This window comes from Jatropha curcas, chromosome 2 (assembly GCF_041381405.1).
Source record: "Jatropha curcas cultivar XTBG-Jc1 chromosome 2, XTBG_Jcur_1.0, whole genome shotgun sequence".
NCBI lineage: Eukaryota > Viridiplantae > Streptophyta > Magnoliopsida > Malpighiales > Euphorbiaceae > Jatropha > Jatropha curcas.
This window is the reverse complement of record NC_143152.1, coordinates 25,980,607-26,037,300: the sequence shown is the minus strand read 5'-3', so window position 1 is coordinate 26,037,300 and position 56,694 is coordinate 25,980,607. Positions and strand designations below refer to the sequence as shown.

Below are 56,694 nucleotides of genomic sequence, written 5' to 3'. Positions count from 1 at the left end.
ACAAACACGGAAAAATGATATTTTTAAAAATGTAGAAAACGGAAACATGGGAAAATGCGTAAATGTGAAAAATGTAGTGTTATATTTATAAATACAAAAAATTAAATTATTATATTCTACAACAAATCAGGTCCAATCAATATTTAATCATATTTAAAAGAATTACAGTTCCATACTCATAAAAAAATACATATTTTATAAATTTGTATTTATTTATATATTTTTTTAATAAGAGATATGAGTTTTTAAGAGTTTTCAATTTATAAAAACATATTTAAAGACAGAAAACATATTTTCAAATTACTCAATTCACGAAAATAGCTTTAAAACGTTTCTAAAGAATTTTCAAGCGTTTTCGTGCAAGAAACATTTTCCAAATACGAAAACAGCAGATAAAGAAAGTTTCCGTGCACATTGCTAAGCATAGATTCATGATATTATTTATTGAAATCAACATATTTTACGGCTAAAAGAAAAAAATAGAAAAGACTACCAATTACCTTGTTACCAATACAACATGGCCAGTAGGAAAAATTTCCATTTGAGCATAGAAACAAATAAACAAAAGTTGAAGTAACAAAATGAATCCTAGCCCTAAAGAAAACTCATGCCCTACCAAAATGTACAACCTATCAATTTTTCTTAAAAGATTAAAGAATCTTGAAGTCTTAATTATTGGACTCCATATAATCAGAAACAGAAAAAAGAATTAATATCCAGATATATGGACGTCTCTGTCACTCCATTATATCTATGAATATGTTTGGGCTATGCAGCCCAACAACTTCTTATATATTCCTTCCTATCCATTTTAATAAAAATAAATAAATATTTTACTTTATTTTATTTTAAGTATTCATTTAAAATTTTAAGAGTTTAATTATTTTTTTTCAAATTTATCTATATTTATTAGGTGTTTTATAATAAAATTAAATGGAGAGCTTTTAATTTTACCATAGACAATTTATATATTCTATTATATATTTTTAAAAAATCAATGTGTTTTAATAATTTTTTTTTTAATTCTTGTGAAAATATCAAATGTGACTATTAAGGTGGAAGGACATGAATAATTTTAGTGTTTTGAATAAGCCAAAATACTATTTTTTATTATTTATAGTATTTGATAGCATAACGTTTATACTAATATTTAAATTTTGAAGTAGCAGAATATAAAATGTTATTTATTTAAGGTTTGATGAAACACGATAATTAAAAGAGCCGATAATTACCAAGATTATCCAACTTTATAAGTAAAAATATTGAATGAAGAAATTTTTGGGACCACACACATATATATATTGAAAATGCATTCAAGTAGTTGTATGAGTGAATTTCAAAATTCAAATTAAAGATGCAAATTCGGTATTTTTTTTTCACCCAAAAATTTCAAATCCAATTCAAATTAAGTGTTAGTATGTAGCCGTTGTCTACATTATAGGCTTCAAAAATTGCTTAGACTACATAGTTTGACAATCTACTTATGGATCTTGCTATTTTTAAAGACCATTTTTAATAATACCAAACATATATTTTCTTCTAAGAAAAATATATTAGTTTGTTAATTTCATATATATAATATAGTTAAGATTTTATTTTTCAATTGTAAAAAAAACAGAAATAATAATAATATAATGAGGAATCAATAATTTTTTTTAACTGATTGAGAGACTGATATAGATACTAAATTGTCAGTAGCATGTGCTCTTACTAAAAAAAGGGAAAAAAATAGTTAAGCACATGCAAAATCTTTTTATTATGATTAAAAAACAGTAATTAAATAATAATAGCTGTCTTGGGAAAGTTAATTATTTCTTGAGAAAATGAATTAATTAGATGATTAAGAATTTTTGACTAACATGGTGTCCATTACTTGGTCAAAATAAATAAATTGACTTGATGATTTGGAATTAAACAGGTCCAACTCCAACAACTCTTAAGCAACAAAAAAATACAAGGCAGTTGGGGTCCAGCGAACGGTTACATTGACAGTTGAAAATGAAATTGGCAAATCAATCTAAGCTTAATTTGTCTGTCTCTAGGAAATTTATCCGCGTTTGGCTTTGCTAGAAGATTCCTTAGGCTAACTTCATCTTCATCTTCATCGTCAAGGAAACCAAGTGGAAAGCATTGCATCAGCTACATTGAAGGTATTTTCAAGAAACATAACATGCAAATTAGAATTTGAAATCCCCACTATTAGGAGAGCTTATTCGCAGAATACAGTTTTTTTTTCTTTTTTTTTTATCTGTAGGAGATTCATATCATATTTTTGGGATATTGTTATTAAAAATCCTACATTGAATAAATATCAAATCCACAAAAGAATATAAAAATGGCAAACTAGTTAACTAATTGGTTAATACTATTTTTTTAATATTGGTCGACCCAAACGTAAATAAGCCCACATCACATATTTTTACATCATTTATTTTAACCTCAATTCACCTCTACCCTTTCATGCAGATCCGATCTGGTTTAGTTAAGCCCAGTTCAATTCAATTTTAGGCCGGAAATCGAATCTCGGTTGCCTGTAATATTTCACTGATATTTGTTAGGAGCTGCTGGAATTTTTTGTATTTGTCCTTTTAGCTTACGAGTTTTTATTCCTTAAACATTAAGTTAGGGTGAACATTCTATCTAATTGAATTGGACTAGTTCGATTTGGTCTGACCAAATATTTTTCATGGTGATTGAACTTGAAATTAAAAATTACAATTTAGTTTCGTATGGAACTGAATTAACTATTTTGAGTGTAAAAAATGAATTCAGTTAGATATATCTAAAACCGAACTGGAATAGGAAACTAAATGGAAAATGATATCTTACCAAAATTATAGTGACCGAATTCTAAAATGTCTGACTCAATTAGGCCAAAATGGATAAATTCAGTTTGATTTTCAAATTAGAACTACGTACTGTTCACTCCTATATTAAGCTCTCAATTTTTTTCCTGATAGATTCATGAGAAGTTTATTAATGTTAGTCCACGAAATTACCTTCTCTTTCAAAAAAAATGATATATTATCCCTAAAAAGAATAAATTACAAAGACTAATTCATTAAATTATGAAATGAAAAGCCATGTGAAGGGCTAATTGGAGGCCCATCAAGCTGACGCATTTATTGTATTGGACATTTGGACTCTTTTCGGGCCCAAAATAACAAGCCATCTGCTTTATTCTTTCTCCGTTGACATTTGACACACTATCTATGTAATCTTTCTCATCTGTCTCCCTGTGCAGATGGCTCAAGTATTTCGTTTCAAATTTTAGTCACAGCTTAAAGTCAAAACCCTAACCCTAAATCTTCTCCTTAGCTGCTCTTAAGTTCTGTCTGTAAGCCGACCTGCTTAATCATGGCGCTCCGTGGATCTACCTTTTGCTACAATGTAAATTCTAAGTCTCACTTTCTCCATTAATTAGCATCTTCGAAATGAATTGAAATTATCTTACATGTCTTATCAACAAGAGATTTTTGATTCTGTGTTCATTTGAGAATCAAAATTGAAAATAGTGGCAATAATTTTTCTCTCTGTGTATTCCTATCTAATCTAAACGAGATCTTACATCAAAATTTCAAGAAAGAAACGATATTGACTTGGGGATTGCACATTAAAAATTCATTAGTGAATTCTGTGATGTTTGGACGATTTTTTATTGCACTTAAAAGAATAATTAACATGGAACGAAAGGAAGCTGGGGAGGAGAGGGTGACAGAGTGGGAATCATTTGAATCACGAATGCTTTTAGCTTCTGTGAAACCGTGGAGTAAAATTGCAAGATTCAAATGGACCAGCCAAAAAGACCTACTTTCCTCAGCTCTTAGTGTGAAAGTGCTATTCAGTTTCTAATCACCTGTGTATAGTTGTAAACCGCATGCTATAGATTTTGTTTTCTTGAATTCATATATATCTATATATAGACTTGCTTTAGCTCGCAATGTTGTTGTAGGTAAATTTTATTGATAGGCCGCTGCCATGTTCTTGCATTAATAGTTTCAAGAGGCTTTCCCACCTTTCTTTACCTGCTACTTCTGTGACACATTATTGTCCTCTGGAGCTGCAGATTCAAGGAAGAACTTGTAAGTTGTATGGTTTGAATTCAATTTTATCTGTTTTTACTTTTGTGTTAGCTTATTATTTAGTATTTAATTTGTGAATTTTTTTTAGTTTTTAGCGGTTGTAATACTCTGTATTTGCATTAAGGCAGCGCCCTTTGCAAAACCTTCCCGCTTGTTATCACTGAAAGCATGTCAAGTAACAAGTGAGGACTCGGGGGAAAGCATCATATTGGACGAGCAAGCGTTAATGCAGGATCTACAAATTGCTATTGACGAAGAGAACTATGCTCAGGCTGCAAAAATCAGGGATAGCCTTCGAATGCTGCAGGAGGATAGCAAGGCTTCGGTACTGGCAGCAAATGCTCGGTTTTATAATGCATTCAGAAATGGGGATCTGGCTTCCATGCAATCTCTTTGGGCAAAAGGGGATAACACCTGTTGTGTGCATCCTGGTGCAAGTGGGGTTATTGGTTATGATGATATTATGGAAAGCTGGGAGCTTGTATGGATGAACTATGATTTCCCGTTGGAGATAGAGTTGAAAGACGCTCGAGTTCATTTTAAGGGCGACATAGGTTATGTTACGTGCATTGAATTTGTTAGGACAAAAGGTAGCAGCTGGGGGGCACAGTTTGTGACGAATGTTTTTGAGAAGATAGATGGTCAATGGTTCATCTGTGTTCACCATGCTTCACCTGTGGACTTGTAAGAAACTTACAGTGGCATGTCTAAGACATGAAGAATAAATCTCTTTTTGTTATTTTTCTTTGTAGTTTAGATTTTTGTTCCATTATAGATTCAATTAAGAGTATTCTACTTTTGGCGGAGCATTTTTTGCCTTGATTTTGTTTAGAATGATAGCCTATAATTTACCAGATTAATGGCGCCTTTCAAGAATTATATTTTTTTGTAACCAGGTACAAGTTGTTGAATTGGAATAAGATCATCTTCAATGTTTCAGAATTTCAATAACCCTTCTGAAAACTATTTCTGTAATTTCGGATCTCTATAAATGGTAGCATTATTTTCTTTATACAAGGGATGATATCAGTAATGCGAGATTAACTGATACAAAACTATGATGACCAAATGACTTCTGCTATACCAGAACCCTGTTTGAGATCTATTCTCTATCTTTCAAATGCAAGTGTTAATATGAACAAAGTTTTTAAGATGCTATCACTGCAATCTTTTGCTATGTGAAGAGCAGCAAGACACCAAGAACCAACATTACCCTGGCAAACAGCTAGACCCTTCCAACAGGTGAAACCGGTGGACTTGGAGTGTACTTTGCAGGTGCTTCACCAGAGATAGTCGTGCGTATCTTCTTCATTCCATCATTTCCAATTCCATTGGTAGATTCCTGGAGAACTTTTTCTTCAAAGACGTTGCTCTCTTCAGCAAAATCAGATGGTTTCTGACAGCTTAAAACAGTGACGCTAATGAAGAATGCTTGTAACATAGAAATTGATGGACTGAATTCAACAGAGTACTTTTCCTTCTCAATTGGTTCCATGCTGAAGATGGGCATATCCTGTTTCGTTTTTCCCTATATGGAGTTGCAAAGTGTAAATATAAATTGGATATATAAATGGTATTACCAACAGAATGTAAAGACACATTCTTAAGTAAACACAAGCAGTACCTGAACAAAAAGTTCAAAACGATTTGAGGTCAGGAAAGTATTAGAAACCCATGGAATCTTCTGGTGTTTGTTTTCACTGGAGAGAATGCGTAGTTGACAACCAACATCCCAACCGCCACAGTCGCACAATCCACCAGTTCTCCATCGGTGAACCAGCGATGTAGGAACCCCAATGTTTGGAAAACTATGAATACCACCAGGAAGTATGACTGTGCAGCTATTTGAGTGTTGGTTTTCTTCTTTATCAGTCTGCTCTCGGTCAAAGGCAAGGTTTCCACTAGGCATTTTGACAACAATGGCAGCAAGCTCTGCCATTGGCATTAGCCGTTGTGAAGCCTGACCAGTCTGTCTTAGATCAACACCAAACAAAACAGACTCTTTTGCCATATACTGGCTATTGGACTTTTGTTCAGCCAAATCCAGGGAAGAAATGCTATTAAGCTTCATCTGACCAACCACATTATACACAAAGCCACAACCTTTCTCTTTACCACCTTGATTTATCCAGCTGCCATTTTTTTTCTTGATTTCATCAATAGTATAAAATGCATAGTTGCAACCTGTATCATTCTTTCCAGGTAATGTTATATTTTTAACAGGAGCTGCAACAATAATATTGTTGTTGTTGATCATAAACCTGAACAAAGGAAGTCCATTCGTTGTTGTAAGCATCAATTGAGCTTTAATACTAGATGCCTCACATTTTTCATTTTGAAGTGATCCAGTGGTAGTAATTGGCTTAGAACTGTGGGAATGCAGGAGTCTTCTCACTGGCTTATCAGTTTCGGCAGAATAAGACGGAGTTGAACTCTTGGACTTCAGTAGTGGGTCCAGTATCCTTCTCAAAGGGCTGGATCTAGCTCTGTTGTGACCACATACTTTCTCGATGTTCGAATTATCCCAACTAGCAGAAGATTTAGATGTCACAGGACCAGACTTCACTGAAACATACGTGGAACTCAACTGTGGGAGACCTGAACTTTCCTTGAAGCTAAAACTTCTGGTCATCCGACTCAAGCTGAAGCTGAATCGGCAATTTGGAGATGGATGCCTGCCTTTACTATTCGCCAATTCTGCTGTATCCTGGTCCAACATCTTTGAAGTTTCAACTAGATTACCATTTGGAGACTTAATGGTGTTGGTTGCATCAGATGACAGCTCTGCGTCCTGAGTATTGATTGTATCAGGTTCCATCTCCAATTGCTCTGTATTTATCTCAGCTCTAGATGGCAGTGGACATGAATGAGGAATTTCATGGAGTTCTTCTGAAACATCAACCTTCTTGTCAGGAATGCTACCTGATAATGTATTCTGATTTCTTTCTGCCACATTCTCATCCCATGAAGTCCTTGGTTGGTTTTGGAAGCTGTTCTGGGAATATTTTCTGGGTAGAAGGAGAACAATGTTTCTATTGTTGCCAGCTTGATTTTGAGAAGGAAGACCAGTAGATGATTCTTGCAACTCCATCCTCTTCTGAGTTTGATTATTCTCAACATTATTCTTTTCATCTGTATTACGTGAAGTATCATAATTTCTCAGCTTTGATGATGAAGTTCTAGTTCTTGAAGTGCTCTTCTGCTTCAAAGCATTTCTCTTTATATCTGATCCTTCAATCTCCTCAAATCTCTGCTTGGCTTCTCTATCATAAGCACTCAAACTTTTCTTGGGCTCAACTGACATGCTGTTTCGTCCACAGTTGAATGACCCATTTTCAACTTTTGAAGTGATCTTATGATCCAAAGCTCTTCTTTTCTCCTTTTCAGAAATTGTATATGGACAATCTCTGTCAAAAGACTTGTATTTCCATGATGCCCTCTTCTGTCGATCAAAATGGCTCTTGGAAGCATTTTTCACATCTTGGATGAGCATATCATCGCGAGTAGCTGATTTGGCATCTCTGGAACTGCCTTCATTGTGAGAAGAATCTTTCCTACAAGGAGGAGGGCAATATTGCTTTCGTTGATAAGCAAGAGTCTCACCATGAGCTGGATTATAATGACTCGATGACTTAGTTGTCATTTTAGTTGAAAAATTACAGCTACGCAAGGATGTATAATCTCCAATTTTCTTTGGAGAGCCCTTTTGGTTGCATTTCCAATTCTCCAAGCGTGTCCAATCCAAAACCCCAACATTTAAAGCTTTATCCTGTATATTTTCTGTTTTCTCCATGCGCTGGAGATAACCAGGCAAGTTAGACATATACCTGACAAGCTCATCATCTTTTTTCCTCACCATGACAGACAGCTGCTGGCAATTCCCTGAAGTTTTCTGTTGGACCAAGGTTACATCGTTTGCGTGTTCTCTTAGTTCATGGGACAGGTCACCATATGGCTTACTCACGCAACTTTTGGCTTTTAACTTGTCTTCATTCTTCAGACTCTGCTTTGCTTGGGTTGGAAAACCTGTCTCCTTTACTATCTTGGGATTTTGCTGCTGTTTTGAACTGCTTTTGCTGCCTAAACCAAATCCCATTTTGCCAGAAGGCTCTAAATATGCATCACTTGCTCATACAATAAACAGAATTTTAACTATTTGCGTGTTTCATGGACATATTTAACCTGCTAAAATATAATGCAAGAGAAATTTTAGTCACGCTTCTAGAATTTCACCTTTCTTTTTTTTTTCTTTGTACAATTCACAGCATAGGCATACAAGAGACGTGGAATGTGTGTGTACTCTCAGCAACAATTAGTAAGATTCAAAGTATTATGAAGAACAAAATACATCTGCTTCATTCAAATTTCTTTATTTCTGAAGCCAGAGGACAAGAAGAACAAGTAACAAGTGAGGCAAGATTAGTCAAAAGCTATGTAAGCAGAAGAAGAAAAGAGAACAGAAGGGCAATTAAAAACAAAACTGAAAATGAACTGCTGGCTTTACTGATTTCCATGCCTGGGAGGCACATTTCACATTTTGCCCGCTAGAGGATAAAAGCTTCACACTAACATTAGTTCAACATTTCAGAGAAGTAATGGAGACATTCATTACATTTTTAATCGTCCAATATTTTTTATCAGATAAACAGAGGTAATGTGGACAACAGAAACATTAATTGAGGTCATAACCATAATCACAATTAACTAATGAGGTCATGAACCAAAAACAAAAATTTTCAATTATGCCACTCCCTCTTTTTATTCACAATTTGGCTCTGACATCAGATAATTTCTGCTTCAATTGCCTTGCAAATTACATAATTCAACATATTATCCGAATGTAGATCCAAATTCCTTCTGGTGACTTCATAGCCAAACCGGGAAAGTGACAGATCTAAACAAAACTTTAAGCCGGCTTTTACGAGACTAAGAATTAAATTTCAATTTCTGTTTGGCCGCTGGGAAAACAAGAAATCAAAACCTTGCATTTTATTTTCTTCCTTTTTATTTTACAATACGACAAATTTCAGTCCATTCCACGGACAATGTGAAGCTATCAACATGCTCCTTAAAATAATTACTAAATATATAAAACAAAATTATCATTATTCCTGCATTTTCCTCTGGTTTCTCAGCGACAAAACACAGAAACGGAAAAAAAAAAAAGTTGAAAAAGGTGAAACGCACATAACCAAGATTTATAGCGAAGTTCGCAAGGAAATTAGATAACGTACCAGAGCCGAAAAGAGGAAATGCAGGTTCGGAAAGATGAGAATGAGGCAGAAAATTCGCTGATCCCGATAAAGATCCGACACACAAAACGGTCGGTGAAGAGTGGTGGCTGAGCCGGTAAACGTAGACTATAAGCAAAGCAAAGAATTACAATTGCCGCTACAAAAATCAAGAACATTCACATTTCACATTACAATCCAATCCATCTTCTTCTGGGTAATCGAATCCGCGGTTTTTCGTTTTCTTCGAAACCGGAAAAGAAGAGAAGCCAGCAACAAACAACTAGAGAGCAGAGAAAGAGAGTGAGTAGCGTTTCATTTTCGATCAGACGGTTAGGAAAATAAAAAGCAGAGAGAGAAAGGGAAATGAATAGGCAATAGGCGTATAGGTGGCTACATAAACGACTCATTTTCTTGTAGCGAATCCCAAAGCCGTACTATTGTTTTGTTGGGGCCCATTAGGTTACGTCACCGCCTCTTGGTGCTGTCAAGTTCAGCTGATTATTACGTTTTTCATGATTAATTTTTCGCGGGAGAGAGGGATAAGGATGAATAAAGCGCGAATTTCGCGTTCTAAACTTTGTCTTTTGTGGTGTTATATTATTATATATATGATGAACAGAGACACTGTCTACGGCCATCGCATGGCCCAGTTGCAGACTCGCGGTTGGCAAAGAATCTGAAAACACACATTAGTTGTTAGCATGTGAATTCACAAATCTCGCCGTACTTGGACTAGACTGGTCACAAATTTGACTTCCGGCCGGTGGGTGGGGGTCTTAAAAAAATTTAACAGGAAGAAACTGTACAATATGCAAAATTATCGTAATCGAAGTTTGAAAAAGGGGGATTGCATATAGGAAATGTTATAAGCTAGTTTGACAAATAAGGCATGAAATGTGGGGATTTAAAAAATGGGAATCTTTTGACGTTTGTTTGTTCTTATAATTAGATGTTGGCCAGGCCACCTCTTTCAAGATTGTCGTATTCCAAGCTTCGCATGCATTCATCCTTTACACAACTTTAGTGCAAAGCCGTTGCGGGCGACCTTTGGATCTCTATTTTTGTTAAAGAGGGAAGACAGAGATCTTAAAGCAAAGCCAAATCGCCAAACATTCTTCTAATTTATAAAATACTAAAAGCTCTTTATTGTTCTAGATACTGTTTGTAACATTAGAGCTTAGCTCTCCTCTCTTGCCCAAAAAAAAAAAGAAGCTCTCTATCCGAACAACATAACAGATCTCTTTTTATGTTTTTATTTGGAACAAATCTTAGATTTTAACCAGTTTATCTAATATAGTAGATAAAACAAGAGTGTTTGCAGTATCCTTTTAATGGAGTTATGTATTTTTGATTTATTGTGTTTTATCTCTTTTTATGGAATTGTTTTTCATTGTCAGCAGACTGATCCCCTAATCTTCACACAGAGCAAGGGGATTTACTTTTATGAATGGACCAAAGGATTCTGCAATGTATTAACATGTGACAGAATTTTATAGCTCATTTATTTTTGGTTTGTTGAGCTGTTGAATCTCATCTACTGAATTAATTTAATGTTGTCATTACTAATTTACTATTAATAGTCAATTTTGAATTTAAAAAAAAATAAAGTTTTAAATATTATTTTATTGACCTCAAATTAATTTTAGAAATCGTCAACTATAAAATTTTTTTTAAGATCAATTTTAAACTTTTTTTTTTTTAAATTATAAAAAACCACATTTATTTGACTAATAAATTTTAATTTTATTTTTGAGGTTAGTTCGGTCTGACTCACAACACAGTGAAGCCCGTACTATTTGAAGAGTCTGATGAGACTGTTAAAACCCAGCCCATTTTCTTGTTACGCTGGACATGGACCCTCAACCCAACATGGGAGTCGGGAGATAGAATAGCAACTTGTTTTTTAAAAATATGATTTCACTTCTTATCCTTAGTTTAGGACATCCACATAAATTCATCAAGCTCATTAAATAAATAAATAATTGGAAGATAAAAAGTACAAAAATGTAAAAGAAACAGAATTGAAGTAGAATTTGAATATAAGAACTGTTTTTTTATTGTTAAAAAACCTCACAAATACATTAACATATACCTATACATTGGAAGGAAACAGAAACCAGAGCGAGCAAACCACACATAATCTCATTTCATACACATCAACGACAAAGCAATTTATTGTTTTTATATCTTAAAGAAGATTGAAACTCATGCTCATGCACCGCTAATCTCAATAGACTTGACTTGAGGCTTCTTCTCCTCTGCCTTTGGAATAGTAACAGTAAGTACTCCATTCTCCATTGATGCCTTAACTTCACCAACCTTTGCATTTTCCGGTAACCAAAACCTTCTCAAGAACTTACCTCTGCTTCTCTCAACGCGGTGCCATTTCTCGTTCTTCTCTTCCTTATCAACATTTCTCTCTCCGCTAATCTGAAGAACTCTTCCTTCTTCAATTTCAACTTTCACTTCCTCTTTCTTTAATCCTGGAAGATCAGCTTTGAATATATGGGCTTCTGGTGTTTCCTTCCAATCAACTTGTACATTAGCGATTGCGGAAATCTCATTATTCGAAGCAGATGGAGCCCATAGATCAGTAGACAGTGGGTTGCCGAAGAAAGATCGGATCAGAGACATTTTTTTGGCTAGGAGAGGATAATTATCTTGAATTTCAATAGAATCGAAGGAGATTTTTTTCACTGATGGAATTAAGATTGATGGATGGTAATGTATATATAGTGATTGGCACTGCTGGGTACTTTCTTCTTTGCAGTTTCGAGGGTCTTCTGGCTATGTGAAATCTGTAACCTTCCACCATCTTCTACTCGTTACCTTGGGTGGCAATGGCTTTTTCAAGAAGATTTTTGGGCTTTTGGATATGGAGTTCCTAGTGGCAGAGTCCATGAATTTAAAAGGCAGGCTCAATCACCTTATAAAATAGGCGATGGGTTTGGGTTTGGGTTTTTTAACTATGAATACATCAACTTTTAACAATAAGCTCAGAATGGCTTCAAAAACCCATGGTTACATTGCATGTAAACACGGACACGGGACACGAAACATGACGTGGATAAAGAACATTGTAATTTAAAAAAAAGCAGGATACTGACATATTGAGAACACAAAACATTAATAAATATGATTTATTAATAATTCAAATAAAATAAATCATTAAATATAAAATATAAAATATTTAATTTTTTATTTCAATATAATTACTTAAAATTTCAAAACTAACATCATTATTGAAAATCATAGCATTTTCTGGCTTATTTGAAGATAAATTGACAATCTCAAAATTTTTAACACATTTAAAATAGATAAAAATTAAACCCTACGAGATTTTACATTTTAATTTTTAAATGTGTCCCTAAAATGTTTTCAAAATATATCTTCAAAAGTATTCTTAAAGAAGTGTCTTAAAATAAATAATAGAACATATTTTTTATAGTGTTTGACACGTATTCGAGAGTATCCAAGAAGTTTCAGCGTACGATATTGATATGTTGAATCTTTTAAGGTATCCATATACATGGTACATGTGATCCATGTACTAAAATGAGATTAAAAAAATGAATAGAAAATGAGAATTGAATACATAATGAAATATAATCGGAATAATAATGGAAATTTCTTTCTTATATTGGGATGCAGTATAGAATAGAAATTCTAATTCCATTACTTTATTTGGTTATAAAAATGGGATGAAAAATAATTGAAAAGATCAAAACAAGGGCATTGTCTAAAGAGAAATGGAATATTTGATTTTTTTTTTTTTTTTAAGTACTTGAAATATTTGGTCTTTATTTCAGTTTCATTATTGATCTATAAATTATATTGATTTTCGATTGTGTTTTAGTCATTAAAAAGTACATAATCAAAATAATTAAATTTTAATTAATAATTAATATATGAAATATATTTTTGTTAATAAAATTTTATAATTATATTATACAAATAATATTTAACTAAATGTATTTAAATTATTTATCAATAACCTTAAATTCCGTATAATTTGATTATTGGTTTAGAGAAATAAAAAAAAATTCAATAATTAATTGCAAATTCAATTTTGATTCAGTTTTAGGTAAAGGAGCATACTGTAACTAAAGCAAGTCCAAAGTAGTAGAGATGTGGCCATCATTGTCATGGCGGTGTCAAACGTTTCCATTTTCCATTCAAAGTGCCACTTTAAACGTGTCTACATGATAAATGTTGTCGATAGCTTCTAAATTCTAATATATATCTTCCTTCCAAAGATAATACGATCGATGCAAAAATATATGAGATAAAGGGCAGAAAATAAAGATGAGAAAGAAAAAAAAAATTTTAATAGAAAATTTTAACTTTTGGTGTATATAATTAGAATTTTATTGAAAATATATATGTGACATATTTTAATTACAAATAAAATATAAGAAAATTTAATGGTTATATTAGAAAATATATGAAAAAATATATTTTTTATTTTTTATCAGCAAATAAAGTATTTTATTAATTTTTAATATATTCAAGAAAAACTCAACATTGAAAGGCAACTATACCCAAACCATTAGATTTATTAAAAAAAAAATCTCAACCTATCCTATAAATGTTAAGTGAAAAAACCTAGAAAAACGTCACAGCACATCACTAGAAAAAGAAAATTCCAAAATATCTGCAACTATTTAACATCTTTGTTCTAGGCTTCATAGAGTGAATCTCTTGAGAAAAAAGAATTTAGACTTGGAAGCATTAAAACAAAGATAATTAACACAAATAATCCTTCAATTAGATTACAAAGAAAGAATTCTTCCATATCCAACATGATATCTGCAACAAAAAGAAACCAAAGAGTTATAGAGCCCGTTCAAAGCCAAGCTGTAAAAGAGACCACCTTATCAACCCCTCCTTTGGCTAAATGATATGCGAAACAGTTTCTGGATATGTGAATGAGGAAAAATGAAACCACAGGGAGTGAGAAAAGTATATTATCCATTTGATTGAAATGAAGCCATCATTGCTATGATCTGTAAGTTCTGTTTGAGGCCCACGCAATTGCGCTTTTAGAATCAGATTCAATAATTAGCGGATGTAATTTGAAAACCGAAGTACTAAACAGTTCAAGGGCAAACAAGATTGCTAATACCTTAGCTTCGTTGGAATCCACAGTACCCGTGCTTTTAGAGAAAATACAAATGGAATATATATATATATATATATATATATATATATATATATATATATATATATATATATATATATATATATATATATATATATGTATGTAAAATTTCAATTTTGGAAGGTTTGTACTTTGCAGTATAGGGCTAGCCTTTTTCTCTCCTGGTTAGTAATTATATCCTTGTCAATAATATATCAAGTAAAAAAATAAATTGATATCTAAATTGATATCTAAATTTTAAAAGGCCAAATTCGCCTGTCAATCGAGGCTCAAAAGAGGCTAGATATAAAGGAATAATAATATCAATGAAAATTATGAAATCATAATTTAAAAACTTAATAGTTAATTTTTTAAAATAAAAGTTCACTACAAAAAAAACGCCATTTTGCGACCGACAAATCGGTCGCAAAATGGCAAAAATCGGTCGCTATTTATACTTTGCGACCGATTTGCGACCGACAAACGTCGGTCGCAAAATCACTGGTCGCAAATGTTAATTGCGACCGATGAGAAAATCGGTCGCAAATTAGAGACCGATAAGTCGGTCGCAAAATTGAAAAAGCGGTCGCAAATTTTGGTCGTGGTTTAATTGGAAATTCAGTCGCAACTTTGGTCGCAGAATATCGGTCGCAATTTTTTAAAATCGGTCGCAAATTATAAATTCAAAAAATTTTTTTTTGGTATCAAATCGGTCGCAAATCGGTCGCAAAAATGAAAAAGGGAATAAAAAAAATTAAATATTATTTTGAAACCAAAATTTTTCTACACCTGTGAAAGTTGACATAAATGCATATATACACACACGCAATTCAAGAACAGTATAAAAATGTAATTTTTATTGTTCTGAACAAATTAAAAAATGAAAATACAAATGAAAAAATAAAAGGTCGGAAATCAAATCTATATATGCTGCTGCTCATCTGCAGGATCCGATGTCGGACCGCCGGGAGGAGTACCTGCTGGATGTGATGTAGCGCCAGGAGGGGTGAGCAAGGTATCGCCTGCAGCATCGGGATCAGGAGCCGATAGTGGCTGCTGCTGAGACGTCGAAACATGTCGGTCTGTAGCAGGCGCAGGATCAGAGGAAGAAGTACCAGCACGGTCCTCACCGGACAGCCGCAGCACATGCGCTCTAAGCTCTGCAATCTGTCTCTGCTGATCAGCAAGCTGAGCCCGTATATCATCATCATAGTGTGAGCCAGTGTGCTCCGGCTGCGGTGCTGCGCTGGCTGTAGAAGCGTGAGCTGCTGAGCCAGTGTAAAACTGTGATGCCTGAGACCCGATGCCGTATACCTTCCTCTTCTTCTCGCCCCCTACAGCCTCGAGATAAAGCGCTACCTCGTCAATTCTTGACTCAGCTTCGGATTCATCGGTCTGAGAAGTAACAATATGCTCCCGAACTGTAGTATAGTTCTCCTGAAAATAAAAAATTAATTAATCAATGCAATTGCAAGCTTTATTATATTGAACTTTGTACATCTTCGCAATGATTAGAGGGTAAATGTAAATATTATTCATTGTTACTTACATTGACGCTCAGCGCACGTCTGTCGACAAAGGTATTACGATCGTGGTCCTTCGTGTGAGTGTATGTAAACACCTCCATCGGTGTGGGCTCACGACCTAATTCTTTAGCCTGTAATAAATTTTTATTCATGATATATTAATATATATAATGTACTTTCATTAAACATCAGTGTATTGTAAATGGACTAGGTCACTTACTAATAATCGAGCTGTCTCTATAGCAGATATAGATCCGCCTGTGTGTCGCGAAGGTCCTGCTCCATCACCGCCAGTCTCACTGCGCCTGTTTTGTGCAAATATCTCCCGCTTTCTCTTGAATGCAGGATCCTCCCAAGCCTTTTGCCAGCTCTCCCATATCTCCTGAGACACGCACTGCTGCTTCTTACCGCTTTTTCTCATCCTATACGTGAAGTCAGCGTATCGATCGGCGCATATCTTCTCCCAGGCTACTTTCAACATAGCTGTAATGGCCTCGTCCCATATGAAATGTTTCTGCAAAAAAATGAAATATAGCGTTTAAACACTAAGGATTTATCTTGAATTGTAAACATTGAATGATGATATAACTTAAACCAAAGAGTACCTGGAACTCCTCCCAATAAAAGTCTCTCGCCTCTTGTGGTACGGCATCCCATGTGTATCCTTCTTTATGCAGCTGTAGCTTGATTATCTTCAAAATTTGCCTCGCTGCTCGAGAAGATGGATATATGCTGAAAAAAAAAAAAACAGAAGTGAAATATAATTACACGAAAGCATCACAGAGATGAACAAGTACAAAATATAATTACAAAATATGCCTACAGAAAATCTGAATAAGTACTTACTGTCCCGCTACCAAACTGAGGGTGATACGTGGATCTGATGAAGCTGCAAAATAAATGACAAATGTTATACATTTCTAGATAATTAATATATAATTAAAATGACAGTTATGACATTTATGATTACCTTGCACAGTGGGTGACTGTGCAGCTGCTGGAGTCTGTAATGGTCCAGAAACGGGGGTAGAAGAGGAAGGAGCAGAAGGCTGTGATGGCGGCAGTACTGGACGCTGAGCAGAGGATGAAGCCCCAGACGTACCTGAAGAAGGATGTGATGGCGGCAGTACCGGTCGCTGAGCAGATGACGAAGCCCCAGACGTACCTGACGAAGGACGAGGGATCGACCCTACTCGTCCACGGGCACTGCGTCCAGGTACACGACCTCCACGCGAACCACTGCCGGACGCGTCAGAATCAAACGCTCTGCCTCTAGCCATCTGTACTGCAGATATCAGAACCTAGATAAAATGAATTTATACAATTATATGAATTGTAGAACATGTGGTAAATACGAGTAAACAAAGTGAATACCATTGAAATTCTTCATTAATAATATTAATTGCATATACATTTATCAATTTCTAACAGTAAAATTGCTCTAAGTTTTAAGTGTCTTCAATATCATCTGCTTCCTCCTCCTCTTCATCAGCTTCCTCTTCTTCATATTCGTCTTCTGAGGTACCCATGATGATTTGATCTTCTTCCTCTTCATCATCTGATGCTCCTATTTCAACATAAGATCGGCTTTCATCATCCAACCTATCTGTTAAATCTTCAACAACTTGCATCGGTTGCGTTTCAACCCTAACTTCTTGAAATGCCTCCGATACTGCGAGTGAAGAAGACTGTTTCGTTTCAAGTGCATGAACAACTGATCTAGCCTTGATTTTACACACTGCCATCCAATCGCATCTATCTCGTTTAAACGATGGATATGGGACATAGTACACTTGTGCAGCTTGCATTGCCAAAACAAACGGTTCATACTTTGTATATCTTCTTCTTTGATTAATATCAACCAGATTATACTTAGGATGAACCTTCGTGCCAATGTTTGGCGTAGGATCAAACCATTCACATTTGAATAAGATTGTGCACTTCATTGGTAGGCCTGGATATTCTAACTCCAAAACCTCAACCAATTTCCCATAAAAATCGTTTGACACGTCACTGTAGTTTGATCCCTTTATGCACACACCGCTGTTCATTGTCTTTCTGCTTCTCCCATAACCCTCAGTGTGAAACTTGTAACCGTTTACAAAGTAGCCAGAGTAGGCATTAGCAACCGGTAATGGCCCCTTTGCCAGATCCGTAATAAATCTGTTACGAATATCGCTTCCCGAGCTTCGAGCCTATGGGAAATAGTAATGACATGAGTCAAATTTAATAAATGTACATTCCGTGTTGTGTACATTGAAAGTAACTTACATAATATTTGAACCATTCTGCAAATTTCGTGTCCAGCTTTGCATCAACTGCAGTATCAGTCAAATTGAGATTTTGAAGCCGCAGAAGATTGATATATTCCCTATTTATGAACGAACCATATTAGCATAAGTATACTTTAACAACGGCCAACATCAAGTCTAGAATGTTTACATTATTTATACTTACTGTACATATGGTGTGATCTCTTCGCAATTCAATAAAATATAGGTTTGAGCCGCTTGTATCTCTGCATCAGTCAATCGTCTATTTTTTGATTTACCAATCGTACGCCCAGGGTAGGTGAAAATTTTTAGATTTCCTTCAAACTCAGATTGAACGCGATCTCCTCCGTCATCGTTACGTGGCACTCTCCGATGCTTGGTGAAAACATGTTGGTCAAAGTAGTGCGAACAGAATGTGGAAGCTTCTTCAACCAAATATGCATTGCAAATGGATCCCTCGACCTTTGCCTTATTGCGCACATTCTTTTTAATTTTCTGCAGGTGTCTGTGATTGTACAATGCCAATATGTAAGTATAAGTTCAAATAAATGATGTAATCATTAGAATGAGATGTTAGTGAATCACCTCTCAAATGGATACATCCATCGATATTGTACCGGTCCTGCTAAACGACATTCATAGGGCAAATGAACCGGCAGATGTTCCATAGAATCAAAGAAGCCGGGTGGAAAAATTCGCTCCAACTTGCACATCACAATTGGGATTTCTCGCGCTAATTGGTCCATATCATCGCATCGGATAACAGTCATCGTCAATTCCTTGAAAAACAGACTCAATTCTGTCATTGCTTCCCAAATTTTTCCTGGTAATAATTCTCGGAATGCCACAGGAATCAATCTTTGCATGAAAACATGGCAGTCATGGCTTTTCATGCCAAACAATCTGTACTTCCTCATGTCCACACATCTACCCATATTTGAACAGTAGCCATCTGGAAACCTTAATGATCGTAACCATTCGCACAATAATTGCCTTTGGGGTTTATCTAAACAATAACATGCCTTCGGAAACTTACCAGTAAGTACAGTTTGCTCGAGTTCTGGTCGACGACAAATTTCCTTCATGTCCGCTCTTGCTTTTGCATTATCCTTGGTTTTCCCTTCAATGTTCATGACAGTGTTGAACAGATTTTCAAACACATTTTTTTCTATGTGCATGACATCAAGGTTATGACGAATAAGAAGTGAACTCCAGTATGGCAAATCCCAGAAGATGCTTCGCTTTTTCCACCCGCTATTCCTGCCAATTATTTTATTTACCTCATCTGCACCCAACTCAGTAACTTTCATAAGCCCCAAATCTTCAATTTCTTGTAATATTTTTGCTCCAGACTTCACAGGTGGAGGGGGTTCAACAATAGTCGTGTTCTTTCTAAAGCATTGTCGATTTCTCCTCCAAGGGTGAGATTCTGGTAAGAATTTGCGATGACAATCAAACCAACATTGTTTACCTCCATTCTTTAGTGTAAATGCATTAGTGTTTTCCATGCAATGAGGACAAGCCAATTTGCCAGCGGTACTCCACCCAGATAACATTCCAAATGCTGGAAAATCACTGATGGTCCAAAGCAAAGCAGCTCGCATTATGAAATTCTGATTGGTCGAAATATCGAATGTTTGAACCCCATATTCCCATAAATAATTAAGTTCGGCCATCAAAGGCTGCAGAAACACATCAATTTTATGTTTTGGATTAGTAGGCCCAGGAACAATAACACACAAAAACATATATTCATCTTTCATACACATTGTCGGTGGTAGATTATATGGTGTGACAATGATAGGCCATGATGAATATTGTTGTCCTGATTGGCCAAACGGCTGAAACCCATCAGTACAAAGCCCCAATCTCACGTTTCTTATTTCAGCAGCAAACAGAGGATGAATGTTATCAAAATGTTTCCACGCTTCAGAGTCTGACGGATGAGTCATTATACCATCCTCATATTCATGCAAAGCATGCCATGTCATGTGTTCAGCTGTCGCCTTTGATGCATATAACCTTTGAAGGCGAGGAACAAGAGGGAAATAATACATCTTCTTGAAAGCCTTCTCCCTTTGTACTCTACCAGTCCCTTGACCGCGCCGTTGATATCTTGGAAGATTACAAAACTTGCATTCTCTGAATTCCGAGTCAACACCCCAGAATATCATACAATTATTACGGCAGCAATCAATCTTTTCTACCGGTAGTCCCAATCCCCGAACTAATTTTTTTGTCTGATAAAAATTATCAACCATTGAATGGCCTTCAGGCAACATTTCTTTTGCTAACTGAACAAAATCATCGTAACACCTTTCTGAAAAATGGTGCTCTGCTTTCATGTGTAGTAATCGTGCAACAACAGACAGAACTGAATGATTCTTGCATCCAGGCCACAGTTCAATGTTAGCTGCACTTAGCATGTCAAACAATTGTTGTGCTGCTACATTTGGCGATTCCTCCATATTATCCCAATCAAATTGTACTCTACTCGCATCGATTACCATATCATTGCATTGATTACCATACAGAAATTGATAAGGCTGAACTTCTAAACTTACCGGAATGGAGTGGCCTGACCCACTGGCAACTCGAGCTTCACCATGATGTATCCATTCGTAATAATTTTCCACGAACCCATTTTTGCACAAATGAAGTTTCACTGTATCGATGTGTAAGAAGGCTCGATTTCGACACTTCTTGTGATTACATGGACACCTCAACTTATTCCCATCCATAAAACTGGGATTACCAACTGCAAACTGTATAAACGCCTCCAATCCGTGCAGAAACTCTTGTCTTAATATCCCATTGACCTCGAACCTCCAGTACATCCAATCTCGATTATTTTGCATTTTTGTTACCTAATTAATAATGTGTTTATCAAGGGTAAATTATATGTAATTGCATTAGTCTGATCTAGCCTTAAAACATGCCACTAATGTAATGTTCAAGTTACACTTATAACTAACTAAGGTTATTTCTATAATAAGGGGGAACTATAGATAAATGTAAAATAACTAAGTTCATTTATTCAATACAAAGGTTATATATATATATATATATATATATAAAGGTAAGTGTACTATTCTACATATTGAATTTATTGAAAAAAATTCGGCAGCATTTCGGCACAACACTATCAAATCTCAAATAGAAAGACACTTCAATAAACACTTCTATAACATATCAACATTCTCCAAAGGCAAAATGGCCACTACTAGGCCTCCAATCCAAACTCATCATTAACAGGACTTGCTCAAACAACAATTATCACAACAAAGTTGCACGTTAGGATAAAAAACTACAGCACTCATTACAATTATCACAACCCTGATTCAAATTCAATTTCAATTAACCTAAAACGCAAAATTCAATTCTAGTGAGGGTTTCTTTTTAATTTTAACTTAGGCAGTAGTGGAGCAAGTACATGTTGATAATTACTATAACTAAACAACGCGTATTTATAAAAGCCCATAATTCTTTGGGCCCTTTAAACCATCGCCTTATTAAATTGGGCCCCAATGAGCCCACCTCTATCTTTTCTTGTTAACTAGCCGTTTAACTTTTTCTTTTTTTATTTAACTTATAATGTTAAAATTATTTTATAAAATATTTTAATTGAAATATAATGAAAGCATTTTCAAACAAGTTGTCGTTATCCATTAGAAACGGTGGAAATTATTAAAAAATAAATTAACAAAACACCACTTTTGTCAATGCAACTGTAACAACAATGACAAGTAAGTTTATTATTGAGAATGACAAATAAATTATATATATATTTGTTGTGTTCAACGTATTTTTATCTTATATTTGACGTAAGATGGTTAGACTTGCGAAATAATTTCTGAAAGTGACATAATTATTAAATAAGAGTTGGTGCCACATTATTTCATAATTTAACAATTATTAAAAATTAATAATAAAAAATATTTATCATATTGATGTAAATATGCTAATAGAATCCCCCAAAAATCAATACTTTCCTCATCCAGGTAACCAATTACGTTTGGGAATCTTTTGTTGTTTGTTTATTACTATAATTTTATATTTCTATAATTAATTAATTTTATTTAAATATTTTAAAGAATTCTTTTTTAATGTTATTTGGAATCTTTGTACGTATGATTTTTTACCAACTCCATCCCTCTATTATTGATGGTTTATTCTAATTTCATAGATAAATTATTCATGTATAATTATTGATATAATTATATATATTTTTTTAATAAATTTAAATGAATGCCGATTTAAATTTGTATTTTTTAATTTAATAATTTACTTATATGTTTTCATTAAATAACAAAAGATGATATTATATGATCATTACTTAAATATGATCATTTTTCTGCCAAATAAATTGAAATATTTATTATTGTAATTAAATTATTTTAATTCAACTGACATAATTATTTATTTTTTTTTCATTTTGAAATTCTCATATATTCAATTCAAATCCTTATTAATTTTTTTTATAATTACAGGACATATATAAAGATTTAATGATAATGCAATTAATCTTAATGAAATGAAATTATATTTTATTTTATTAGTTAATCTTATTATTATAAATCCATTATTTGATTAATGTTATTAATTATAATAAACAGTCACAGTAACAATAATAATAAATTGAAAAATAATAACAGTAACAACATTAACAATATTAACAATATTAATAATATTAACAATAATAACAGTAACAATAATAATAAATTGAAAAAAAACACAAAAATCGAAAAAAAAAATTTCGAAAAAAATAATAACAGTAACAACATTAACAATATTAACAATATTAATAATATTAACAGTAATAACAGTAACAATAATAATAAATTGAAAAAAACACAAAAATCGCAAAAAAAAAAAAAAAATTGGAAAAAAATAAAATGGTCACCGGCTTACCTCAAATGCTGTCCAAACGGTGGCGAACGCCGTAGAGGAGTGACTGGAGTGTCGGTGGCGGCGTCACAGTGGCTGGAGCGTTCTCAGGAGGGCTGGAGGCGCGCTGCGGACGGAGGAGAAGAGAGGAGAGGAGAAGGAGAAGAGAGAAAGAAGAAAAAAGGAAAAGAAGAGGGCGCGTTTAAAGCCCTAATATTTGCGACCGACGAATCGGTCGCAAATGTCATTTAAATCGGTCGCAAATTTTAATTGTCCGACGTCGTTTTAATATGCACCAAAATTGCGACCGATCTGCGACTGAAATATGCGGTCGCAAAAAAATCGGTCGCAATTTTATCTCATTTCGGTCTCAGATTGTGTCCCTTTTTTTGACGCGCCCATTTTTGCGACAGAAACAAAGTTGGTCGCAAAGCGGTCGCAAAATCGGTCGCAAATCCGCAGTAATTCAGTCGCAAACTGAAAGGCAATCCCGCGCGAGTTTTCCGCGCTAAAATCTGCGACTGTTTACCAATCAGTCGCAAATTGGTATCCATATTGCGACCGACTTTTGTCGGTCGCAAAAATCGGTCGCAATTTGAAGTTTTTTTTGTAGTGGTTCTTGTATATTATTTGATTATAATTCAGTTTACTTCGAAGAATTATACAAATTTTAGTTCTATTTAATTATTATTTCAGAGGACTCAAAATTTTCAATTGGATACAAATTCATAGTATTTTGAATTTTTTATTTATTTGCATCATGTAATATTTCTTTCTGTTTAGGTTGTATTGAATGATAAAAAACTTAGAAACCAAAGTAGTAATAATTAATAATAAAAAAAACATAATGCCTCTCCTACAAATGTTGTGAAGCATTTTCACTTTTATGACTAAAATAGCGAAAAAGAGTAGAGTTATTCCTAATAATGAAAACAAGAAAGAAAGCAATTTCCGAATCTATATCCTTTTCTGCACGTTGCCTGCCAGCCTTGTTATTCTGATAAGGACTAGCCTGCAATTTATCATGCAAAAATGGAGAACAAGAATAAAATGAGCCGTCTCTCCCATTCTCAATGTTCTAATTTCAAATTCCCATCTGATCGTAGAGTCTTTCTGCACCAAATAGGATTATGCTTTTCTTTCTTGGAAAAATCCTACGCACCAAAAAAAAAAAAAAAAAAAAAAAAAAAAAACAATTAAATTTAATTTGCTCCTGTAAATACAACTCACAGATATTCTCCTTCAACATCATCAATTATTCCACCAACTCATTGTATCAAATATTAAATTAAACAAAAATGTCCAGCAAATTTTATAACCCATATTACGGTCCTTACAGTTCCGATGTACGGGATCCGTTTTATGATTTTCACGACAGAGCAGCAACAGCAGAACCATCTGTCAATGCCAAGATCGAGTGGAAGGAGACGCCGAGACGCATATACTAAAAGCTGTTCTTCCTAAGAAAGAAGTAAAAGTGGAAAGAGAAGATGGTAATGTTATTTGCCTAATTGGAGAAAAGAACTTTGAGAGAGAAGAAAAGGTAGATAATAAATGGTATCATGTGGAACGCAGCCATGGTAAGTTTGTTCAGCGCTTTACGTTACCTGAAAATGCAAAAGCTGAAAGAGCTAAGGTTCATATGGAACATGGAAAGCTTACTGTTACCATTCCTAAAATGAAGATGAAGAAGATTATCTCCACTACTCCCACTCGTATTTTATGAACATAACTTATAGGAGTAAATTAAGCATGGTATTGCATGGGTGCATAATGTATAATCCAAAAATGAAATTACAATGTTGTTACTTATTAATTGAGGCTAACTGTAGATCTAAATATAGATATTTTTAAAATATAAATTCATTAAATAGTATTAAAATATAAATCATTTCAAATAATTACAAAACGATAGCTCAGTCACAAAACTTATTATTACAATTAATAAAATTTACTTGTTTTTAATTTAACAAATGAAAAAAATTATTTCAATTATTTTAAATAATATGACCAACATAAATGATGTTATACTTTTTAGTTTCAAGATGATCTTGACTATTAATTATTTATTTAATTTCAATGATCAAAATAATTTTTTTTATCTTTTATACCTAAGTTTTGTGTTCAAAAATTTGCTATAGATACACATAAGTTTCAACAACCATACTATCAATGAAGGAGTATCTAAAAATAGTTTAATTATCGAATAATGAAATTAGTGAAAAATCTATTTCACATAAAAAAATAAAAATAATTTTAGTTGATTTATTTTGAAAGTCATATAGTTAGTAACAATTTATATCTCCCAAAGATAGATCAAATGCTCATTTTCTCTTATTTAATTACCATGTCCAAACATAAATATAAGATCTTTCGTTGCTCTTAAATGGAATTTTAATGTTTCGACGAGTAGTTTTATGCTTATAAGAAGTGGAACTCGATTTATGCAATGTATTCCAACTTCTTATTAATTATGCATTGTGTTTTGTAGAATTTTTATCTTATTGTTGCCGTCTTAATTAATTTAAATTTCAATTCATTAGGTTTGAGCTAATAGACATTATACAATAATTAATACTAATATCATTTATTTGTTTATATATTAAAAAATATAATCAGGGATTGTTTTATAAATTTAAAAGTTGTACAATATTTGGTTCTATCTCGAATCTAATCTCATTTCTCAACTTTGCATAAAGGGGATTCGCATTTCTTGACGTGTAGTGCATAAAATAGGAAATCCACTGCATATGTGGACACACGCGATTATAAATATATGCTACTTTCCTGCATATTTATACTATCAATTTATCTTCCATTTTTCCTATTAAATCAAAGAAATTTAGCTAGCAAATTCAGATGTTGGCCAATCCTAGTTTAACCTCAGGTGATTTCTCTATTGACGTTAAGGGCGTAAACGATTTTCAGATTAGGGTTAAAAATGCGAGTCCTTTGTTGGCACATGATTTTCCAACTAAAACGATCATGCTCATGAACCCTAAAATCGAGCAAACAGAGACGCAGAATGCCTGGCTTTATAAGTTGCACGTTCCTGAATTAAAGCAAGAAGAAGTGACGGTGGAAGTGGAGGAAGGTCCTGTCCTCAAAATAAGCGGCAAAAGATGCGCAGATGTAGAAGACAACCGGCATGTTTTGACCTACACCACCGAATTCCTTAGACGATATAAATTACCTCTCAATGCTAAGCCCTCTATGACCAAGATCTGTTTTGAGAATAATGGACTACTCACTGTCACTGTCCCTAAACACCAAATCCTCTGAAAATTTATTTCAGTAATTGTTATTAGGGATGGCAGTGGGGTAGGTATCCATGCACAAATCCGCTTAAATATTTTGATACCTACATTCATCCCACGCTCATATTCACACCCGTTTAGAATTTTAATCCCACGTCCATCTAACTAATATCCAGATCCGCTTTAAATGGGTTGGGGTGGGTAGGATACTCATGAAAATCCACTCTACTTATATGTGCAATACCTAACTAAGTATGTTATAATTAATATTAGTCCAGCTTTGGAAAATGTAGATGAAAATAAATGTGTGACTAAAAACAGAAAAGTATGAATGAAAGACAATTCTAAAATTCTAATCGTTTACTTTTTTATTTAAGTAATTAATTGTTTTAGTATCCGATGATGTTAGGGTTTGGAACTTTGAGTTTGAGGTTAATTTATTTAATTTTAATAAAATATTAAGTTCAATATGCACTTAATCTTTACTTGAATTTTATTATATTAAATTTGTTAAATTATATAATGGGTTTTGGTGGATAGCTTGTACCCACAGCCAATCTAACCACAGTGGGTAGTTAATTTACCACTTCTACCCATCAAAAATTCATTTATTCAATATCCAAACTAGATTTAAATTAACTTTTACGAATAAGATATCTACTAAAAACCATCGTGCTTTCATCTCTAATTGTGATCCTAAACTGGTTTGAAATAAAATATTTAGTTAACATATAAGACTTGGGCAATCCCGTAGACTTGTGCTAACTTTTAGAAAGTAAGTCGGCTTGGTTTATTTCATCAACAATATGAGTAAATATACGTACCAGCTTTATATGCAAAGTTAGATGTTCCAATTTTTATTTTGTGCAATTCGGTAAATAAAATAAAACATAATGTATGAGTATTTAAATTTATATTTTATTATTATTTTGTAGAGAATTTGAATGTCGGCAAGCTTATATGAGAAGAAAATTTTGGAACAAGAATTGCTGCTGTCGGATAAAAGGAGAAGATATCACTGCTAAATCTTTATATGGCCCTACCAATTTGAATTTTTCAGTTCCATTAATTCCTCCAGACATTGCTTCCTCATGAGTCATTCCATAGTTCTCAATATACAAAATAATAATAATAGTAATAAATCCTCAGAGCATGACCAAAACAGAGCCGTCAAAACAAAAGTCCCCGCTATTCAAGGTTGTACGTGCAGACTCTTATGAAGGCAATTCTTTTGACTAGAAAGAAAGCGGTAAAAGTGTCACAAAGGTACAAGTAACAAGCAAGGAATTTCTTTCACAAACTAATATAAACCTGTGACCGAGCATAGACAATCACAAAACGCATGAGCATGACAGACGAGACAATGATGTCACGCCTCGGTGCCACTGTATCGTCAATAACATCGGCGTGGAACACCACCGGAACCGGAATCCACGTCCACCAGAAAGCGATCACCCACTTGACTTTCTTCTGGGGCCACAAAACAGATGTTCTTTTCAAAGGATGGCCTGGTTCGAGCTCCGGTATGTACGCGCTGGCCTTGATCTTCGTTTTTGCTCTCGCAGTGATCGTCGAGTGGTTCAACTATTGCAGTATCATTAAGCCCGGAACGAACAAGATCGCTGCCGGATTTTTTAGAACTGGAATGCATACGGTGCGTACTGGACTTTCTTATATGGTTATGCTAGCCGTTATGTCTTATAACGGGGGAGTTTTTCTTGCTGCTGTCGGTGGACATGCCGTCGGGTTTGCGCTGTTTGCAAGAAAGGTTTTAAAGAAGTCGGAGAAGAAACCGGATCTTCCTTCGGTTAATATTAAGTGTTGAATTTTGGTTGCAGAATTTATTAATTATGTTTTAAATTTAAATAAGGGAAATATGTGAATAATACTCGTATGGCTTTTGTAAGTTAATTTCAGGTTTTTGTTTACTGGTAATTTTCCTTCTTGAGTTCAATAATAATTAAATTAATCATCCGTACAATCCGTTTGATCATAACACTTTAATCTTATGTTAAAGTTCATGTGACTACAAGTGTATAACACTTTAAGTAATTTAAGCCCATGAACTATCCAATGGATTTAGAACTAATTGAATAGAAATCTGAAAATCCGACGTCAAAAATTCATAAAATGGATTTAATTTATAATTTTATATTTCGAGAGAATATCTAATTTTAATTTTATGATTGAACTTATAATTTAATTTTTCTTTAATCAGAAAAATATTTTTCTCAATTAATTTCTCTGAGAGTCCAAATGTTCAAAATTTAAGAGATATTTTTTGTAAAAATATTTTAACCAATAGAGTGCTCCATCTAAAAAATTTAATACTTTCAAATTTCTAAACTCCAACCTTCCGGTCCATCAAATACAATCGAACTAACTTATAAATGTTAGATAAAAAAAATCAACTTATATAAAATTATTTAATTGTCAAAATAGTAGGTAAGTTTGTAGGATTTAAGTAATAAATTTGAAAATAAAAATTGAAGTAGCGAATGATGGGTTGAATATATTATGCCAACCATAATCAAACTGAGCAAAATTTGTTCGTTGTTTCCTCAATTTAATTTTTAGAAATAAAAGTTATAAATGCATCTATCAATAATTAAATCAGATTTGAGATTAGAAAATTTAATATCTTCATCAAACGCCACCGTCTTACACGGCATGACAAGTATATTATATTGTATTCACACAAAATAAAATAACAGTACTTCGTTTTTAACACATCGATAAGATTATACAGGGTGGACCATTAGGCATTAGCTCACTTCAATTTTTGATCTTGCGGATATGAGTTTTAGGATGTCCTTCTATGTAATATCTCTTTATGCTCTATCTTATCTATTATGGGTTTTTCTTTCAACATATCATGTAAATATTTTCTTTCCTCTTCTCTTGCAATTACTTTGTGAAGTGAATGGTCTTGTTTAAATATGTAGCTTAAATGTTTTTATTTAGTTAAATTTTAAAAAAAAAAATAGATTCGTCAAAGAAATTTTGTCCTTACAAGACATTAATCCTAAATTTTTTATAGGATTTACTTGCCCAATTCATATACCAAATAAATGAAAAATATTTAACTTAAAAATTGTTAGAAATTAAGTTTTTATATTAATAAAATATCAAAAAAAATATAAAAATTGAAAGAATGTCAACGTTTATGAGAAAAAAAAGAATAAAGTGAATAATTTATTTTTTATTTGCACTCTGTTTTCATGTTCAATTCAAATTGATGATTGTAAATCTTATAAGTAAAATACACATGGGATATAGTCCACTTTCACTTATCTAATTGTTGTATAGCTCGTAATATTATTTTGAACACTTCATTATTTTTAAAATCAAAATTATGAAGGCAAGAAAACGTTAAAAATAAAAAAAACTTTGAAGAAATAAACAATTATAAAAATGCTGTATCGGCATCAATCCATCATCACCTCGTTCTTGTCTTGGTTTTGTCCTTGTGAATGTCACCACCTCTCATTTGTTTTATATCTGAAATTACAAGAAAGATATAAGCATAACATAAAATCTCCTCTGCTTATCTCCAACTTCTCTCTCTGAAAAACAATGGAGAAGCCTATGGACCCCCAAATGTCAAGTGATGGAAGCATGAACATGAGCCCATCAATGGAGACGGTGATGCACATGAGCTTCTACTGGGGCAAAGACGCTATTATCCTATTTTCTGAGTGGCCAAATCATAGTCTTGGTATGTACATATTATCTTTCTTTTTTATATTCTTTTTAGCAGTTGCTATTGAGGTTTTATCAGCGTCGCCTACGGCTAAGCTATGCACCAATCCTGTCATAACTGCGTTAATTCAAGCCGGTGTTTATGCGGTTCGAATGGGTTTCGCTTACATGGTCATGCTTGCTGTCATGTCTTACAATCTCGGAATCTTTATAGCGGCGGTAGCCGGCCATGGAGTCGGGTTTTTTCTTGTCAAGGCTCGGGGTCGTGCAAACGCCAACCAAGCTGATTTGGACGGCCAAGATCCTGTTCCTAAAGTTTGATTTATTTCTTTTTTGTATATTAAGAATATGTTATGTTAACATTTCTTAGATATTTCAAATTTTGAAGGCTATATTATGCTTTTTCATGTCGTTTTGTTTCTGGATTCCCGTGATTGCTCTGTTTTTTTGTGTTCGTCTTTTGTGCTTCACTTTCGAGAAATAGTTCAAAGGGTTGTTACTTCTTCTGTATCTTTTTCTCACGAGGATGATGCAACTTCCTACATAAATACATGATTAATCAAGTCTGCGAGCCTCTTCCGACAGAGGAGATCGGATTAAAAATAATAAAAATATACTAAATCCTGAAACAGTATACAATAAATCTTAAAAATCTAAACCTTAAGATCTTTAATACCCGAAAATTTAAATTTCAAATCCTAACATTTGCGGTATTGGAAATTTATATTCTATTTCAATCAATATTGATTTAATCATCATAATGCTATCAGTATGTTTTTGTTTAGGCTGTGGTTTACCAATCCAAATTTAATCGTAAGAACTCTGCGGAATTAGGGATATTCATCAAACCACCTAAACTTATTAAATTGGTATAAAATGATCCGAAATCGATTTTAAGAAATTGATCATTTGATTTTATAAAAATTAAATCAAATCGGTGTATCGAGACATTAAATGATGGATAATTCAATTTAATGTTTTTGAAAATTTTTTATAAATTGATTAATTTATATTGGATAATAAATTATGGAATTAGGTGATATTTAATATATCATGTAATTATCATGTTTATAGCTTAAAAATTTATACAGTAAAAAGGACAATTAATTATGCTAATTAATTAAAAAATTATTTGAACTAGGACAAACGAATTTTTTGAAATCATCCGTGCATTTTGTTTGGGCCGGAATGGGCCCCTTTTAGAAACACTTGTTTTGGGCCTTACATTCAGATTTTAACTAATGAATATTTGTTTAAATTTGTATATGCAACAGGCCCAGTAGGACACTGAAAGGGGAAAGAGATTATGACCAATCAAAAATAATAATAACAATCTAAGACTATTTTTTGAATTCTCATGCTCTTTGACGATAAATATTTTTGTTTTTTTCTTTAAATAAAGAAAGGTTTAATAATTTTCAGATATCCAAACAAATAACGTCAGCAAAAATTAAAATCTTGCACGCTTGTAGGCTGTAGGTCTAATGAAATGATGTGAGAACACATTATCCTTAAGGCTTAAGCATCCCCTCGAAGATGATTGATTATAATAATTGATAATTAGCAACGATGTCAAATTATGGAACCAAAAGCATGTCATGTGTTGAAGGAAACGAGGTCGTTTCAATTATGATGTAGTTGAGAAAAATAGAAGTGCTAAATTAATATTTAGCAATAAAAATCAATATGCTATCATGAATTCATGATTCATAGAACTGTGTTGTGTAAAATATCTTTTTCAGAACTACAAAATATCTTTCGACTTTAATATATTTTATTGGTTCGTTGGCTCGTTGGTTGACCAACCGTTGACATAAATATCATATAGGATTAGATTCTTAATTGGATTCAGTTTACTAGTTTGGAAAGATAAAATTAATGTAGCTACCAAAAATAATAAATTCTTATAACTTTAAACTTTTAATCACTTATGGGTTTTCAAAAAAAATTTACTTTCAAATTTAAATTTTAATATTATACTACTCTATTCCAAAATATAAATCATTTAATGTTTTTCACAAAAATTAAAAAAACAACTAAAATCATTTAACCGTTTATTTTAAAATTAAAAATAATTTCATTGTAAATAAGGGTAATATTAAAAAAAATTATTTATTATTTATTGAAATATTTAAAAATACCTATATTTAGTGATAAAATAATCAACAAAAACAAATTATATTTTATAAAAATAATACTACAGATTAAGAATAAATAATTCCTTCACCTACACGAAGCTTTGAAGTACCAAGAAAAAATATCTTAGTCAAAACAGAAAAGGAAAAAGAATTTCGATAGGGAATTACAGTTGAAATTTATGAATTTTCATTTGGACCTATCTTACTGCAGCCAATAATGTAGAATTTGTGACCACTTTCTCAACACAGAATGATTGACACATCAGACCACTAGACCTAGTAACCAGGTTACAAGTAAATATATAAATCATATTTTTTTATCGTAATTTTAGTCAATTAATATATTTTTTCATGATTAAAAATATTAATTCCATTTTGTTTACGCCATTCATTTCTCTGGGTCTTATTTTGTTTCATACCATCTTTTTTTTTTTATTAACAGGGTTGATTATAGTTTTTAATAACAAACAAATAAATAAATAAAATATTTACATCTAAATCTAAACAATCCAAAACCCAAACAGAACAAAGACACCGACGCGAAACGCGCGGTCAAACACCACTCCCCACCGCCGCTACAAACGACACACGAACCTAAAAATGAAAGATTTTCCAGTTTCCACCATGTACCCGCCCGAAACACAAGAAAATACAAAATCGCATTCTCCCAATCGTCCCATTAATGCGCGTCATGGCATAACCACAAGTAGTGCGCAGCACGTGATAGCACAGCAGGTGGACGAAGGAGGGACGTGGACGTGGTCTACCACCACCTACAAACACCTTAGCCGGCAACACAGCGTGCTGGCCGTACACTGCAATAAGGCAGCCCAGCCCAGCCCAGCCCACGCCGCGGTCGTTGAATCAAACCAAAGAAATTAAAATATCTCGTGTCAGAAAGGACACTTTTTGGTTTTTTTTTTTGGTGGAGAAGAAAGCACAGTTCTAATGGATAAACATGTGTGGAAAGACAAGTACACGCGTAGGGTTAATTTAGTAATTGTAGAAAACGGCTTCTCTTTTCTGCAGGCGAATTGGTTGTCGCTTGTCTGTCACCAAGAAAAAAGATACTTCGCTACTAAGTTATATAAATGAGAATCCACAGTTAGGACAGTTCACACATCCTTAATTAACCAAATATCATTAGCCTAATTAAGCTTAATTAATTTGACTTTCTTGAGAAAAATATCACACATTGGAAGAAGGGCAAGGCAAGCACACGGCTCAAGAATAGATTTATTGTTTGATAATTAAAAGATAAATAAGTTCAAGCACCCAGATTATTTTATTATTTTAAACTGTAAAAAAATTTAGTTAAATAAAACAAAAACAAATTGGGAAATCAAATGTATTCCTTCTAATTATTTATTAATTGATGGCCATTTGGACAAGGCGTACAATAAAGCTTTCAAACAGCAAAAGCAATTCTTATAACAGTAATGGCTAGTTCCTCGTCCATTGAGCCCAACAAAATGAACAAAAACTGTTTCTGCATTTCTTCAAAATATCACTTCCTCAAACAACAAAATTATTTTTCCCCTAATTCTACCCCAAAAAAACCTTGTCTTTCTTTTTCCTTTCCTTCATCTCAACTTCTTCACTATACTTGCTGCTGCAGCTGCTGCAGCTGCTGCTTTTCAATATATCCATTTCCCATTCCTTATTTTGATTTCTACTAAAAACCTTGAAATTTTCTCACTTTCCTACAACTCTAAAAAGAAAGAAAAAGAAAAAGACCATAACTATTGCTGTATGCCCAGGAGAAAATGATGGGTCAGGTCAGTAAGTCCATTCCTGAGGTAATCGCACTTCGCTATTAATTTCTTGTTGTGGCCTCAGATTAAACTTCTGATAAGGAACAGCAGCACTCCTATTACGAGTCCTCAATCCATTATCTGCCAGCATAAAAAAAAATCAACAAATCTAAATATTAATCAAAGATCTAACCTTCTCTATTATTACCAAATTACAAGTTTAAAAACCAAAAATTACACACCATGGCCAGAGTTAACATTTCCATTAAAACGAGGCAGCACTGGATGCTGATCACCCGAGTTATCCAAGTTCAAGTTCAAAGCCTGCACCACTCTTGCTGGTACTAAAACTGTCGAACAAGCTGTAAACAAATGTGTAAAATCCAATTTAGTAACACTAACTCATTATTTTATAAAATTAACTCAAACTAAACAGATTTTTAAGACCTAGATCTGTCAAGCAACAGCAATGAATAGATGTTGTGATAGAAATAGAGGCAAACCTGGTTTCTTGCGAGTTTCGGCTGGTGCCCCGACTCGGCGAGGTAAGAAAACCCCAGTGCCTGCACATTCCCTTTTGCCGCCAGGATTGCCTAAAAACAGAGCACGCATAGCAGAGCCTCCTTGATTTTGTTGTTGTTGGGCCTGCTGTAGTGAAGGCCATGCAGAAGGAGACAAACCCATAGCCGTAGGTCTACTGGAGATTCTCCCTCTAGTGTGGACCACCGGATTTTGTGTTTGTTGATGTTGGTAAAATCCAACCGCGCCTTTTGTTTGCCCTCCCCAAACAACAGAGCTCTGTTGCTTCATTATTTGCTGTTGTCTCAGCTGCTGAAACTGAAACAAAAACAAACAAGAGCCCTTTTGAATATCTACGAAACTAGGCTATACTAATAAACACAGACAACTTAATATAATTAGTTCAAAGAAATTACTTGAGATTCCTGCAATTTCTGGTAAATAAAGGACTGGTCTGGATACACAGAAATTTCAGGGTTTGAGTTCTTCAGAGGAACGAGTGGAGAGGATTTTCCAGGTGGACCTAATATTCCTCTGGTGTGGCCATTGAAACCGTACACATTTTCATTCATTCTCATTCTTGCTACTTCACCAGCAGCCGCATAAAGGAGATCCCAAGTAGCCGGTGGCGAAGAGACGTCCGACGGACTTCCACGTCTCGATCCTTGTCGACACCCACAACCACTTCCAAGTCCACACAGCGTTGATTGCGGCGAACCAGAGATAAACCAACCCTGCTAATTAAAATCGAAAACCCATGTCAGTATACAAAAAGAAAACACAGTAAGAGAGCAGACTTATATCACAAACATCTAAATACCTTGTTTGTTTCTTTTCCCCTGGAATCATCATCAAGAGTTGAACGAGCCATTCTGCAAGTCACACCAGCCATATAGTCCTCCTCGTCACTTTCTTCAGTAGAACCGACTACCGACTCAACCGGAGAACTGAGATCCGACGAAACCCCAAAATACCCGAAGCCATATGGAAAATCAAACGGAACAAAGGGCTTAGAAAACTCAGTTTCAGAGCCAAAAAAATCTTTATAGCTCTTAAGATTACTCTTATCAACGTCACTATTCTTCTTGTTATCCACGAAAATATCGTCGTCAGTAAGAATCTGAGGGGGCAGCCAAAACTCACCGTCATCTAAACTCTCAGCCATAGTTAAGCCCTAGAAATGACACAGAGAGAGCAACAACTAGCGAAGAAGTTTTAGATGTATGAGTAAATGGGCGTTTGCTGCTCGGTTAAGATTTTATGATAGCAACCCCAGTTGGATTTTTGCTGGATTCGCAGCTTTAGGGCCCCAGTTAGGGCTACAAAAGCACAGAGTAAGAAAAGGAAAAGGGAAAATTGAAATGGAGAAGCAAACTAAAGAGGAAGAGAGTGGGAAGAGGGTGTACTGTATTTGTAGGGAGTGGAGAACCAGAGAAGAAAAGAGAGGGTTATAGTCTGGAATGCGGACCCAGTAAGATATTTTCAATCGCAAGGAGTGATCGTGAGGAACACGCGCGGTTGCACTGGGTTAAGTAAGTAGTGGGGGGCCTTCGCAAAGTTGGTGCCAGGTAAGACAGTTGGGCCAGCGCAGGCACTTGGCAAGCATGTGACAAGAGGCAGGCAGAGGTATATTTGGAAGGAAAGTCTTACAACTTTGAATTTCTTTCCTTTTTTTTTTATTTTTGGTGAGTTAGTGGATTTATTGATGGCCAAGAAGGCCAAAACGGAAATCTCAAATCTTATGCTACGCCCCCTTTCTTTACACGATGTAGGGAGTGGATGGCCGGTGGGCACTCCATGTTTAGGACATATGTCCTCGTTTTACAATGGGCGGTTTTTTCAAAAAATTAATTTTTAGGACGTATTTGCCCTCTGTGTTTGTACTTATTTACAGTGACCCCACTTTTATTCATTTGATGTCTATAATGAGGAAATTCACACTAGTCTATTTTGAGCTTTAAAGCCTGTAGAGAAATCAAATTTGGCAGTGGGAAGATTTTGTTGCAGTAGATTGGTCAAAATCAAATTTGGGAAATACTACTACATACTAATTTAATTGTGATGGTCCAAAACACATTTGGATTTTTTTATCTCATGGCTTTTGTTACTCCCAGTTTGTGAAAATCAGTTTCACCTCGGTGAATGATGGTCATCTGGTTTAAATATTCAATTAAATTTAAAAATTTTATGAATATTATTTCTAAAAAATCGTCTGGCCTCTCCTCTCCTCTCCTCACAACCGCCAGTTGACAGATAAGGGAGTCAGCAACCAATACGATGATTAGGGTTGCCAGTTGCGAAATGCTAATGTCCCCACCAGCATGACAACCATCCTCCTTGACCGCCATCTACAAACCCTACCACAAGCTAGGGGCGTGTATGGAATGCGACAAGCCAAGACGGGAAGTTTTCAATTCATCTCAAAATATCGGGAAGTTTTTCATTTTTCGGGATGGAACTAGAACTGAAATTCAGTATAGTCAGTCTGACCAATAGTTAATTAAGATTTTCCCCATTTTTATTAAAAAAAAATTATCAAAAAAGATAATATTGCAATAGTTATAACCACATAAAATTCATCGGAAAAATATTAGTTGAATTATTAGGGTAAAATTACTATATAGATATTAAAAATTCTGTATTAATACAGAAACTATTTTACTATTAAATTTAAAGTAGTTAAATACAAATCATTATATTTAAAATGCTTTGATAACTTATTACCTATATAATAAGTCATCAAAAATAGAATATTTATTTTTTATTATTAAATATAAATGTTACTATTTAATTGTGTAAATAAAAAATTACTCTTTTCAAAATAATTATAGAAATTAAAAGGTTTAAAGATAAAATAATTATCTAATACATCACATTTTATTTACCCAAATATATTTTTAAAATTTTAATAAATAATTATAAATTTTTATTTATGTTATTATTAAAACATTTATCATGTATTTATGCAATTGAAATTATATTATATATACATGAAATCCCATCATCTTCTTCATAAAATAGTTTTTAATTAATAAAATTAAATTATATAATTTAAATATTTGACTTATAAAATCTCTCACTTTTATAAAATCGAATTATATAAATTGAACCATCAAAATAATATCTTGTGAATTCTAATTAACAACTATAGTTTTTACCTTAAATTTATTTATATTTTTTTAAAATAAGAGATATTGTATAATCATATTATAATTAATACAAAATTTTAAATTTGTGAAAATTTTAATATGGTATTAGAATCATTTGTCGTTTTTTATAAAAATAATTATCTAAAATTATTGTTTGTTATGCTTCAAAGTATTTTCCAGAATTCCATATTTTCATTAAGACCAATTTGTTAATAATTTATTTTTATGTAAGATAATACGATTAATATTTCATATAAAATTATTAATATGTAAGGATTTATTTTTATATACAAAATAAAGTTCTTCACAATTTATAAAAAAAAAAAAGAATAAGGAAAAGTTATGAGAGAAAAAAATTAAAAAAATAGATAAAAAAATATATAACTGAATTTAACGAGTCTTGGTTACTTGCAATGCCAGGTTAACATTGACAAATGACACAAAAAGAGAGTTCTGCATGGGTGCAGAATTTTTGAATTTTGTATTGTAAAAAGATCCCAATTATTAATTCACAGGATTGAATACGCCATTAATTTTCTTAAATTATAATATAAAATAAATAATAATTTGATCAAATTAGAATTTTCTCTCATTATTATACCTTATCTAATATAAATAAGGATAAAACTTTAAAAAAAATTTATTATTACTTAAAAATATAAAAAAAAAACTGTTTATATTTTGAAACAGAGAGTGTAGTAAATATGAGCATAAATCATGAAGCATAATTCATAGACTATATAATTTTAAATACTCATTACAATTTAATTTTTAGATATATCCTTTAAATTTTGATTCTTCATTATTATTGATAAAACAATAATTCATTAATTATAACCATAGTCAAATTAATTGTAATTAATATTCTCTTATATGAAGCAATTTTTTCAAATTTTTTATTCAATAAAAAAATTATCCAAAAAGATTTTATTTTGTTTATCAATCAGGAGGTCCAATTGGAGGAAAGCAATTTCCATGGTTATAATTTGAGATTTATTAAAAAAATACATACCTAAATTTCATCTAAAGAAATGAGATAGAAATATTCAATTTTATTATTATTTTTCTATTTTATCCTTTATTGATTTTTATCGCTATCAAGACTCATCTTTAAAAATAATGTTTTAGAATGAACAAAGATAAAAAAATAAAAAAAAATCACACGTGAGTTAAGATTAAATAATTGGAATTCTTTCTTTCTTAATTAAAAGTCTCCGGTTGGAATCTTGTGTATTGAAATTGTACTTGAGTATTTATTGTTTTGTTGTCTAAATTTTTTTATTTTAATATCTGAATAGAAAATATTTACAATTAAAAGGTTTCAATACTGCTTGTTGGAATGCTGATGCGCGGTAGTTGTTTGATAAAATGCTCGAATCAAAATTTTGCGGGCTCCTAAATCCTTTTTGAGTGTGGATGTTAAAAATGTCAAGACGTTCTTTTCCTGTTTAAAAATCACGGGCTGGTCTTATGCTTCGATGAGTCAAACTGCTTTTGTCCACGTGATGACATGGCAAAAAATGAGCTCAATTTCGTATCCGTTAGTATTTCCATAAGTCCAATCAGATTCAATTATTTGGTTGCAATTTTTAAATAATTCGGATGATTAATTGTAAAAATATTCTATTTAAACCTCAAAAATAAAAAAAGAAAAAAAGAAAAATGTAGTTTCCAAACAACATAATTAGCCCTAACTTATTTCACGAAAAGACTCCTCCACTTCCCCTCGTGTGGCAATTCCTAATTCAACAATTTCTTTCTTCTTGGCTAAGGTGTTATCCAATTTCACATGGAGCTAGAGAGTAGAGACACCGTCCTAATGTCAATGCCTTTAGGTTTTTTAATTATTGAACCCTCAAATTTTTTTTTTTTTATTTTTAGAAAATAGTTTTTAAAAAGAAAAATTGGCTAAATATATTCTAAATAAAAAAATTCATCGTGAAATTGATAATTTTTGACTGGATTGGACATCAACGAATAATTCATAAAAATTAAGAGTCCTTTAACATAAATAATTTTGACTCTACGCATTATGCAACATAAAAATAGTAATAAATTAAAGTATTGATTAAGGTGATAAGTAACGTTGATCTCACAAGCGTAACACAAATTCAATTTTTTGAAAGTGCATTTATTAAAAAATATTAAAAAAAATACATCAACGAAAAATCATAAAAAATTGAGAGTCTCATCGATCTTTGTAAACTTGAAAACATAAGTTGAATTCTTGAGAATCACATTTATTAAGGAGGCTAAAGCTTTCAAATTTTTCAACGGGAGAAAACTAATGATGTGTTTACTTACTGAAAACTGTTTTTTGCTTTATGTTTTTTGTTTTTTAAAAAAACAGTTTTTTTAGAAAATGAAAAATGAAAAAATGTGTTGATTTAGTAACAATTAAAAAATTATATTTTAATTTAAAAACTTTACAAATGTTATTTATGACTTTCATAATTAAAAAATAAAAATATTATAAAATAAATTTAGAACATTTTTATTTAAAAAAATTTGAATTTTCATTATTAATTGTTCATAATAATAATATCATTTTTTATCATTTTCAAATTTTTTTAAAATAAAGGATATAATTAATTTGTAACAATAAACTTAATTATAAATCAAAGCAAAATATAATTTTTATACTATTTAAATATCTTCTATTTATTCAATGAAGATATCTTATAGAAAAACTTATTTATAGATATTATAACTTTAATTACAAAAATATCCTTTTTCTAAAAATGAAGAACAATTGAAAAATAGATATTTTGTTTAAAGAGAAAGTTTGGAAACAATTTAAAGTTGTTTGGCAAATTTTAATTAAATTTAAAAAAAAATTAAAAATTATTTTCTAATTTTTCAAATAAAAAATTGACTGAGAGCAGTGTGTGAAAGTGGGTGACGTGGTGATAGTGGAGAACTTCTGTGCTCATGATTCGGCTAACTTAACCGTCCATATGTTTTGGTCAAAGCTCGTTTATTTCAGCCGTTGTTTTAACGGCCGTCGTCGTTTTCTGTGGACATGAATTACGGCGTGTCCTTTATTAAGTCTCATTTTGCCGGCACCAGACGGCGATTCTGTCTTTCCCCCGCCCTGCGGAAGTAAGACTCTGCCTTTAATTTCATTTAATTTAAACTACAAGTCCAAAAATGAATTTTTATTAAATAATATAATATTTTTATAAAAAAAAGCAAAAGAAAAGGCACAGACGTGACATTGACATGCTTACCTGCGGAGAGAGACAGCACAGCACAGCACGTAAAAGAGGACAGTAAAAATGAATTCCACAAATATCCAAACGCTATTATGTCAAAATAATATCTACTCGCGTTACTCACCACTCATACTTCACTATGGTGCATTATAGGTACAACTGTAGCGCGTGGGTAATTTTGAATTTGTTGCAAGTGAGTCGGCGTGCCTGGTGTGAACTTTTTTGTATTTGAAATATATGCAGAAAAATTGAAAAAAAAAAATGAAAATGAAAATGGAAGTTTTCAAAAAAAGCATTCCACGTCGGAAAGAAAGAAAATGAAAAATGAAGATACATTTGAAGTTTCCCGCCGAAACAGAGAGTAACTGAAAAACGTCAATTTCATATTTTTCAGAAATTTTTAATTTTCAAATGGGTGCTTACAAAGATATACAATACTGGCCTACCCTACTACATTAATTAAGGATTTGAAATTTTTATAGCGGAGGAGGGTCTGAAAGGGCTGTGACTAGATCGGCCCTGACTACTCATTTTTTAATATGTGCATTTGTTACGTTACATGTCATCCATTACTGTGGCCACATATATATAAATCAGTTCCCATGTTTTTGACATCTATGCTGGAACTTAAACATGTCAAGGTTTCAAATTGTCAACATAGTTAGACAAAGTATAAAATAAATAAACCAGTTTCTAATTCATGTGAAATTACTTGTCTAAAATATTAAAATTGTAAATAAGTCGAGTTAAATTAAGTACTACTAAATTTTATTTATAATTTACAATTCTTTTTTTTTTTGTCTTTTTTAATTTAAATTTGAACCTGAATTCAATCCTGTTTCTTTATTAAATGTGTTCAATTAATACACAAAATTATTTTTAAATTCCAGTATCCAACATCTCACAAACAATTGGATTTATTTATATTTTATTGTCTGTAAATTTGTAATCACCGTACTTTTCAAATATAAACATATAAGGAAAAAATTTACCTTTCAAGCCATATACCAAGTCAATTAAAAAAAATTAAAAAATATTACAGTTTTAACGACTCTGAGTAACAGAACCGGGATATAATAAGTTGACCCACATGTTAGGCTGTGTTGTATAATCGAAGCCGTGAGTGGCGGTAAGTGGTGATGAGTGGAGTCCAGTGAGAGTGGATCTCTCTATTATACATTCATACTCTTTAATTAATTAATTAAATTAGGGCTTTACCCTTTTTTTTTTTTTTTGGATATATGAGAATAGCCTAATTATTTGAGGGTTTTTGGAGTGAACTATAAGCTTGCTCGCATTATTTATACACTTCTTCTCCTTCTTTTGCCCGCCTTTTTCTTTTTTGCTTGTTACGGCTGGCCAGTCCACGTAATGGTAGGCCAGTTTCCACACCCAACTTCCCATGTTTCCATGTTTCTTGCTTCGCTTTCTGTCAGACTCCTCTTTTTTTTTTTTCTTCTACTCTTTGTACAACCCCACAAATTAACATTATAAATCTTAGAATTATAAAAATAGTCACCAACTTCTTGAAACAAGATTATTTTATATTAAAAAAAAGCATTTAATACGCAATTTACTATTTTTTTTTTATAATCTGAAAGTGTAATTTCTTGAATAGTAAAACATAAAAAAATAGTAAAAAGCACTTGTCAATAATCGAATTTATATTTTTATATTTACTCTCATTTATCACTCAAACCAATATTTATAATTCATTATATTCATATGGTATGAATCAAATTTTACATGGATGGAATGAAAGCAAGCGGGCGCATGACAATTAAGAAGACTTTTGCGTGTGTGTTTGAACACGTAATTAGAAGAGAAAACATTTTTAAAATATGCTATAATCTTAGACAAAGTGCAAACATGTTGTCTCATGGAAGTTGCATGGGTCCAATGTGTTGCCACAAAGATCAAGTGTGTTGGTCCATTTCGTCACATGATATGAATACCACCAAAGTAAAAGTATAATAATAATTACATTTATTAAGTCTCACAGTCACATGAATATTTATATATATATAGAATTTGAATTTTTTTTTTTTTTTAGCCCTCCTCTCTTATTGAATTATATTAATTAGTTAATTAAACATGGATTGCAATTTCAAAAAGTAAATTAAAGAAAAGATATCCAATCAAAAGGAAATCATGAGAGTAAAAGCCAAGCCGAATTGGTGAGGCAAAAAGAATGCTGCTTGCTACTGAGTCAAACCTAAGTAGTATAAATTAATAAATAAATCACTCGATAACACTAACCATTAAACCAACAAAATCAATCAAGAAATTAACGTGAAAAACATATCCCATGCCTTTAGGTTACTTTTCCCCTTAGAATCAAAGATATGCTAAATTGAAAGTTGTGAATCTATTTTATTTTTTAATAGGTTATCCACTTTCTCAATTACTTGTATAATGGAATTTTGTTGCTTATATCTTATAATTTCGCTTTCAGAACTTATTACTTTGATATTTTTTTGTTTGTTATTATTATCTTGATGGTGATTTTATTTTTAATATTTTATTATTTGAGCAATTATATAGAAAAATACGTAGATCTTCTATATGATAAAAAGAAAAAAAAAATTCAAGATGATTATATTTGATAGAAGGTCAAGTTCATTTTCTTTTTTCAAATGATATATATACACAGTAGAAAATGGAAATGCGAAGCTTGACGTAAAAAAAAAAAGACACCTGAGAGTTTAAAAAACATCATGATAACTGTATCCAGTGCACCAAATAAAGGAATTAGTTGATGATACAGTCATGCCTATGTACAAAGAAAACGCACATGACCACTTCACATGCCATCATCAACAATTCTAATCTTTAGTAATGAACCTAGTCCAATTTCATAAAAGAAAATTTAAAAAAAAAAAAAATTGGCCTTTTTCGTTCTTCTTGCTTAGTCGGCTGATCTTATCACTAAGCTTTTAAGCGCCTCTCTCCCGTTTTCTCACTTCGCCCACGTGTGTACCCCATAAACGACAATACAGGCCACGTTTAGAGGCTCCTGGCGGCACCGGCACCGGCACCGCCCACTTCTTATACGTGGTTTGTGACACGTGGAACCTACGGGTTGTATGAGTTTCTGATTCAGGCGTGGCAATTTGTTTTTACTTGATGACTAAGTATATAAGCCACGTTAAATTATTCTTTTTTAATTATTAACATTTCAATTATTAAACGCAGATAATTAGAGTCTAAATAAGAAATTCATAAGTTCTTAAAATTCAGTTTAGAAAATAGTGCAAATAATCTATCTTTACTTCACTTTCTTTAATTTTTAGTCCCTCTAATCTTAATATTTGACTCGAACTTACTAGAAACCTTTGCATTAATTTATATTTTGACAACATGCTAGGTATTGTTTGAATTTTTATTTATAATTTATTATTTATCATTTTTTTTAAACAAAAGTTTTCAAATTTTAAAAATCAACTAACAATATAAATAGATTTTAATAAATATAAACTAAATATAAAAAACACTACTAATAGAAGACCAAATGGGATTTTATGCTTTGTTTGGATGGGGAGAGAATGTAAAATGAGGGAGGATGTAAAATGAGAGAGTAAAATAGCATTGTTCATTTTACTTTTTTATTTTACACTTTTTGATTGGTTTGGAGGAAAAAAAAAAAAAAAGGTGAGAGTAAAGTAAATTTATTTTACTTAATTGCACCTTTATTGTATTTATTTTCTTCCCATTTTAGAGAGTACATTGGAGGCAGTAAAATAAAAATATTTTACCTCCACTCCTTATTTTGCCTCCTTTTCAAATAAGGTATTTTGCAAATTCCAATAAACTTTCACGGCTTATTTAACACTCCTCCTTATTTCACATCCAACCAAACAAGCTCTTAGTGCTTGTTGCCAATTGACGGCGGAAATTGTGTGTTTTGGTATGTATCGATGGTTGATTAGGTCGTTAGCTAGTTAGTTGGTGACTCAGTTTGCTGTGGTCAAACCCTAAATAGATCCCTCACTTAGAGTCTAACTGAACTCCGCCGTTTTGAGTGCAGTGCAGCAAGTAGCGCACGGTGGGCACCAGCTGGCAGCTGTAAAGGCAACCGCGTTCTAATCTTCTCTGTAATTAATACTTAATTAAATTTTTGATGATTGATGAAAAGCACAAAAAAGGTTGGGAGAATGGCAGAGAGAGAATATCGAGGAACATGTCACCTTAATTATCGGTGAAGCAAACATGGTTTTGTGTTTTTTCTTTTTTTAAAAAATAATTTCACGTGTATTTAATTTGGAAGAATTTAGGAGATTCTTCGTAGCAAAGCTTGACCATCTGTCTCCCTATCCTTTGCCAGCTTTGACTATGCAAGACTCACACTGGCTTTTGTAAAAGTGATTAGTGCTCACCAGAATTACGCTAATCATTTTCTTATTAATTTTTAATAAGTAAAAATTAATAAATCAATTTGCGGTGGGGTGGGGTCAGTCTCTTAAGTATATATCATGGGTGGGGACTAAGATCTAAGTTTGTTGCCAAACCATAAGTACAATCATTTGGTTTAGATTTTGTTAACCACAACATTAAAATTAATTCCAACATTGATGATAAAGCAGATAATTAGTATATGAAAAATTGAAACATAGTCCTAGAGATTTAATTAATGCCTTCTCCTTCCATCTTCATCTTTATTGTCCTTTTTGTTTTTCTATTTTATTTTAGTTTACTTTTGTATTAGATATTTCTTCTGTTATTTTGGATGCATTTATAGTTTGGTTGAAAAATAAATTAGACCTAACTTTATTATTGTATCCAGGTAGGAATTGTCGTTTTGATTAATTATACAATGGCCGAAGTTGTATTCTTATGGACCAATGGCCCAATAGTGGAGTTTAGAGAAACAATGAAATTTCGTTTTTGGCCCAATGCTTTTATGGGCTTTTCTCTAAAATTATGGGTTCAAGATATACAACCTCGGCCTGCCCCGTTGTATTTGGAATACGAAAAACACAATATTTAGAAAGCAAAATGACTTTCAAATGAAGATTAACTTTTTGAATCGTTACTTTAATCACAGAATAATATTGCGAATTTGTCTGTCATTTATTATTTGATGATTTTGCTTTGATTTTCATTTTTTTAGTTAAGACAATGTCATTTTCTAAAAATCTAATCTACCAGTCTTTTTCGTAATTTAATAATTTTTCAAATTTAAATTATATGACGTTTCAACTAAACACTAAAATTAATTTCAAAATTGAAATTCAAATTCAGAACCAATAGTTTATTAGACATTCTGAGAAAGGTTGTTGGTTGATAGGTCATGGTCGTGCATTTCCATATTATGGCCTTCAACGACAATTATACCTAATAATGCTCAAAGGTATCCCCACAACATCAATGAATCTTAATGAAAGAAGTCAATTATAGTTTGTGATTTTTTGTCTATTTTGGTTACATAGTTATTAATGGACTTGCGTTCACACTTTCGTGTAATAATTTATCCTGCCTAGGCATTCTTTTAATATTTTGTCTTTTACTAATTATTATTTCTCTAATTTTTCTTAACTAATACAAACACATTGATGTAATGATAAAGGAACAAAGGAAGTTGCAAAGCAACTTCTTCATGCCAACTAATATATGTGATTGAATTTGGAGCATTTTTCTCAAATTCATTTTGATTTTTTAAAATTTTTTTATAAACATACAAATATTTATTCTCGCTAATGAATCAGGAAATTAATTATCTGATTTTCTAATACCTGCCTCTCTTTCTAGCTCTCTCTTTTTTTATTCTTCTAAATTTTGTTTTTAAACCACCGCCTCTAACCATCTTATTTGATTCACGGTAGTTTCTTTTCGTCCTTTTATTGTTTTTCCTTATTTTTGTTTAGTTTTCTTTCTAATATTTTTCAAATTTATGTTCGTTTGGAATAAAAATTTTGAATTTAGTCTTTTATATGATAGATCTTGAGTGTTTTCAGTGACCTTTGAATGAGATTATTAATTTCTCTCATTTTATAGGATTGTTTCCCTTTATTGAGGATTTTTTTATATGAATCTTTTATTTCTCAGGAATTCGAAAGACAAGTTGGATTATTTGTTACTTGTGGTTTGAGACTTCATATCTTCAAGTTTAGGTAAATTTTTTTTTACTAATGGAGTCTGGTAGTGCAGCATGTTCCTCCATTAAAGTTTTACATATTAAAATCTTCTATGAGTGTAGCTGTAACAAGTTCCCGAAAAATCAATGTTCAGGAAGATTTTTTTGGTCGTCTTATTTAAAAATGAACCAGTTTTTACCCGTAATATTAGTTTATTCTGTCAAAATCAAGAACGTCTCCAAACAAAATATTTTTATTTTATCTTTAAAATAAAGATTTTTACATTTTTATAAAATAAATGCAATATCAAAACCGACCATTTGTTATTATTTTTTACCTTCTTTGTTCCGATAAATTAAATAGTTTTTTTTTTTTTTTTATAAATGAGATAGTTCAATTATTTTCTTAATTTTAGTAAAAATTAAAAAACTGTCCAATTTGACTAAATTAATGAGATTATTTTTATACATTAAATATATTTCAAAAATAATACTCTTGCCTCTATTTTGTTAATTTTGAACAGTTTGATTTTTTATAAAAATATCGAATCATCTTAATTCTAAAAAAAGATTAAGGATAATGGACTAAATTACTCTTTTATTATTTTTTTGTAATTATTTAAAAGTTTAGTGAGATATAATGATTTTCTTAAGGAATGTGAAATTCTAAACGTAACAACTATTATAGAACAAATATAATAAAAATTTAATGAAATATTTAAATATGGTTAAAGTTAAAATAAAACAATTAATGATATCTTAATAAATGTGTCATATAAATAGAATAAGAAATAATTAAAAAGTGTCAAAATTAACCCGAGTGACGAAATTAATTTTTGGTTACTTTTATTTCAATGATTTTAAATAATTAATACTGCATTTATTTTGTTAATTTTGATATGTTTTTGACTTTTTTTTACAAGAATTAAAAAATGATTTAACCACCTTAATTGTAGAAAAATAAAAATAATTAATAAATTATTTCTTTATAATGAAAAGAAATAAAATTGTATGGAGATATGCAATAAAGTGTATTTAGAATAAAATAATTAATATTATTTTAATTTTTAAAAATATTATTAAATAAAAAAGAAATTTTAAGACGTGTCAAATTAATGAGAGGTAATAAAAAATTAAAATCTGTTTAGTAGTATAAGCGCACTCTGTAATTAAAAGAAGAACGCACAGCAATGCAGCCCATAACTTCAAAAATGCGAGCTAACTTGCCCACAAATTGCCATCTCAATTTTAGATGTGTGAAATGATTATACTGAATAAAGAAATACAAATATTTATAAACTTGATCGTTTTTGTGAATTAAAAAAAAGCAAAGATAAGATCGAGTCTCATGGAACTGCAATACAGCACAGACGATGCTGCGCCAGACGTGGCCGTTCGCCACCAGTTGTCGCTTTACAATTTAGCATTCAGATTTGAAAGGGAAAAAGAAAAGCAGAAAAAACAATCCTTTCGTTCCGTTATTGAAAGGTAAGCCAGCACAGTAAACCATATGTACACGCGGACGGTCCAGATCCAATCCCCTTGAGAATCTAAGGCGCGCGTAGAACATAAGTTACGCTCTCAGTGTTCATTTCTCTTGTTTTTCCTTTAATCCTTGAAAACACTGAGAAAACAAAATTCAAACGCAATCACATTCTCTCTTTTGTTCAATTAATTAATAATCGCTTACACGCAATACTTTCGCTGTTTGGTTTCTCTTTTCCCTAATAAGAAGCCATACATACAATAGATACCTTCTCCAAAGTAACAAAGTAAAGGGAAAGAAGAGAGAGAGAGAGAGAGAAGAAAGAAAATGCCAGGCGATAGAAAGATCGGTGTGGCCATGGATTTTTCGCCCAGCAGCAAGAAAGCTCTAAAATGGGCCATCGATAACTTGGCTGATAGAAAAGATACTCTTTACCTAATCCATGTCAATCCAAATTCTCTTGACGAGTCTCACCAACTCTGGGCCAAGTCTGGTTCTCGTAAGTATCGCCTTCTTCAGGTTGATGATCCGTGTTAGTGTTATCTGATTTGATCAGATTCAGATCCAATCAATAATATTTTTGTTTTTTGTTTTTGGTAGCTCTTATTCCATTGGCTCAGTTTAGAGAGCCGGAGACTCTGAAAAGTTATGATGTGAAGATTGATATCGATGTTCTTGATATGCTCGACACTATTTCCAGGCAGAAAGAGGTATTTGAACAGACATGTCTTTTTTGAGTCTTCTTTTAATAAAACGTCAGTTTCAGGCTTTCAGCAATGGATTTATTTGGTTTTAGGTAAATGTAATTACAAAATTGTACTGGGGAGGAGACGCCAGAGATAAGCTGCTGGATGCAATTGATGATCTGAAACTCGACTCTTTGGTTATGGGGAGCAGAGGACTTGGCACTGTTAAAAGGTATTAATTCAATCTGTTGATTGATTATTGTTTCAGTATCAAATCTTTACTCAGATCTACAGAAATAGTAATAAAGAGATTAATTTCATCAAAATTTTTATATTAAACTATGTTTTTGAAAAAAAAAATAATGCGATAGAAAAATAATTGTATTTTGTGAAAATAGGATACTGCTGGGAAGCGTAAGCACATTTGTGATGACACATGCAACATGCCCTGTGACGGTTGTGAAGGATCTAGACAACCAAAACTGAGAACAATTTTCTGAAATGGGGTTCATATATTTTTATTAATTTTGTACTTCCATGATGGAGATGTATTTGTTATTAGACTTCCTTCTTTTATCTCTAATATTTAAAATAAAATGTGTTTCTAGAACAAAATAGAATTAATATATCATCTTTTATTGCTTGATCTCTGTGTCATTCATTTGTATTAGGTTTTATTTTATTTTATTGAATATGTGATATTTTTCTTGTGATTACTAAGGCGTTTTTGATTACTAACGAGGATTACTGCCCCGCACTACGATGCGGTGCGGGTGTATTAATGATTTCCTATTGTTTGTTTTGTTTGTTTTATTTTTTTTGTTTCATAAATTTTTTATAACGTATAAATTATCTGTCACAAATTTCTCATGAGTTTTTTATTTTTATTTAGCATAAATAAATTTCTTTTAACGAATAAAAAAAAGGCAATATTAAACAATGATAGCTCAAGAGCTTAAAATTTTTTTTTTCTTATTATAATTATTATTTTATGGTATTATAGCACAACAAAGCGATAATATTAAACATTAATCAATAATTTTTCTACTTATGGAATGTATAATAATATTTAAATAAATAATATATTAATTATATAATAAAATTTAATAATTTAAAAAATTTCTTATTATCAACTGATGAAGTTTGATACATACTTAGTTTATTAAAAAGATTGTCTTAGAAAAAAAATACTTATAATTGAATGAATTTTTATTTTTTAAAGAGTGTTTGGTGTAAATAAATTAAATCAATATTGTCAATTAATAAATAAAAATGGTAAAAAAATTAAAATTACTTTAAATAAAATTTTTTTGCACTAGTTTCTTTTTATTTGGTTAATGAATAAAAATTTTAAAAAGTAAAAGAAGATCGGTTATTCTTTATATTCTTTTCTATTTAAATGGAAAATGCATAAAATGAGTTAAATAAAATATATGTAATATTAACGGTGTTATGGAAAAATGGGTCAAATTTTCAAAGAATAAGAAAGGACAAAAAAGAAAAAAAAAATGATAAAAGTATTTGTAAAGTCACTCTTCATATGATAATATCATTTTATGTAAGAAGATGAGAAAAAAGATTGTCCATGGCCTAGTAGTAGTAATGGTTCCAATTACCCAGTGGGGGTAAAAAAATTGTCAAAGGACTTCAATTTACATTTATAATGACAATATATTATAGATAATTATATTTCAATAAATACGTGAGAAGATAATTTAGCCGCGCATGATAATAATATATGCAAGGGATTATTTTCTCACATATTTATTGAAATATTTATATATCTATATACATTGAAACATTTTTTTATTAGGTGAGTGAATAATTTGTAACTACTGTTATTTTAATTTAGTAAGAGATTTATATCTTCTTTACAATAAATAGATAGTCTATTGATGGTTAAGCATTTTTAATTTTCTTGATATTTTTTTCTTTTATATTTTAAATCTGTTTGACTTAAAAGAAAATATTGTTTAGAAAACTGGAAAAAAAAACTATAACTATATATTTCTGTTTTGGTCACTTTTTGGTTTCAAGAATCTATATGTATGTGCATACATTCCTTTGTCTAATACACTGTGTAAATAATACTGTCATTGTGGTCAAAGTGATTTTTATTATCAATTCAGATCATTTTTTCATTTCTTTTCTTTGACCTATAAGTAAAAATAATTTATTATTATTTTTCATTATAGTTTTATATAGATATTGATCTGGGATTGAGAGCACGAGACTGGAGATTGAATGATAACTTCATTTTCTTTTTGAGCACCTATTAGAGTTTTAAAAATCTGCATTTATAAATTATGCACTAAAGGATTAGATCTAAGGATTAGGTGGAACTTTATTGATTTAGAATTGAGAGCAGGGGGTTACAGATTAAGTGTTATGACTTGATTTTCTTTTTGAGTACCTATTAGAGTTTTAAAAATCTGCATTTATAAATTATACACTAAAAGATTAGGTCTAAGGATTTGGTGAAACTTTATTTTAAGATCACTTCATTATATAAAAATAGAATTAAGTACATAATAAGTAACATTACAAGTAATTTGCACTGCAAAGTACAATATAAATTAACCATTTGTATTTATTTTAATCTAAATACAACTTATGATATATATATATAGATAAAAAATGAGTATATAACGAGTATAGTCAACGTGTAACGCACGTCATACAAAATACTAGTACTATAAATAGAAGTGGGAATGAGGGGAAATAATGAGATTGTCGATATTGTCCTTGTGAAATTTAAGATATTATAAAATAACCTTAGTCTTAGTCAATTTTAAAAAATTTTAACCTAAAAATATATATAATATTTCTATAATTTGATTGGATGTTTTTTTTACTTTTTTTAATAAATAAATATATATAGATAATTAAGCATTTTAAAATTTTAAATTTCACTATTATTAACCTATTATGTCTAATTATATTTTATTTCATTAAATTATTATGTAAATTATTAATAACAATTTAATAATTATTAATAATTTATTATTATTATTATTATTATACTTTATTATTTAGCTTCAACATTATTATTTAAATAATATATGTAACTATAAGACATTTGAAAACTTTTATATTTTTTTTTGAATTTATGTGAAAAAAATATATCTAGATGATTCAAATTTTAATTTAAAAAGGGTATAATTATATTTCTTTGATTACAAAATTGCACTCAAATTTGATTCGCCAAAAATTAAGATAAAAAATTATTATTTTTAAACATCTCAAATTTTATTAGTTATGTTGATATCCTATATAATTCAAATCCTATTTCTATTAAAAAATATTATTTTATTAATAATTTTTTAAATGATTTCATGATTTTAATCGGCTAAAAATATTAAAATTTATTATTATTTATTAATATTTAATTTAATTTATTAGATTGATTCCTTATTTTATCGTTAAAGTATATTTATTTATTACAGGAGATTATAATGAAAAGTTATTAACAAAATATGTAAAGTAATTATAAAACTTATAATAGAAGTTATACAATAATTTTCACAAATCAATTTAGTTTTTCTTTAAAAAAGAAAATGAAAGCAACTAACATATAATAAAAACTATATGAGTCAACACATTAACATATAACAAAAAAGTTTAATGTATTTTAACGGCTCAATCTAAATAAGAATTTATACTTTAATATAATATAAATAAAAAATTAAATGAGTATAAAGAGTAAGCAAATAACGAGCATAGTCAATGTTCAATGCACGTCATAAAAAAGACTAATATATATAAAAGTATGAATGAGGGGGGAAATTAGATTTTTAAAATGTCCTTACTAAGTTTATGAATTGACAAAAATATCATTACTAATCTTATTCTAATTATGATATCAATTTATTATTTTTATTATATTAATATTATAAATTTAATATCATTCTAATTAGAAATTTAGCTTCTCATACCACTATATATATATATAATTTTAATTGCTTTTGGCTATCAAAACTTTGTTGCTTTTAACTATCAAGAATTGTTACAACAAGCTTTTACTAATTTGAAATTATTGAATTTGCAATTATGTGTTCTTCTTGCAGTAAGTACCCCTATAAATTTTTAGTTTTAATGATCGATTAAAAATATTATTAAGGATAATTTAGTCATATTCTGATTAGGAAATTGTTAATTTTATTGATATTTTATTGGTTGATTAAAAATATCATTAAAGATAATTTAATTTTATTCTAATTAGAAAATTTAAATTTTATTGATTCACTAAAGTTATATAATAAATTTTAATTAGATTATTTATATTAATTTCCTTAATTAGATTATTTTAATTAATTATCAAATCTTATTTCATTCTTTTTTCACGCTTAGAATAAGTTCTACAAACAGGTTAGCAATGGAATATTTATCCGTTTCTAAAGTTGTAACCTAAATTAATTTCACTCTTCAAGGGCTCTACAAATGGTTTAAGAGCAGAATTTTTATCCGCTGCTAAAAGTTATTACCAACCTATTTTGCATCTTTTTCTCTTTTCTTCCTCCTTTTGTTTTATATTTTATTAATAAAATTATAAACTCTATTTGGATTGTAAGATTAATATTTATCAAGAAAACATCTTTTATTGTTTATTTTTTTAATTCTAAATATTTCGATGGAAGGGAGCCATGAGAATTTCAACATTCAAATTATAATATAATAGTAAATCATAATTTATGTATAGGAATTTAAAGTTTTATCTGTATTTATTAATTGATTAACAATATCATTAATGATAATTTTAGTATCATCCTAATTAGAAAACTTTTAATTTTGTTGGTCAATTAAATTATATAGCAATTTTTAATTAGATTAGTTAATAGTATTCAATTAAACATATTAAACTAGGAAATATAAAAATAGAAAATCGGATATTTTTTTACCTTAACCTTAAAATAAAAACAATTATCAAATAAAGTCAAACATCCAGTTAAGAAACATGGAGTATATGTCTAAATATTTTAAGTCAATTGATAGAAAACTTTATTAATTTAAATGACTTAAAAATTTAAAAATAGATCAAATAAAACTAATAATAAAATAATAAAATGATTAAATAATAAATGATAAATTGATATCTATGATTAACTCAACTAAATTAACTAACTCTTATAATTTACGATTCTAAAAAAATAATAAAAATAATTCAATTAAAAAATAAAAAAATATATACGTATTATTTAAATTTATTATTGTACTTACAATAGTCGAACATAAGACGTACGCGTAATATCTTAATTATGAATAATTTATGAATTATAATATAACTCAACTAGGAATCTTATAAAATATACTTATAAAAAAATCATCATAATAATTTTATGTTTCTTTGGCTATAAGTTTCAGTCAAACACTTTTCTTCTTATTATTTTACATTTTAATTTTAAAGATATTATTTTACTTGAGTTATAATTATGTTTACATTTTATATCGTTTCAGTCATAAAGTTTTATTTTTTCATTCCATTTTAATTTGTTTTACAATATTCATTCAGTTTGTTTACATACATACTATAATATTAATAGTAAAATAAAAAAGCACCTAATTAATATATTTTTTTATTAAATAATTTATTATATTATAAAAAATCAATAAACTATATTTAGAAAAAAATAAAAATGAGTGAGTATAACGAGTTTTAACGTGTAAAGCACGTTCTTAATACTAGTAAACATAAAAATAATATTAAATAGAGAAGAGAGGCAAAAACCGGAGAGATTTGATATTTTGGATAAATAGATGATATTAGATTTGTATGGATAGAGAAAATAATAATAATAGTAACTTTATGAGGATAAATTTTATAAAAAAATATAAAAAAAAGAGGAATATAGAACTAAAAACAGAAAACACAATCACGTATTTCATAAAATTTATTTTTTTAAAAAAACAGTTTTTTAAAGTAAAGAAAATAAATTAAATAAATTTAAACAAACGAGTCATATTTATTTTTTAAGAAAAAAAATAAAAAATTTAATGGAAAACAAACCGCAACTAATTTATCTAACTAGAACATATTGTTTATTTGTCGCATGAATGGCTTTTGTTAAGTTTCTTCCTTTCTAAGTTCTAACTACACCAAAACGAATTCATTACTATTACGAATACTAGGCTGTGCATGGATCAAGTTAGGACGGAAATTCATAATTTTCGGTCCCATCTTAAAATACCATGACGTAAAAAATGCTCAATCTCATTCCAATAGATATATAGTCTCGTCCCATTCTCCTATTTTTTGAGACGGAACGAGATGAGAATTTGAGTTTATAGGACAGAATGGAATGAGTTGGATCGGGAATCGATCGGAATTTCTCATAGATTTACTAAATTATTTTTCATCAAAAAAAGATAAAAAAATTACAATATTCATCGATTACAATCAAACAAAATTCATTTATATAAGTTTGAGTTAAAAAAAATTAAATGATTAATTCAATTATTGATGATCTACTACGAAAGTTATAATAGAAGATTTTTAAGTAGTTATTTTCTAGTTAATAAAAGTGTTAAACATAATAAAATAAAATTATGCAAAAATTATATACAATTTAACTTTATATGTATTTTATGAATTTTAACTCGTCATTGTTTTTATTATTATTATCTTTAAGCTGGTTTAAATTCGATACTATGTAATTTAATCTTAAATATCATTTGAAAAATAAATAATGATAGTATTAAGCATAACCAATAATCCAACAATCAGAATAATTGAAGTTACTATTTTCTCTTCTATTGATTAATCTTTCCATTTTTTTATTTAATAGAAGAACAATTTATTAAAAAAAATTTACTAAACATATACTGTGGAATAACAGAGGGTTGAAAATTATGTTTGTTACTTGATTTATTTTATATTTAAAAAAATACATATTATTTTTTCATATTATTATTACTTTAGTAGTAATTGGTATCATAAAAAAAACTAAAGCAAAAAAGATGAAATGATTTTTGGGGGCATAATTTGAAATTCATATAAAAAAAGACAACTAAAATTTTAAAGCAAAAATGGGACAGAAATTCCTGATTTGAAAATCGGGACAAGATGGGATAGAACTTGGGTTGGTACAAGTTGGTTTTAATAAAAAAAACTAGTCCTGTCCCACAAATACTTTCGAGACGGGACCATGAAATTAATATTGGATTTTTCTCGAGATGAAAAATTCAGGGACGGTTTTTGAGGACGGGTCGAGATTCCTGCAGTCCCGTGCACACCCCTAACGAATACTTCCAAGCTAGAGAATTGAAACGAGACTGGAAGCAGTTTGTTTTATAAAATTGGAGCTAACAAACTCATCAATCCAATTGCACAAAAATGGGGAATTTCTCTTTGGTCACCAACTCTATCTCTGCAGCTTTCTCAATGACTCCAACCCAAAACCCTATAAAGCTTACAATTGCAACTATATCTACTATTCCAATACTTTCTTCTCCGAAGAACTTTTTATCTTGGAGCTCATTTTTCAAGTGTTTTCAGGTGCTTACATTACATGCTTCTTCTATGGCCTTTTCTCTTTCATTCTCTTTGCTCCATATGATTTGCCAAATTGCAGGATTG

At 31.0% G+C, this 56,694-nt stretch overlaps 7 protein-coding genes across 9 annotated transcripts; 4 read left to right on the top strand and 3 right to left on the bottom strand.

Annotated features, from left to right (window-relative positions):
- Positions 1 to 3,202: 3,202 nt before the first annotated feature.
- Positions 3,203 to 4,821, top strand: LOC105646673 (Nuclear transport factor 2 (NTF2) family protein). The gene is made up of 3 exons (XM_012232576.4): positions 3,203 to 3,390; positions 3,953 to 4,082; positions 4,211 to 4,821. Exons 1-3 carry the CDS (start codon positions 3,358 to 3,360, stop codon positions 4,768 to 4,770), a joined length of 723 nt encoding a protein of 240 aa, XP_012087966.1. The 5' UTR covers positions 3,203 to 3,357; the 3' UTR covers positions 4,771 to 4,821.
- Positions 4,822 to 5,048: 227 nt separating this feature from the next.
- On the bottom strand, positions 5,049 to 9,704 carry LOC105646674 (uncharacterized). 2 transcript variants are annotated; one of them, XM_012232578.4, is made up of 3 exons: positions 9,317 to 9,704; positions 5,707 to 8,267; positions 5,049 to 5,610 (listed from the first exon to the last, which is right to left on the bottom strand). In XM_012232578.4, exons 2-3 carry the CDS (start codon positions 8,176 to 8,178, stop codon positions 5,308 to 5,310), a joined length of 2,775 nt encoding a protein of 924 aa, XP_012087968.1. In that variant the 5' UTR covers positions 8,179 to 8,267; positions 9,317 to 9,704; the 3' UTR covers positions 5,049 to 5,307. The 2 variants fall into 2 exon arrangements, with proteins under 2 accessions (XP_012087968.1, XP_012087967.1); XM_012232577.4 differs by having other exon boundaries at positions 5,707 to 8,264.
- Positions 9,705 to 11,348: 1,644 nt separating this feature from the next.
- On the bottom strand, positions 11,349 to 12,113 carry LOC105646675 (18.0 kDa class I heat shock protein). The gene has a single exon (XM_012232579.4). The coding sequence runs from the start codon at positions 11,948 to 11,950 to the stop codon at positions 11,528 to 11,530; it is 423 nt and encodes a 140-aa protein (XP_012087969.1). The 5' UTR covers positions 11,951 to 12,113; the 3' UTR covers positions 11,349 to 11,527.
- Positions 12,114 to 27,410: 15,297 nt separating this feature from the next.
- Positions 27,411 to 28,310, top strand: LOC105646677 (copper transporter 4). Its single transcript, XM_012232580.4, has one exon. The coding sequence runs from the start codon at positions 27,742 to 27,744 to the stop codon at positions 28,222 to 28,224; it is 483 nt and encodes a 160-aa protein (XP_012087970.2). The 5' UTR covers positions 27,411 to 27,741; the 3' UTR covers positions 28,225 to 28,310.
- A 1,523-nt stretch (positions 28,311 to 29,833) lies between these two features.
- On the top strand, positions 29,834 to 30,508 carry LOC105646678 (copper transporter 6). The gene has a single exon (XM_012232581.4). The coding sequence runs from the start codon at positions 29,976 to 29,978 to the stop codon at positions 30,420 to 30,422; it is 447 nt and encodes a 148-aa protein (XP_012087971.1). The 5' UTR covers positions 29,834 to 29,975; the 3' UTR covers positions 30,423 to 30,508.
- A 3,065-nt stretch (positions 30,509 to 33,573) lies between these two features.
- LOC105646679 (TIP41-like protein) lies at positions 33,574 to 35,921 on the bottom strand. Of its 2 annotated transcripts, none has more exons than XM_012232582.4 (5): positions 35,333 to 35,921; positions 34,929 to 35,249; positions 34,497 to 34,830; positions 34,236 to 34,355; positions 33,574 to 34,134 (listed from the first exon to the last, which is right to left on the bottom strand). In XM_012232582.4, exons 1-5 carry the CDS (start codon positions 35,675 to 35,677, stop codon positions 34,019 to 34,021), a joined length of 1,236 nt encoding a protein of 411 aa, XP_012087972.1. In that variant the 5' UTR covers positions 35,678 to 35,921; the 3' UTR covers positions 33,574 to 34,018. The 2 variants fall into 2 exon arrangements, with proteins under 2 accessions (XP_012087972.1, XP_012087974.1); XM_012232584.4 differs by having other exon boundaries at positions 34,929 to 35,246; positions 35,333 to 35,918.
- A 12,682-nt stretch (positions 35,922 to 48,603) lies between these two features.
- Positions 48,604 to 49,767, top strand: LOC105646680 (Adenine nucleotide alpha hydrolases-like superfamily protein). The gene is made up of 4 exons (XM_012232585.4): positions 48,604 to 48,934; positions 49,036 to 49,145; positions 49,232 to 49,353; positions 49,520 to 49,767. The coding sequence occupies exons 1-4, from the start codon at positions 48,763 to 48,765 to the stop codon at positions 49,605 to 49,607; spliced, it is 492 nt and encodes a 163-aa protein (XP_012087975.1). The 5' UTR covers positions 48,604 to 48,762; the 3' UTR covers positions 49,608 to 49,767.
- Positions 49,768 to 56,694: the final 6,927 nt, after the last annotated feature.

What these genes read in the sequence shown, in the direction of transcription:
- LOC105646673 (XM_012232576.4), top strand. Translation starts at nt 3,358, where the DNA reads ATGGCGCTCCGTGGATCTACCTTTTGCTACAAT. An exon ending in GATCTACCTTTTGCTACAAT is followed by an intron (nt 3,391 to 3,952) that starts GTAAATTCTAAG and finishes ATGTTGTTGTAG; the next exon opens with GTAAATTTTATTGATAGGCC. An exon ending in GCAGATTCAAGGAAGAACTT is followed by an intron (nt 4,083 to 4,210) that starts GTAAGTTGTATG and finishes GCATTAAGGCAG; the next exon opens with CGCCCTTTGCAAAACCTTCC.
- LOC105646674 (XM_012232578.4), bottom strand. Translation starts at nt 8,178, where the DNA reads ATGGGATTTGGTTTAGGCAGCAAAAGCAGTTCAAAACAGCAGCAAAAT. An exon ending in GTTTTGAACTTTTTGTTCAG is followed by an intron (nt 5,611 to 5,706) that starts GTACTGCTTGTG and finishes AACTCCATATAG; the next exon opens with GGAAAAACGAAACAGGATAT.
- LOC105646675 (XM_012232579.4), bottom strand. Translation starts at nt 11,950, where the DNA reads ATGTCTCTGATCCGATCTTTCTTCGGCAACCCACTGTCTACTGATCTA.
- LOC105646677 (XM_012232580.4), top strand. Translation starts at nt 27,742, where the DNA reads ATGAGCATGACAGACGAGACAATGATGTCACGCCTCGGTGCCACTGTA.
- LOC105646678 (XM_012232581.4), top strand. Translation starts at nt 29,976, where the DNA reads ATGGAGAAGCCTATGGACCCCCAAATGTCAAGTGATGGAAGCATGAAC.
- LOC105646679 (XM_012232582.4), bottom strand. Translation starts at nt 35,677, where the DNA reads ATGGCTGAGAGTTTAGATGACGGTGAGTTTTGGCTGCCCCCTCAGATT. An exon ending in GGGGAAAAGAAACAAACAAG is followed by an intron (nt 35,250 to 35,332) that starts GTATTTAGATGT and finishes GATTTTAATTAG; the next exon opens with CAGGGTTGGTTTATCTCTGG. An exon ending in AAATGTTAACTCTGGCCATG is followed by an intron (nt 34,135 to 34,235) that starts GTGTGTAATTTT and finishes TTATGCTGGCAG; the next exon opens with ATAATGGATTGAGGACTCGT.
- LOC105646680 (XM_012232585.4), top strand. Translation starts at nt 48,763, where the DNA reads ATGCCAGGCGATAGAAAGATCGGTGTGGCCATGGATTTTTCGCCCAGC. An exon ending in CTGGGCCAAGTCTGGTTCTC is followed by an intron (nt 48,935 to 49,035) that starts GTAAGTATCGCC and finishes TGTTTTTGGTAG; the next exon opens with CTCTTATTCCATTGGCTCAG. An exon ending in GGACTTGGCACTGTTAAAAG is followed by an intron (nt 49,354 to 49,519) that starts GTATTAATTCAA and finishes TTGTGAAAATAG; the next exon opens with GATACTGCTGGGAAGCGTAA.